General features: G+C 33.9%; 2 protein-coding genes across 7 annotated transcripts; one reads left to right on the top strand and one right to left on the bottom strand.

Moving 5' to 3' along the window:
* The first annotated feature begins 23355 nt into the window (after window positions 1-23355).
* On the top strand, window positions 23356-52118 carry LOC139495024 (acetylcholinesterase-like). Of its 3 annotated transcripts, XM_071283173.1 has the most exons (6): window positions 33502-33639; window positions 39667-40949; window positions 42882-43149; window positions 46551-46702; window positions 48287-48324; window positions 51042-52118. In XM_071283173.1, exons 2-6 carry the CDS (start codon window positions 39683-39685, stop codon window positions 51051-51053), a joined length of 1737 nt encoding a protein of 578 aa, XP_071139274.1. In that variant the 5' UTR covers window positions 33502-33639; window positions 39667-39682; the 3' UTR covers window positions 51054-52118. The 3 variants fall into 3 exon arrangements, with proteins under 3 accessions (XP_071139273.1, XP_071139272.1, XP_071139274.1); XM_071283172.1 differs by lacking the exons at window positions 33502-33639; window positions 48287-48324 and adding an exon at window positions 23356-23665; XM_071283171.1 differs by lacking the exon at window positions 48287-48324 and having other exon boundaries at window positions 33486-33639.
* A 3342-nt stretch (window positions 52119-55460) lies between these two features.
* On the bottom strand, window positions 55461-69139 carry LOC139495023 (DNA ligase 1-like). 4 transcript variants are annotated; one of them, XM_071283166.1, is made up of 11 exons: window positions 68774-69139; window positions 66203-66328; window positions 62619-62656; window positions 62139-62159; window positions 60431-60451; window positions 59448-59618; window positions 58888-58954; window positions 58492-58635; window positions 57249-57314; window positions 56463-56561; window positions 55461-56036 (listed from the first exon to the last, which is right to left on the bottom strand). In XM_071283166.1, the coding sequence occupies exons 1-11, from the start codon at window positions 68844-68846 to the stop codon at window positions 55957-55959; spliced, it is 906 nt and encodes a 301-aa protein (XP_071139267.1). In that variant the 5' UTR covers window positions 68847-69139; the 3' UTR covers window positions 55461-55956. The 4 variants fall into 4 exon arrangements, with proteins under 4 accessions (XP_071139267.1, XP_071139270.1, XP_071139271.1 ...); XM_071283169.1 differs by having other exon boundaries at window positions 55557-56036; window positions 62619-62651; window positions 66204-66328; XM_071283168.1 differs by having other exon boundaries at window positions 55836-56036; window positions 57249-57311.
* Window positions 69140-69944: the final 805 nt, after the last annotated feature.

Raw genomic sequence — 69944 nt, 5'->3', positions numbered from 1 at the left:
CGTTATAATTGCATTGAGTCTGAAACTAATCCTAATCAGATTTCTTTTATTCGGATATTCTAAGATACATTTCTTTTTTGGCAGAAATTACCAAAAATTGTTTTAACTATCTTTCTAACTTTAAAACACTGATTTAGATTTACGTTGTACACAAAATATAATAAAATAGTTTATGTCCCAGCTTAGATAAAAAAAAAAAAAGGAACGAGAAACCTTTCGTTTTCCTATTTTGAAACTACGATGTTTGTACGAAGTTCAACTTTGTCGTAATTTCAAGGCAGATAGCGGATTCGGGGGTGGGGGCGAACAGGTCTTTAACCCTTGGATTGGACAAAGTATCGTGTTTTAGCTTAAAATCGTCAATTTTGTCTTTAGTCTCGCTACACTCGGTGATATTTTTTTTAATTTGATAGAATAACGCCCCTTTTAAAATCCTGGAACCGCCCCTTAAGATAAAAATAGATTTGAACTGTGCAGTATATCTGAGGTAGTTAATGCACACCTTTGCTGTGCATTATCCAGATTATAACACAGTAAGAACAAAGAGATTTAACTCTTGCCATGTGTTAATGTATACATATAAATCAGGTTATTTTTCATTTTTCAGTTGAGTGGGTTAAATAGATTAAATGTTGAACGCAGTTACATATATGGAAAGGATAATGTTTATATCTAAAATTTGTTTCTTAACGAATATCGTTTTGGATTAATTTCCTTAGGTAAGTATTACATATGTTAATTATATATATCCTTTCACAGATGTGCACATAGATGCACCAGCTTTTATTCAATGTCAAGTGAGTGCTAAATAAAAAAAAAAAACACAAATGACAGTATAATATATAAATATGTATTTTAAATAATTCTTGTTACGCAACCGCAACACGGTTCAGAGGACAAACGTCCGGAAACGTCAATGCATGTGTTCGTGTATCTTTGTAAGAAAGTTAGGGAGCTACCATTTGATTTTTATGGGGGGGGGGGGGGGGGGGGGGGGCTAGGATGAAAAATTTTGTCCTGCCTTTTTTTTTTTTAGTTTATCCTGACTTTTTTTACCTAAATTGTCATCCTGACTTTTTTTTTGCAAGGGTCTCGTCCTGCCTTTTTTTAATCAAAACTCCTGTCCTGCCTATTTTGTTCAAATTTCATCCTAGCCCCCCCCCATAAAAATCAAATTGTAGCTCCCTAAGTGCCGATCAGACATTCCTGAAGGTTGGTTGGAGTTAGGCCCTTGGAAATAAAAAAATACATTCATATATATATTTAATATATCAAGCCTTTATATGTTTGAGGATTTTATAAAATTTACATCAAAGGTTTCTATCAGCCATATCTTAGACGAATTCGAAACCAGTGCCGATGAATTATATTTACAGGGTTGATGTCCGTTTGAAATGTAAATTCAGGGAACGATTTTATGGAATGCACTCTGAATTCTATATTTTTTATTAAATTTATATAAAAGAATTATTAAAAAAAACTTTAGTCTATATAAACTAAACCAACTGATCTAATGGAAAACAAATTGTCGTATTCATGACTTGGTATAGATAGTTATTTTTCGAATTTAAACCAAACTTTCGGGTGTAACCTAGTTTTATGGCTAGCCAAACCTCCCACTTATTTGCAGTTGTGTTGATCTGTATCATTTGTGTATGGATGATAATTGTTCGTTACCAATCTTCTCATTTTTAAACGATGATATAATGAAGTTTGTTCAGATTTCATTTCTAAAGAAATGTGTGTTATTTATGTATATCAATTACAATAATACACATGAGCGAAAGACTTACAATAATACACATGAGCGAAAGACTTACAATAATACACATGAGCGAAAGACATGCATGTTTAACAGATCATTATAAAATAATAAATCATTTCTATTTGGATGTAACAATATGTTTTGATGGATGGGTTCACATTGATTCACTCCTTTTATCGTTAGATGAGGTATGGAATCGGCCGAGTTGTGACGAGTGACGAATGAATTAATTAAATGTGATAAAGATATGGTGAGGTCGACTGGAGATGATAGAGGGGTTTAGTTTAAACATATTTATTTATAGTGGATTGTGAAACAAGTTTTGCAACTTATATTAATCCCTTTCGTCTTTGCGGGTGCGAGTGCTGCCTTGTAGCGGCATTATCCTGCTCTTTTTCGAAATCTACAAGGGTGTCTTTAACGTGCAAGAGATATGGCTCTCTCTTAACACGGATCAGCCATTTATCGTCCCCTCCTGACGGACTATCATCGTTATCTCGAGACCATACTCGCAAATGGTGTCAAGGGAGAGCCGAAAATTCAGTTCCTGAAATTTTCATCCCAGACGGGAATCGAAGCAGGAACCTTTGTATTAGTAGTCTGATGCACTAACCACTACACCACGGCTCTCGTTTAATTGTAATGGTTGAAGAGACTTTATGATTACAAAAAGGTTCTTTAAAGAACCAAAGGTACAATTAACGAGTTCGTGTTTGAATTGAGCCTCGTATTCAGTTGTGTTTTTTAATCGTATCTAATTATATTTGTCAGTTTATGATAATATATTCATAATTTGACTAGTGAGAAGCTGATGTGCTGGACTTTTACTTAATAATGTGCATAATTGTCTAGAATTTGTGGACTAAAGACCGTAAACACTTGCCCAAACTGTTGGAATATAGAACTAAGACATGTACTGAGTAATGAACAATTGTCTATATTGAGGAGAACATAAATCTAGCCATTTGATGTAGACACTCAATTAGATTGAGGGGATTTAATGTGGACACTTGCCTAGACAGAGGGTTATATATATAGCTGGACATTTAATGTAGACACTTGGCTGTATAAAGGGGAATATAGGTCTGGACATTTAATGTGGACTTCTGCCTAGACTCAGTCTATATATTGGGGCCGGTTTTGATAGCTTCCATGTGCCACTCGGATATTCGCAGATAAAAGATTCTCAGCCCCAATTTATACACAATTTAAATGGTAGCTGTAAACACTTTTCTATTTACGCCTATTACCCAACAGTTGTTTTAATTGACTGGTCTGGGAATCTACTCACTTTTACACATTTCCAACAATGTGTTTCAACATCCTTTATTCCCCTTCAATTATTTCAAATAAAAGTTAACAAATTTAGCAACAATATTTTGATGACCAATTTTAATCTCTGGTTCACGTGTTGCTTTTTTAAAGGGACATTAGCTGTCGAATTCATGTTCACCGATTTGACTCAAAATCTCATATTTGATACTTTAACGATCATTTAAATTGCGATAAGCCTGCAATAAAAAAAACAATTCATAGACTCGATAATATATGTAAATCAGTATTTGTGTGTATATTAGTCTTGACGCCATCTAATTAACTCTCGAGATGTTCTCCGAAGACTGCCGACGGTCATATAACCCGATAAAAACACAAACATAAATAGATTTTGATCACGTCCAATTAGATTTTTTATGGTCTGGTTGATTTCATGTTATAGGTTAATAATAAAATTTACCATATAAGAAAGAAAAATTGTGGATCGAATCACGGTCGACGAAATGGTTCACCTTTGATTCAGTTTCAATGTTGACATTATTTTCCTTTTGATGGCTGAACTCACCTAATACATGCGTAACCAATCTCTAGCTAAGGGGTTAAAATGAAGGTCACTTGCATACGGATTCAATAAAGTCTAAATATTCACTTGTAAGTGAATAGTTTATCAGTGATGTTTCTTAAATTTCTTATTTTGTCATAATTGAACTATTTGGTTAGAGCGAACTGCTATTGAACTATTTCATTCTTCTTTTATTTATGATTGAACAAAAGAAGTAATCTTGTATCAGTATGTCTCTATACATGTCGGTCTGTGCGTCCGTTTGTTTTTCCCGCTTCTGGTTAAAGGTTTTGGTCAAGGTAGTTTTTGATGAATTTAAATGGCCAATCAACTTGAAACTTATTACGCATGTTCCCTATGATATGATCTCTCTAACTGTTTTGCCAAATTATAATTTTGATCCCGATTTCACGGTCCACTGAACATAGAAAATGGTAGTGCAAGTGGGACATCCGTTTACTATGGACACATTCTGTTTTTTTTGTGTTTTTTTTTACATATATCTCGTAGATAATGCCCCTTTAAAATGCAACAAAAAGTTAGTGATACGACTCCTATATGATAGTATCACCATATCGATGTCTTTTAATTTTGATGTTATTAAGCCCTATTTATAATTTTACGACTTTGAAACAACATTATTGTAACGACATTTCCTAATGAGAATTAATAACTTGAGTGTTTGTATGAATGGGTAAAAATGGTTTATTTCTGGCCATGATTGACTGAATCATTGCATAACACAATACATCACTCGTACAAAAGAGTGCGTGCGGTAAATCGGCTATAAATATTTTGACGATTAGAATGTCGTTAGCGTAACTGTTTTACCATGGTGCTGTGGCGGGTCGAGAGAATTACCCAGCATGCAGTATGATTAAGTGTATTGACATTGGTTAAAGATTCAGAACTTTAATTACACTGATTGCTTTTTAATGGCAACTTAATACCTTATTTTCGTAAAATTCACACAATGCTTTATAGTGTAGAATGAAAATTGATTTAATAAATGATTGTTGAAGTTTGCAGTGTAAAAAGGGAAAAAGAATTTAAACAAGTGAATTAAAAAAGGGAAACTTGTCCGTAAAACCTGACAAAATCAAACGGTAGACTATATCAACTACCGGTACATATAGAAACAATCGTCAGTAGATTATACCAACTAACGGTTCACATAGAAGCAATTGTCAGTAGACTATACCAACTAACGGTACACATAGAAGCAATTGTCAGTAGACTATACCAACTAACGGTACACATGGTTACAATTGTCAGTAGATTATACCAACTAACGGTACACATAGAAACAATCGTCAGTAGATTATACCAACTAACGGTTCACATAGAAACAATTAGCAGTAGATCATACCAACTAACGGTACACTTAGAAACAATCGTCAGTAGACTATATCAACTAACGGTACACATAGAAACAATCGTCAGTAGACTATACCAACTAACGGTACACATAAAAACAATCGTCAGTAGACTATACCAACTAACTGTACAATAGGAACAATCATCAGTAGATTATACCAACTAACGGTACCCATAGAAACAATTGTCAGTAGACTATACCAACTAACGGTACACATAGAAACAATCGTCAGTAGATTATACCAACTAACGGTACACATAGAAACAATCGTCAGTAGACTATACCAACTAACGGTTCACATAGAAACAATTGTCAGTAGATCATACCAACTAACGGTACACTTAGAAACAATCGTCAGTAGACTATATCAACTAACGGTACACATAGAAACAATCGTCAGTAGACTATACCAACTAACGGTACACATAAAAACAATCGTCAGTAGACTATACCAACTAACTGTACAATAGGAACAATCATCAGTAGATTATACCAACTAACGGTACCCATAGAAACAATTGTCAGTAGACTATACCAACTAACGGTACACATAGAAACAATCGTCAGTAGATTATACCAACTAACGGTACACATAGAAACAATTGTCAGTAGACTATACCATCTAACGGTACACAGAAACAATTGTCAGTAGACTATACCAACTAACGGTACACATAGAAACAATTGTCAGTAGACTATACCATCTAACGGTACACATAGAAACAATTGTCAGTAGACTATACCATCTAACGGTCACATAGAAACAATTGTCAGTAGACTATACCAACTAACGGTTAACATAGAAACAATTGTCAGTAGACTATACCATCTAACGGTACACATAGAAACAATTGTCAGTAGACTATATCATCTAACGGTACACATGGAAACAATTGTCAGTAGACTATATCATCTAACGGTACACATGGAAACAATTGTCAGTAGACTATATCATCTAACGGTACACATAGAAACAATTGTCAGTAGATTATATCATCTAACGGTACACATAGAAACAATTGTCAGTAGACTATACCATCTAACGGTAGACATGGAAACAATTGTCAGTAGACTATACCAACTAACGGTAGACATGGAAACAATTGTCAGTAGACTATACCAACTAACGGTAGACATGGAAACAATTGTCAGTAGACTATACCAACTAACGGTACACATAGAAACAATTGTCAGTAGACTATACCAACTAACGGTACACATGGAAACAATTTCAGTAGACTATACCAACTAACGGTACACATGGAAACAATTGTCAGTAGATTATACCATCTAACGGTACACATGGAAACAATTGTCAATAGACTATACCATCTAACGGTACACATGGAAACAATTGTCAGTAGACTATACCAACTAACGGTACACATGGAAACAATTGTCAGTAGACTCTACCAACTAACGGTACACATGGAAACAATTGTCAGTAGACTATATCATCTAACGGTACACATGGAAACAATTGTCAGTAGACTATACCATCTAACGGTACACATGGAAACAATTGTCAGTAGACTATACCAACTAACGGTAGACATGGAAACAATTGTCAGTAGACTATACCAACTAACGGTACACATGGAAACAATTGTCAGTAGACTATACCATCTAAGGGTACACATGGAAACAATCGTCAGTAGACTATACCATCTAACGGTACACATAGAAACAATCGTCAGTAGACTATACCATCTAACGGTACACATAGAAACAATCGTCAGTAGACTATACCAACTAACGGTACACATAGAAACAATTGTCAGTAGACTATACCATCTAACGGTACACATGGAAACAATTGTCAGTAGACTATACCAACTAACGGTACACATAGAAACAATTGTCAGTAGACTATACCATCTAACGGTACACATAGAAACAATTGTCAGTAGACTATACCAACTAACGGTACACATAGAAACAATTGTCAGTAGATTATACCATCTAACGTTACACATAAAAACAATTGTCAGTAGACTATACCAACTAACGGTACACATAGAAACAATTGTCAGTAGACTATACCATCTAACGGTACACATGGAAACAATTGTCAGTAGACTATAACTAACGAACGGTACACATAGAAACCATTGTCAGTAGACTATACCATCTAACGGTACACATGGAAACAATTGTCAGTAGACTATACCAACTAACGGTACACATGGAAACAGTTGTCAGTAGACTATACCAACTAACGGTACACATGGAAACAGTTGTCAGTAGACTATACCATACATAGAAACAATTGTCAGTAGATTATAGCAACTAACGGTACACATGGAAACAATTGTCAGTAGACTATACCATCTAACGGTACACATGGAAACAATTGTCAGTAGACTATAACTAACGAACGGTACACATGGAAACAATTGTCAGTAGACTATATCATCTAACGGTACACATAGAAACAATTGTCAGTAGACTATATCATCTAACGGTACACATGGAAACAATTGTCAGTAGACTATACCATCTAACGGTACACATGGAAACAATTGTCAGTAGACTATATCATCTAACGGTACACATGGAAACAATTGTCAGTAGACTATATCATCTAACGGTACACATGGAAACAATTGTCAGTAGACTATACCATCTAACAGTACACATGGAAACAATTGTCAGTAGACTATATCATCTAACGGTACACATGGAAACAATTGTCAGTAGACTATACCATCTAACGGTACACATGGAAACAATTGTCAGTAGACTATACCAACTAACGGTCACATAGAAACAATTGTCAGTAGACTATACCAACTAACGGTCACATAGAAACAATTGTCAGTAAACTATACCATATAACGGTACATATAGAAACAATTGTCAGTAGACGGTACACATGGAAACAATTGTCAGTAGACTATACCATCTAACTGTACACATGGAAACAATTGTCAGTAGACTATACCATCTAACGGTACACATGGAAACCATTGTCAGTAGACTATACCATCTAACGGTACACATAGAAACAATTGTCAGTAGACTATACCATCTAACGGTACACATGGAAACAATTGTCAGTAGACTATACCATCTAACGGTACACATGGAAACAATTGTCAGTAGACTATACCATCTAACGGTACACATAGAAACAATTGTCAGTAGACTATACTATCTAACGGTACACATAAAAACAATTGTCAGTAGACTATACCATCTAACGGTAGACATGGAAACAATTGTCAGTAGACTATATCATCTAACGGTACACATGGAAACAATTGTCAGTAGACTATACCATCTAACGGTACACATGGAAACAATCGTCAGTAGACTATACCATCTAACGGTACACATAGAAACAATTGTCAGTAGATTATACCATCTAACGGTACACATAGAAACAATTGTCAGTAGACTATAACAACTAACGGTACACATAGAAACAATTGTCAGTAGACTATACCATATAACGGTACACATGGAAACAATTGTCAGTAGACTATACCATGTAACGGTACACATAGAAACAATTGTCAGTAGATTATACCATCTAACGGTACACATAGAAACAATTGTCAGTAGACTATACCATCTAACGGTACACATGGAAACAATTGTCAGTAGACTATACCATCTAACGGTACACATGGAAACAATTGTCAGTAGACTATACCATCTAACGGTACACATGGAAACAATTGTCAGTAGACTATACCATCTAACGGTACACATGGAAACAATTGTCAGTAGACTATACCATCTAACGGTACACATGGAAACAATTGTCAGTAGACTATACCATCTAACGGTACACATGGAAACAATTGTCAGTAGACTATACCATCTAACGGTACACATAGAAACAATTGTTAGTAGACTATATCATCTAACGGTACACATAGAAACAATTGTCAGTAGACGGCAGGGGCGGATGCAGGAATTTTCGAAAGGGGGGTGCTAACCCAGGGCAAAGGGGGGGGGGGGGGGGGGTGCAAAACATATGTCCCGATACAAATGCATTGATCGGCAAAAATAAAGGGGGGGTGCGCACCCCCGGAACCCCCCCCCCCCCCCTGGATCCGCCACTGCACGGTACACATGGAAACAATTGTCATATTATAGTTTTGAAATGTTATAGACATTTTCCGAAGAAAATGCTGGGTTAGAAAAATGGAGACCGGGAATGCATCAAAGACACAGTGTCTAACCCAACTTTAGCGCAGAAAGCAACATGAGGGTGTTTAAAGTGATTTTTTTATATAGTTAGGCCAGCGTTATTTTCGCTAGCCAAGGGTCACGATCCACTCCTCTAGAGGAGGGGGGTTGTAACCCTTTGCTAGCGAAGATTGGTTAGCGGCAGAAACATTCTGTATATTATTAAGCTTTGATTATTCCTCAGGTCTTGAAACATTCTGTATATAATTAAGCTTTGATTATTCCTCAGGTCTTGAAACATTCTGTATATAATTAAGCTTTGATTATTCCTCAGGTCTTGATTAGAATGTTATTTGTCCAAATGTCGTTTGTTTGTCGGAGATACTTCTAAATCTTTAAATTAGGTAAGCACATAGGAGGTACAATAGAAATTCAAAACTCTCCAATCATTTCAATATCATGTCGTTTGATCCGACAGTTATTCTGGATAACATTTTAAGAGACATTTGACTGGACAACTAACCCATGTTAATAAAAGATAGCACACGCTCCCACCCACTTATAATCATTTTTGAAGTGGACAACATATTCAGTTTTTATTCGGCACAAGTTCCTTGTTTTATCCAATGCTCCAGATATTGTGCCACAACCATTCGTCTCAACTCGTCCCTAACGGATGATAGAAGGAGAGTAGCGGATTATACCGAGGATTGCCGAATGGTGCAACAACGAGTTCAGAGTTGCTAAATGTCAAGCACCGAAGAGTATATGTAAATACAACTGTTCTTGAATTATTAAAGTGTAATTTATGACCCAACATGCATTGCAATATGACTAATTGTGTTATGTTTGATGTTGTCTATTTCACTCTTATAATAGTTCATCACCTGTTATATTTAAGTAAAAACACGTGCTCTTTTTTCGTTTAAATTGTTTTAAAATGTGCACTATTGCTGTTTTTAAAGTAGAAGAAACATCATTTAATAGATGTATTTTGGGATGTTCTCGTTAAAAGTCACTAATTTACGTTGTACATTAAGAATGGATCGTAACGCTGAAGTTACAAGAAAAGAAAAATTCCGTTTTTCTTTTATGTTGTGAGCAAATTGGAAATTTTGTACGAACGATCATTTGAACAATTTAATTTAAAGATTTTTTTCTAAACAGGTTGGATCATAAAGAAAATCACCTGCATATTGAAGTATCATTTTCCTCTGGCAAGGAATGTGTTGCATAATCATATCTTATGAGGATACAATAGGGTACGCTTCCCTTTCAGGTCATAAGGTCACCTTTACAAATTACCTCGGGTCACCAGATTAATATACTATAATAATTCATTGTATAAAAAGTAAATATGATTGCGCCATTATGCAATCTTGGTCTATGTACAAAATCAGGACCGAATTAACGAACGATCGAAAAGTGGAGAGGTTTTCAGATTTAGAATTGTTCAACAAACAGTTGAACATATTATGACATCAACATTACACGTACATGTATTTCCTGCCACGAAAATTTTACATCAGGTACGTCACGCCATGAAATATTCCTGATTTATGTTTTTCAAAAGTAATCCAATTCATTTTCCCTTTCTTTCCTCATATAGTGTCAATATAAAGTACTAGCAAATCAAATTTATTTTCTTAAAAAGTGTCATAGTACTGGCAAATCAGATCCATCTTTTTCTCACATAGTTTCAAAGCACTAGTTAGCTTTGAAGCAATTCTTGTTTTGATTCCGATTTTACAATCACATGTTTTTATTCCGATTTTACAATTGAACTCTCCAACAGAAACCAAATGACATAGAAGTTAACAATTTTATGAATTGAATAACTATTTGTAACCTAATGTTTTTCATTGGATGAATAAGAAACGGAAGTTACTTGTCAGAGCCGTTTATCATGAAGAAACGAATTAACCCATCTACCACGATTACACTTATCAGGGTTGCCAATAAAAGAAATTGATGAATAAACATCGACATATCTCAATACGATATTTAATATCAAAATATACTCAATAATCCGATATTATTTACGTATGACCTTGCCAAATCGGGGTTTTGTTTGTGTTTGACGAAATGATGAAGAATCTACTAGTTTGAAACAAGAATGTGTCCATAGTATACAAATGCCATACTCGCAATATCATTGTCTAATTTCAGTGGATCGTGAAACTGGGTCAAAACTATAATTTAACATTAAAGTTATAAAGATCGTATCATAGCGAACTGATTTGTATAGTTCGTTCTTATGTTGTACTGTTATACCACTGTCCCAGGTTAGGGGGAGGGTTGGGATCCCGCTAACATGTTTAACCCCGCCACATTATTTATGTATGTGCCTGTCCCAAGTCAGGAGCCTGTAATTCAGCGGTTGTCGTTTGTTTATGTGTTACATATTTGTTTTTTTAAATATATATAAATAAGGCCGTTATCTCGACTTTTTTGCGCCGATCTGCATTTCTTTTTTTTTTATTCTTTCACATGCGTAGATTTTGTCTTGTATTTTCGCCGATCTGCATTTCATTTTTTATGCCCCACCTACGATAGTAGAGGGGCATTATGTTTTCTGGTCTGTGGCTCCGTTCGTTCGTTCGTTCGTTCGTCCGTCCGTCCGTCCGTTCGTTCGTTCGTCCCGCTTCAGGTTAAAGTTTTTGGTCGAGGTAGTTTTTGATGAAGTTGAAGTCCAATCAACTTGAAACTTAGTATATATGTTCCTTACTATATGATCTTTCTAATTTTAATGTCAAATTAGAGTTCTGACCCCAATTTCATGGTCCACTGAACATAGAAAATGATAGTGCGAGTGTGGCATCCGTGTACTCGGGACACATTCTTGTTTTTTATTCTTTCACTTGTGTAGATTTTGTCTTTCATTTGCGCCGATTGTGTACAGGTTAACGGGGTTATTAGATAGGTGAAAGTTTTTTTTATGTCCAATTTATGTTTTCTTGTCTGTGCGTCCGTTCGTTCGTTCGTCCGTCTGTCCCGCTTCAGGTTAAAGTTTTTGGTCAAGGTAGTTTTTTTTTATGAAGTTAAAGTCCTATCAACTTAAAACTTAGTCCATATGTTCCCTATGATTTGATCCTTCTAATTTTAATGTCAATTTTTAAAAAAAATTAAAAAATGAGTATTCAGAAGGTCAGGCCGATAAAAAATTATTCATAGAAGTTTTGACATACTGGCAATGTATGCATGTAAATGATGTCTGGATGATTCTCGTAAAATAATGTCCGATCTTGCAATGAAGTTAAAATTTATTTATACTGCTTATTTGACAAAATCTTATAATTATGACAAAGGGTCATTGTCGTTTGTCATTTGTTTCATTTCAAATTGTCTTAAGAAGAAATTATAAACATTTCGCCTGATCTCACTGAAGCTTACAGCTAATTTCCTACTGTATGTAGATCAACACTTTAATTAGTTGCTTGCTATGTTACTCATAACTTTTTTGAAAGGTCGGTGACATACCCTTTTTTTTGCTTTATTTTGAAGAGTACACATGGCATTTTCCTTCTTGAAATTATTATGAAGAAGTCACAGGTAGATATTTTTTAATACTGGAAATGTTTTTCATTTTAACGTTTTATTTTTGGCGGGAATGAAATAAATCATATTTTTAAAGATCAAAACAATATGAGTCTTAAGTTCTTGAACCTGTATTTGATAGATACAAATCTACTGTTTAACGTGAAACAAGAATTATGCTTGTAGGTTTGATATAAAGGATTTTTTGGAGAGTTTATATAACAAGCAAATATTATGTTAATATTCGAGAAAACACGAAACTGAGGTTGCTATAGCGACAAAACTAAGTCGGTGACCCCCAATTTTTTTCATCAAATTTTGTTCCTCAAATCATGAAATGCCTTCACACAAAATTTTAAGGAAAAATCACTGGTAGAAATAAATAGGCTGTTTGGTCTTTAAAACATAACTCTAACACACTGAACTATGAATTTGTAAACCAACCCGTAAACAAATATTATCATTTGTGATATATAAATGTATGTTTCATCATCTATATATGTATATTTTATACGACTATCTGACGAGGATAGTTTGTATGTTTACGAAGTATCATCTACATATGTATATTTTATACGACTATCTGACGAGGATAGTTTGTATGTTTACGAAGTATCATCTATATATGTATATTTTATACGACTATCTGGCGAGGATAGTTTGTATGTTTACGAAGTATCATCTATATATGTATATTTTATACGACTATCTGACGTGGATAGTTTGTATGTTTACGAAGTATCATCTATATATGTATATTTTATACGACTATCTGACGAGGATAGTTTGTATGTTTACGAAGTATCATCTATATATGTATATTTTATACGACTATCTGACGAGGATAGTTTGTATGTTTACGAAGTATCATCTATATATGTATATTTTATACGACTATCTGACGAGGATAGTTTGTATGTTTACGAAGTATCATCTATATATGTATATTTTATACGACTATCTGACGAGGATAGTTTGTATGTTTACGAAGCATCATCTATATATGTATATTTTATACGACTATCTGACGAGGATAGTTTGTATGTGTACGAAGTATCATCTATATATGTATATTTTATACGACTATCTGACGAGGATAGTTTGTATGTTTACGAAGTATCATCTATATATGTATATTTTATACGACTATCTGACGAGGATAGTTTGTATGTTTACGAAGTATCATCTATATATGTATACTGTATATGTAAGTGATAAATTTGTCCTGGTAAAATATGTCTTGGCGGACAATTATTACTAGTATAAAAAGTCCATGGTTACAGAATTTACTAGTATTATTAGTCCGATGTTAGTAATATATGTCCTCAGAATAATTTTCCTAGGTAATCACGTCCTATGAAATCCTTTAATAAATTCAATTACATTTAAACCATGAAAATTTAAATGTTATGTTTTAGTGATGTTTAAGAGTTGCATAGTTATATTTTTGATAAAATTTATGTCCCCAGACTAATTTTCCTAGGAAATCATGTCCATGTCATTAGTATTCCTATGTAAAAATTTCCATGTCTTTTATTATAAAACGAAAATGTTATAAGCAATGGAAACTCAATATTCATGTTTTAATTAGATTATAAAGGAAATGTCCTTCATTTTAATTGGAAAAAAATAAGGAAATTTTCCAATCTTTTCTAACATTTTTTCTTCTTCTATTTTGAATATATTTTATCATTATGATATAATAAAACTATTAAAAAAAACAAGTCTTTGGACAATTTTTCCTAGGATAACAAGTACCAGACATATATTACTAGCTATGGACTTATTTTCCTAGGAACATTTGTCCTAGGACTTATATTCCTAGTAAAATCATGGACATGGACTTTATTAACTAGGAAAAAAAGTCTGGCGGACAAATTTTACTACCGGGCTAAATTTACTGTTACATATACAACTATCTGACGAGGATAGGTTTAACGACCTTTACTGCCCATTAGGGTTTTGCACGGTCGGGAAAGACAGGTTTATAGATATACCTTATATAAAGTTAATACTAATGTATTAGATAAACATCTGTCGACAACATCTTTCACGTTAAAGAATGTGATTTTACATTGAAGTTAAAAGGTTTTGATTAGGTTATATATCAGTGTCATCGTTAAATCAATATTGTGACAGTTCAGGGACAAATATCACAAGTTCTAATTTATCGATGTTCGTGTATTTTTATATAAAAGTTCAATTACTTTTATCTTTGCGTGCCAAGATGATTGATGAATGATGCACGTAAAAACTTCAGTAACTCACAGATATGATAATTTTTAAAATTATTTTCAATATCATATATATGCATGTCAATTTTACAGTTGAATAAATCAATGGGTTTGTAAAGATTTACCTTTAACTGTATATCACATAAACACATAAAGATGTATAGACATTTCTCTGTATTTATTGTGGAACAAATAAAAGGGTTTAGTGCACATAGTTATTAAGCCTTCTATAAATAAAATATGTAAACGTTTATCGAAAATGCGTAAAAATGTGTAAATTTGGGTATTGGTTTTGTTCATTGTTGAATTTGTTGAATCCTATGCGGTGACTTCTATGTCAACTTCTATGTCATTTGGTCTCTGGTGGAGAGTTGTCTCATTGGCAATTATACCACATTTTATTTTCATATCTAAATTCTACATTATATAAAGTTGATATATTTTCTCTCGTATTCATACATTACATGTATAACACGTCATTGGAGCTGGCGACGGGGAATCTGGATTAGAGTTGATTGTGTATGTATATTTTTATTTATATAATAATTGTTGTGTACTTATTTTACAGTTGTATGCTCGCCATCATATTAAGTTTATACGGCAACAAACATTTGATTGCATTGGATTTCTTGAAGTAATATTTCGTCAATCTGTATATCACAGACATGGGACACTGAAAGAGGCGGACCCGACCAGGGCAAATATAACCTGCGAACATGGGGAGGGCGGTATGGCGGGAGACACTGTGTCATGTCGTCTCATATAAAACTGAGGACAGTGACTTTTAAAATGTTCCAAAACCGTTTCATCAAATACTAGTATAGTAATCTGGTGACCCGAGGTAATTTGTAAAAGTGACCTTATGACCTGAAAAGGAAGGTTTGGTTGTTTATATATGGAATCACTAAAAGCGGGTCCCCTCTAAGGCAGTCAGTGGGGCCCAACTTATGAAAAATTCTGGATCCGCCACTGCATGGGGATCTTTCCATGTCTTGATTTGGACAACGGTTGTTTTATTTCGTTGGACACTTAAATTCGTGGATAGAGTCATCCACGAAAACCACGAAAATTGGTTCCCCACGAATAAAAGTACTTTCACAGTATTAATTTTCCCCTAATTATCTCTTTTTATCAGAAACCAGTAGACGCGGGTTGGTCGATATTGTTGTAGTACTATCTTTCCCCCAATTATCTCCGTCTATCAAGTACCAGTGCACGCGGGTTTATCGATATTGTTGTAGTACTATCTTAATCCCAGGTATATAACATATGTCGAGTTATTAATATTTCTGTACAAATCAACAGTTTATAAAGTAAATATGTTTTGTTTTCCTTCTTCTAAAAACAACCCTGCTGTGACGTAGTCTGCGTCGGAGGTATGACGTATCATTATGTAGGGTCTCGGTCTTATAGCGCACTTTATTGCTACATTACGAGAGGTATCGAAATGCTGTCTGTAACAAGAAGGCAATATATATACACTTAAGAGAGGTTTTTGCATGTAAACATATTAAGTCAAACATATTTCCGAGTTAAGAATCCCTTTATATCTAAGGAATTTAAACCCATTTCAACATTTTTTTATTCGAGCGTCACTGATGAGTCTTTTGTAGACGAGATGCGCGTCTGGCGTAAATATAAAATTTCAATCCTGGTATCTATGATGAGTTTGCTTTTGTACTCGTCCCGATCATGCCTGAAATATTTGCCACTGGATATAAAAAAAATAGTAATCAATCAATCAATCAAACATAAATCAAACAATCTCTTTAGTTTTACTTATATTTCAAATATAACAAAGTTAAATAACAAGCGACCACATGACTTTGTACTAAATATGATCGCATGACTTTGTACTAAATATGATCGCATGACTTTGTACTAAATATGATCGCATGACTTTGTACTAAATATGATCGCATGACTTTGTACTAAATATGATCGCATGACTTTGTACTAAATATGATCATAAAGATGCAACATATTTTTTTATAAACATGGCTACAGATGTCTCTAATGTAAGAGGCTAATGGTATATATAGTACTTGTAACATTTGACTCATGTCGCCGGTAAGTAATATTTTTTTTAACACGCATTTAGAGATCACAGGAATTTTTTTAATTCCAGTTGAGTTCATTATTATATGCATGTACATACGATTTAACCTTTTCTGGGTGTTTCAAGAAATTTACAACGTTTGGACTTTCGCTCTATTCGCCCTCTGTTTGGACTAGGATGAAATTTGAAAAAAAATAGGCAGGACAGGAGTTTTGAGAAAGAAAAAAAAGGCAGGATGAGACACTTTGCAAAAAAAAAAAGGCAGGATGACAATTTAGGTAAAAAAAGTCAGGATAAACTAATAAAAAAAAAGCAGGACCGAATAGAGTGAAAAATAAAAAGGCAGGACAGAGATTACAACTAAAAAAAATGCAGAACAAAATTTTTCATCCTAGCCCCCCCCCCCCCCCCCTAAAAATCAAATGGTAGCTCCCTTAGATAGTATTTAGCTGAAATATTCATCAATTTTCCGTCTATAGTATAACCATATATATATATATATAATAGCCATGATTATATCTATGGTATAACATTATGTAATTTTATCATATTGTTGTCGATCTTTTGTCAGGAAACAGTGCTCTCCGTAGACAGGTCATGCATCAACCTCAATTCTCGCGAGATTTCTGAGAAATGTTACGCATGTGTCAAACATGCTAATCTTAGAATTATACAAATGATAATGGATTACAGTGCAATGTTTACGGTTCTATATTACCTTTGAGCCTAGATACATAGTAGAACATGTTATATTTATCTTAATTGATTTTGGACAATATCTTAATTGACTTTAGACAATATCTTAATTGATTTTTGACAATATCTTAATTGATTTTGGACAAAATTCGCCAAGTATCGAGAAGCTTTAAAAGACTATAGCTTGTACATGTACTAAATATGATATAATCATTTAATGCTCAACTTTGACGTAATACAAAAAGAAGAAGGAAAATGAACAATGACCATGCATGATAAGAGTTTTTTGCTGCATAAAGAACTTATATGAAAATGTCTGAATCAGATACCTCGAATACAATACCGATGTTTAAATTTATAGCATTAGATTTTAAACTAAGTTGTCCATTACCAAAACACTTATTTGATTAATAATGCTTAGAGAAAACATCTTTAAGGCACATGTCTGGAGTATTTTATAAATGTCACAATCGTGACGGCCGTCGGGATTTACCATTACGAAACAAGTTATGCTAGCTTCTGGTCTGGTCCTTATACAGATAACTATAAATGACAGTTGTACGACTAATATCTAATATTTATTTAATGGGCAGATTTGTAACGTATATGAGCATATAGATATACTTGTTAGTTCAGTATTGTATCAGGCAAGCTACCCCTGGTGTGTAATACCATCATTGATTAAATATTCTCACCTATTAGTCTTTCATAAATTTGCGCTTTTCAAATTATTTTGATTTTATCTTAAATTTGTTTCAAATAAGACAATAACAAATGAAAACCAAGGAGTAAACAAATAAGTGGAAACTCTTGTGATATACAGAGGAGAGACATAATGGAAATCTGAAGATCGACCGGACATATTTATATTAATTAGCTTTATCGTAAAACGTTTAATAGTTTTGAGAGCTCTAGAAATCAAAGTACTGAAGTACTGAACCTAGGGTGATCACAAGTTCTTGTGGATGGTCAAAAGCAAGTGTCACAGAAAAAGATCACATCTCTTTACCTTAAACTGAGGTTAATGTACAGAGATATATTTTTTTCTGAGACAAGCTCGTGCGTGGATGATGAATAAATGACAGGAAATTCAACTGCACCGTAATAACTATTCTGTTATATTGTATTGATACAAATCAGTAAACCTGGGATTATTGTACTACTATAATAATAGTCCCAGAGTATACACTGGTTTGTTGTTATATATTATATTAATATAACTGTTGCATGTATATATAATTTTCATCCATTTGTATATCATTCTATTCTACTATTCTAATAATAGTGCAGTGCAAGTGCACGGTGGACACTCTTCTGTAAAAAAAAATCGATTTTTGTAAAAGATTGGATATGAGAAACCATTCATATTTTCCCCCTACAACATTTACAGAGTTATCAGTCCTTGCCAGGAGTGTCGCAAAACGTTCTTGAGATATTCTTCCGCAAGCTTTAACACAATTTTTCGGTACGTGTGCATAGGTATTATCAATGATTTACGACAAAAAATTTCCATATTATTAATTTGTGTTTAAAAATAAATATTTTTAGGGGTATCCTTTGAAAAAATGAATTTAAAACAAGTAATGTTATTTTGCACTAAATAATGTCCGCGGATCTATAATTTTTATAGATCGGTTGAAAAGCCCAACACTAATTTGTATAATGGAAATTTATGCGATAGCAATACATTGGTATGACCTCACGGTCATCTCGATGTAAAAAGGAAGAAATATTTGCGTGAGATTGAGGTGGTACCAAACACCTTGACTAAAATTAGTTTTCTCTCGTTTAATTTTGATAAAATTTTGATCAAATAATTACTTTGACCCTTTCACAAAAATAAACAAAAAAAATAAACCTACCACTTTTTTATTTGGATATATTGCAGTTCCACAAACACTTTATATTTTGATCATTGAGAAGATTAGTATTTTATTAAAGAATAGTATATGATTAAAACGTTCAACTGATTTTTAAAGAGTTATCTCCCTGTAGTGTAATGTACCCTCTTAACAGTTCCCGGATGCACAAACAATACGAAATGTAATAGCGTTCGTGTTGTTGTGGGTGCAAATACTTGATGGAAACATGTCTTCAGTCGCAGATTCATCTTGAGCCGTTCAGATAAAAATAAAAGTAAAAACGAACATAAATGGTATCAGACTGAGTAAAGCTTGGTTGCTTGAGGAGTTGAGGTTATAATTAGGAGATGTGGTATGATTACCAATTAGACAACTATCCACAAAAGTTTCAATGAAGTCGATTATGAGAAAACCTCATACTAGTACTAGTTTAGAGAGGCATTACGTACTCAATCTTGTTATACCCGCTGTTTAGTAAATCAGTATAGACTAAGTACTTACATTATGTATTCATTATTATCTTAGATAATTTCCCACCAATGAACTATGCATAGTTGTTGTATGTCTAAACACGCAGCTGTTTGTGTTATGTCGAGTATTCACATTATACTTTACATTTTTCTGTAGCAGGCTGATACATTATTTGACAATGGAAACAAACGTAATTATTGTGATGACTGATTAGATACACTCACAGTAAGTTACATAGTGTGCTAGTGTGCTAGTGATCTAATACGAGATCTAGATGTATACGGAATTTATACTGTAAGTTACATAGTGTGCTAGTGATCTTATACGAGATGTATACGGAATATATACTGTAAGATACATAGTGTGCTAGTGATCTAATACGAGATGTGTACGGAATTTATACTGTAAGTTACATAGTGTGCTAATGATCTAATACGAGATGTATACGGAATATATACTGTAAGATACATAGTGTGCTAGTGATCTAATACGAGATGTATACGGAATTTATACTGTAAGTTACATAGTGTGCTAGTGTGCTAGTGATCTAATACGAGATGTATACGGAATATATACTGTAAGATACATAGTGTGCTAGTGATCTAATACGAGATGTGTACGGAATTTATACTGTAAGTTACATAGTGTGCTAGTGATCTAATACGAGATGTATACGGAATATATACTGTAAGATACATAGTGTGCTAGTGTGCTAGTGATCTAATACGAGATGTATACGGAATTTATACTGTAAGTTACATAGTGTGCTAGTGTGCTAGTGATCTAATACGAGATGTATACGGAATATATACTGTAAGTTACATAGTGTGCTAGTGTGCTAGTGATCTAATACGAGATGTATACGGAATTTATACTGTAAGTTACATAGTGTGCTAGTGTGCTAGTGATCTAATACGAGATGTATACGGAATTTATACTGTAAGTTACATAGTGTGCTAGTGATCTTATACGAGATGTATACGGAATATATACTGTAAGATACATAGTGTGCTAGTGATCTAATACGAGATGTGTACGGAATTTATACTGTAAGTTACATAGTGTGCTAGTGATCTAATACGAGATGTATATGGAATATATACTGTAAGATACATAGTGTGCTAGTGTGCTAGTGATCTAATACGAGATGTATACGGAATTTATACTGTAAGTTACATAGTGTGCTAGTGTGCTAGTGATCTAATACGAGATGTATACGGAATATATACTGTAAGATACATAGTGTGCTAGTGTGCTAGTGATCTAATACGAGATGTATACGGAATTTATACTGTAAGTTACATAGTGTGCTAGTGATCTAATACGAGATGTATACGGAATATATACTGTAAGATACATAGTGTGCTAGTGTGCTAGTGATCTAATACGAGATGTATACGGAATTTACTGACTCCATATATTATATATATTAATAGGTCACTAGCACACTATGTAACAATGGGTATTTAGACTAGTGGCCTATGAGTTTCAATACTTATAGTATCAAGAACCGATTTCTATATGTTTTGACAAAAACAAATACCAACGTTAGCAATAGAATCTCTTCATGATAAATGCTGCGCATTCTTAGTCTATGTGATGTATCGTCTAGGCATACAACCATGCTCAGTCTGCCTGATCTCCTGGAACCAAGACAAAGGAATTTCCATGCTCAGTCGGAGTATCAGGTCGTCCCCGATCTCCTAGAACCGAGAAAAAATGTATTCCCATGCTCAGTCGGCCCGATCCTCTGTTGGAACCGAGCACATATGTATTTCCATGCTCAGTCGGCGTCTCAGGTCGGCCCCGATATCCTGAAACCGAGCACAAATGTATTTCCATGCTCAGTCGGCGTCTCAGGTCGGCCCCGATATCCTGGAACCGAGCACATATGTATTTCCATGCTCAGTCGGCGTCTCAGGTCGGCCCCGATATCCTGAAACTGAGCACAAATGTACTTCCATGCTCAGGTCGGCCCGATCTTCTAGAACCTAGCATAAAGGTACTTTTATGCTCAGGTCGGCCCCGATCACCTTGAACCGAGTGCAAGGTACTTAGCCCAGTCGGCCCATATCGTCTGGAAACGAGCACAAACTCACGTCGATGTGTAACCTTAATTGCTTCTTTAATTATCACTGACAAACAAACAGACATGCATAGTATCTTCTCTGTCGATTAACGTCTAGATCATAACATCTTCAAGATTATTATCTTTGATGGGAATTGATCAGGGGATTAGAGAATGTCCATCAACTTTTGTTTGACGGTAGTCGTAATTTTCTAAGACGTAAACTGAAACGCAGTGTCGTAAATCATAAAATTAAACGTTGGGTTTGTGTGCTTTCTAAGACACGTGTTTACATTGATTTCAATTGGTTTGATGTTTAATCTTTAGGGTGAAAATATAAAATATAGTCGTAAAGGTTATTCTGAATGTATTCTGTGATTTGCTATAAACTCGACACAGGACTTACTCATTGAATAAAACTACTGTCCTCAAACTATATTAAACACAATCGACGAGCTTCACCACAAACGTCTCTTTTTTTGATATTGCTCAAAGACTCCAATTCGAAAACTAAACTAAAAACTGGCTTTGCTTGACCGTCCGACTCTAATATATAAAACACAACCGACAAACTTTACCAGAGTTAAGATGTGGCAAACGTCTCTTTTTTGATATTACTCAAAGGCTCCAATTCGAAAACTAAACTAAAAACTGTTGTGGATAGTTGTCTCATTGATTGGCAATCATACCACATTTTCTTTTTTATATATTTGCTTGACCGTCTGACTCTAAACAGTAAGTTGTGTAGGACGATAAACACCCTAAAGTGACAGAGCGACTGCTGTTGAAAGAGCCTAAGACGTAAGGTTGTGTGTGGTACTTTTACAGTTTGAAAATTAAAAAAAAAAAATAGTACTAAAACAATTTTGGTACAATCATTTTGAAAACAAAAGGTATACTTATGAACTATAAACTGATAATTATTTTTTACTTTAAGTATCATAAAAAAGGGTATTTTTTAATTATCAATATCATGATAAAAATTGAGTTATATTTCCAGTATGCATTGTAAATACAAGAAAATATCATTAAAAGGCTCCGTCTCTAATGGATGTATAGAGTATTGATAAACTGCTTTAATATATAACTATAACTACTTCTCTAATCAAAACGGATATATCAGATAAAAGACCTCATTGCTTCAATGATCGAATCTCTAATTTGATAACGAATGGCTTCAGTTTAATATAATAACTTGTGAGTGAAGGTAATTTTGTGTGAATGCTCTCTACGCTAGCGATTCCTTCCGTTTGGTTTGAAATCAATAACCTGTAAACTATCGATAACTCGATACTTATCTTAACATGTGCAGAACAAATCTAATCGGCAGCCGATCGCACGCGCTCGTGGTCGTCTGCTGTACCATGTTACTGTGTTTTGCCAATAACGAATATACTTTGGAAATTAATTAATTAATTAATTGCTTAATTAATGGCATATTTGTGATTGTTTGGGACGTATGAAGAGAAAGGCAAAGTTTGGATAAATGTAATGAATTATTATTTTTAATTTGGAATCAAGTGACATTTATTGGAAAATAACATGACTTTATTATTTAATTTAAGATCTATATTACTTTGATCAATATTATTATATGGAGTTTTAAGTCTCATAACAGGTTAGTTCATTTAACTTTTTGTTATTTTATAAAATATCGATAAATATATTGAAATGTCGCTGGAATATTTATTAGATACGTAAGAGTCATGTAACGTATATTTATAATTTCATGTGTTTATCTATATAAATTCGAAAGTCAGATCGACTGCTCGTGAATGCATGTAAAATATTAAATAAAGTTATCGCAACTTATTGGTGAATCCAATAGAAAACTCAAGACTTAGTCTTACTGCAAAAACTGGAGGGAAAATATAGACTTAGTCTTACTGCAAAAACTGGAGGGAAAATATAGACTTAGTCTTACTGCAAAAACTGGACGGAAAATATAGCAAAGCATGTGGTGTAAACAATTATTACGACTATTTAACTTTAAAAGGTGGGGGCTATGTTTTCATCCAAAAACAATGTTCTAGTCCCAATTGGATGAACAATAATAATCTGGTCAAGCAGATGACAAAAAAACATATATACTCTGGATGCAGATTTCCCCCGTAAATTTTATTTTGATAGCGCCGGTTTAAAAGTTGCTCTCTTATTTGGACACTTTGTGAATATGTCTTTTGATAAACAATTAATTGGAAGGTTTTTATAAGCAGTGGCGGATCCATAAAAGGGGGGGGGGGGGGGGGGGCATTGACTGCTCAAGAGGGGCCCCGCTCAGTCACGCTTCAGTGATTCTCTATAAAAGCAACCAAATTGTTTTCCCAATAGGGGGGGTGGGCGGCCCCCCTGCCCCCTAAATCCGCCTCTGATAAGTGATTGACATCTAGTATGAACATCCAAAGGTGTAAGTTACAATTGTTATCATCCTATCCAATTCATCAGCATGCTTATTTCACAGAAGAATATTTCTTCGACGGTTGCTGGTTATCATTGGTAGATCCAGAAATTTTCATTTAAGAAATCTTTGAATATTTTAGGTTGGGAACTACATCAAAAGATGTAGGATAAAAAAAACTTAAATAAGATAGTTTAAGGGTGGGGGGGGGGGGGGGGGGGGGGTCAACTTTGCTGTAAGTGTTATTAATCTAAAATCGATTTTACATATATCCCTATTGTTCAATCTATTTTTCCCAAATTAAGTTAAGAGGGGGTGTGGGGGTCAGTGAAAAAACTATGTGAATTAAGTTTGTTTATCCTTCAATGAACTTTTGATGTCGTCCCTTAGAAAAATTGTAATTGTATTTTATTCTTGCACCCTTTGTACCTTTGTAAATATTTGTAGAAAAATTGAAAACAATAGCTTTCTTATAAGTGTAGTAGTGCGACTACCCATATCTGTAACGTCCATGTTTTTGTTTCGTTAAGAAACAAATTTACTCAATAGAAAACATCGTTAACCACTTTCTTATCTGATTGCCTTTAATCATTCGGCAATCCTCGGTAGAATTCGCTACTCTACGGAATCGGCCGAGTTGAGACGAAAACATCGTTAACCGCTTTCTTATCTGATTGCCTTTAATCATTCGGCAATCCTCGGTAGAATCCGCTACTCTACGGAATCGGCCGAGTTGAGACGAAAACATCGTTAACCACTTTCTTATCTGATTGTCTTTAATATGTCATACTTAAATCTTGCTGCTTCGTTCCGGAGTAAGATCCGGTTTGTAGTAAGATTCCGGAGTCAGATCCGGTTTGTAGTAAGTTCCGGAGTCAGATCCGGTTTGTAGTAAGATAATATCCGGAGTCAGATCCGGTTTGTAGTAAGATCCGGAGTCAGATCCGGTTTGTAGTAAGATAATATCGACCCTCGAAAACAGAAAACCTTGAAGCACAATATTTTCACAGTTAGATGGACGATCAACGTTTTGTTACGATTCTGTAATTCCATTAGAAATAATTACATTGTTAAACTACTAATAACCATACAATTTTAATGAAATGCAGACACGTGACCAAGCATTCAAGTTGTTACTGAATGTGTATAATTTGATTGCTGAGATTTTTTCCAAACACCTTCAATTATAATTGTGTTGGTTTACCGCAATCATCAAATATTCATAAGTCGAAGAGATGAATGAATATTTCTATAAAACAAACTTGGAAAAAGGGAACGTCCATTTACCTTCTAGGGAGGGGGTTATGTTTTTTTTTCCTAAAAATACATTCTGATTTCCAAATTGATGAAAAATATATTCTGTTCAAGCAGAGGACTAACAAAATAATTCTGAATCCAGATTTTCCATATTACTTATATTGTTAAATTTTGAACAAAATAATTTTATTGATAGCGTTAAAAAGCCATATAAAATTGTTCGCGAAAAAGATTTTCGGACTCGAACAATAACCACCCCCCTCCCCCAATTGAAGGTTAATCGGGTTGATCCTTAATCAATCCATTTGTTTGGTGAATTAAGTAAACTGTTTACTGTTTTGATCGTATTGCGATACTTTAGGAAATTGCTAACTAAAGAGAATTATCTCAGGGCATCTATAACTGATCTTAGAATGCAAGGACTCTACTCATTTCATTTTTTAATTTGTATCACAGGAAATGCAGAGGAAATAAGTCTTACTGTTGTTTGATACCAGCGATATTGTTGGCTTTTTTTAAAACTACCTCTACCCTTTTTTATTGGGAAAATATGCGTCATTTTGATCAAATTGGGAAATTTATAACGAAAGATGAATTTGACTGGAACTTCAATTTGCAGACCCCCTTTTGAGAGGTAAACCCTCATTTTGAAATAAGACCCCTTATTGTCAGTAAATAGACCCTCAAATCTGCACATATAGTCATTTTAGGCATGAAAATGGTTTAAATGAGTGTTTTTCAGTTTGTATTCATGCACAATTACTACTGAGACTGCACTGTTTGGGAAAAAAGTTGTCTTTTTGGGAATAAGTTTAAGCCATTTTTTTCAAATTGGTATTTTTCTCCAGGGGAAAAAGCCTTTATTCTCCATTAATTTAAGGCAAACAATATCACTGGATACTTACTTATTGGTGTATGTCTTACAGAAAGACAAAAGTACAATGTTTTATGCTCCAATACTCCAACCCAACGTTCAACATATGTCAAAACAATCTATAAACACTTTACGTTCGTGTACTTGATTGAAAGCATAACAATTGCATAGTTAGGTGGAATAAAATGTATACCAAAGCTTTCAAGCTACTTCAATTAGCATCCATCTAGACAAAGTGTGTGCATTGTATTATATTAAACATGTTAGGTTCGTAATTTTTCAAATACCGAAGATCCTACAAAACTTAGGAGTATTTATTACTGTATTATATAAAATTGAGAATGCAAATGGGGAATGTGTCACAGCGACAACCAGTGGCGGATCCAGAAATTTTCATAAGTGGGGGCCCACTGACTGACCTAAGTGGGGGCCCGCTCCAGTCACGCTTCAGTGATTCCCTATATAAGCAACCAATTTTTTTCCCAAAAAGGGGGGGGGGGCCCGGGCCCCCTGGCCCCCCTAAATCCGCCTCTGACAACAACCCGACAACACCCGAAGGCCACCAATGGGTCTTCAATGTACAAGAAAGTTCCACACCCGGAGGCGTTTCTCAGCTTGTATATCATATAAAATTGTTCGCGAAATAGATTTTCCGACTCAACAAAAACTATGCCCCTCTCTCCAATTGAAGTTAAATGGTTGATTCTTTATCTATCCATTTGTTTGGTGAATTAAGTAAACTATTTTTAGATCGAATTGCAATACTTAAGGAAGTTGATAGCTAAAGAGAATTATCTCAGGGCAGCTATAACTTATCTTAGAATGCAAGGACTCTACTCTTTTCAATTTTAATGTTTGTAAGCCTTAGTCCATATGGGCGTAAAGTGTTGTTTCAACAAATTTATTATTACTAGTATTCATATTGGAAATTTAAAATACACGTAATTCAATGCATAAAAGAAATCTCTCAATGATATGATAAGAGTGCATTGCGAAATTCATACTCGTGTGGTCATTCATAGAATTTGTACTTGTGATTAAAACTGACAAACAGAAAACAAGTTAGCTTACGCTATGTATATATCGTCCATTGCACGTCTAAACAAATAAATATAAGATTCTTTGTTAATGGACAAACCTTGATTTTACGATAGCTAGCATAGCATATATATAACACAAAAAACTACAAATGTAAATGCAAGAACTATCAATAAATCGGACAAACAATTATAACGTCTTCACATTGTATAAAACAAAACCGCAGGGTACACCTACAAATCGATTTTCATAAAATTTGGCTTTGAAAGAATATTCAATTTGATATTTATACTGAAAACGGAACCTTACAAAACTGGCGTTTTAATCAGTTTTCAAAAACTAAGTTTAATTGGTAATCTTAATTTGAAATTGTAAATGTAGGCTATTTTTATTTATCTAATGCTTGTTTAACCATGAAGGATCAAAAAAATACGATGAGATTCTATTCCATCCAAGTCCGTCAAAGTTTAAGTTTAAAATTTTCTTTGACGGTTGTCACTAAATAATCCATCAAAACCTTTGATCAACAAAAATGTGTTGAAAGAAAACTTCCATTGTCACTGATCGAACTAGCATACATTTTGTTTAGAGGCCAGCCGAAGCACGCCTCTGGGTGTGGGCGTTTCTGACTATATTGAAGACACATTGGTGGCCTTCGACTGTTGTCTACTCTTTAGTCAGGTTGTTGTCTCTTTGACCCATTCCCCATTTCCATTCTCAATTACATTTGTGGCAACGGGCTTTTAATCTTTTCAATTTCAACACATATTCTTATGCAAGTGTTTATATATATATACCATGTCAATTACCGTGAAGGAATCATATCAATCAATCAGTGCATTTAATCAGTGATTAATCTGATAAAAAATATGTTTAACGTTTATCTAAATACCTATTAAATGTTCTTCATTAAGTGTTCTTACTATTAAGTCTACCCTGTGGTTATCAGATGTACCATAGATGTATAAAGTAGGTATTACATCTATAGATTTACTTATCGGAGAATAGACAAGGTTCGTCTTAATTTGATATATCGAGGTCACGTGGAAGGTTTTAAATCGTCGATTTTCTTTCAATCATAGTATTTTTCTTAATTAAATCTGTAATGGGTCGAAATGATTCCCCATATATCCATCATCGAATCTCTCTTATGTTGGTCGCACAGACAATCAGTTGTATGTACTCGGTATAATTTTCTGGACTAAGATTTGGGATAATAAAGAAGTTTTGAATGCTTACGTCTAACTAACAGTCCTATTTCTCAGACGAAATTTTAGATCTTTTGGTTCCTGAGTTTTTTCCACAATTATGCGTATTGAGGGTTGTTTGAAGCGTAGATTAAATAAACTCCTATCGCTTTCTAGTTAACACATCTAAGATTGAGCGTACGTTTGAAGATCATACTTTAAACAAACTAACGTTGTAGATTTATCGATATTTAAACATTAATCTTTCAAAGCGATTTTTTCAAAGGTTTTGTATAATGTATTAAGACAAACTTTCATGTTTGTCCATTTTTACACCACCTGATTATGAAAGCGGTCGATTGACAGATATCTATACTATTAAACGAGAAGACCTCATTTTGTGTGTCGCTTCTTTTCTTTCCACAATAAATTATTCATCATGCCTCTGTGTCCTATAGGTACCATGCATAGTTGCATTTGTCATCCATTCTTATGAACAGAACAGAACAGAACAGAACATATTTTATTTCCAATTAAGGGCCCACAAGGGGCATACAGAGCATACATGAATAAGGAAAAAGAACATTGATTTGCATAGATACATGGATACAAACATTTTTTTTACATACAGTTACAATACAATTACTAACTCATATTCACTTTAATAAATTTACCAACAGCATGAAGGACCTGATTGTCTTCACAGTTTAATAAATAAATAAATTTATGCTGATTATCAAGTATAGAAAAATTTGGAATTCTTTGGCAAACAAAGTCAAAGAGAGCATCTCTATCTGATTTAAAATTTTCACAGTTAGTTAAAAAATGGATTTCATCTTCAACACAGCCAGAGGAGCATGTTTTGCAAATTCTTTCATTTCGTGGAATATTTGAAAAACGACCAACTTCAATTTGAAGCTTATGAGCAGAAATACGTAATTTGCATATAGATCTTCTAAAATTCAGTTTGGTTTATTTTGGGAGAAAAACGAGAAAAAAAAAGACGTCCGGATATTGTTCCGTCATTGGACGTAATTTTAAAACGAAAAAAAAGACGTCCAGATATTGTTTCGTCATTGGACGTAATTTTAAGTCAGAATAGACTTCCGGTTTACGTTTTACTGTATACATTGATATATGAATAATGTGTATTTGCTATCTGCTATCATGTTCAAGTTTACTATCCACGACGGTCAAAGAGTTTATTAAATAGAGAGAGTCTATGCAATATATCAATGACCGCAGTGGATCGATATTAATAAACTGAGAATTGATAGTAAAAAGCAAATACACTTATGTATAGTAAGGAATGTTCATAATATACCGATAAACACTAACATTATTGAAATTAATTAGGGGGAAAATGGGAAAAAGGAGGACCGGACTAGAAAAACAATTGTCCTGTCCCAAAGTACCTAAGACTTTTGATACCTTTTCTGAAATCTCCAGTCATAAAATATTTTACAAAAATTCATCAGGTCATAAAGTATATTAAATACAGAGGGTCTCTATAATATATCAATGACCACCGTGGATTGATTAGTAAACTGAGAATTGATAGTAAAAAGCAAACACACTCCCTTTATAGTAATGAATGATCATAATATTCTAAATGTATGTTCATATTGAAATTAATAGAAAACAAAAAAGTGGGAAAATTTGGGGAAAAAAAGAGGACGGGTAGAAAAAACAATTGTCCTGTCCCCAAGTACCTATGACTTTTGATACCTTTCCTGAATAGAAAACAAAAACTGGGAATTTTGGAAAAAAAGGAGGAGGGTTGAAAAACAATTGTCCTGTCCCCAAGTACCTATGACTTATGATACCTTTCATTATTTAAAAAAAAAACATCTTTCAACACTTAACATACACACAACCGCGCTCTGAATGCCCGCGATTTCGCGGGTGTCTTCTAGTTAGTTTTAAATTAAGAAGATTTGATATAATTGCCAATAAAACAACACTCCACTAGAGACCAAAAGAAGTCAAAAATATATAGGTTGCCGTGTGGCATTTTATTGACAAAAAAGGCCCAGAAATGACAAATGTAAAGCAACTCAAACTAGAAAAAATCACGTGGTGTCCGTTTGATCAATTTTTTGTTGAAGCTAACATTATAGTGTAGGTTTATCTTATTATCAAAGACCGTATTGTGCAGGTGCAGGTTTTGGTTATTGTTGAAGGCTGTATTGTGCAGGTGCAGGTTTTGCCTATTGTTGAAGGCTGTATTGTGCAGGTTTTGGTTATTGTTGAAGGCCGTATTGTGCAAGTTTTGGTTATTGTTGAAGGCCGTATTGTGCAAGTTTTGGTTATTGTTGAAGTAGAACAGAAGTATTAAGCCTTGTCCATGATGTTAATAAATTTAGGCAGTAAGATCAAGGGGAAAATGCCGATAAAAAACGGTTTGGAAGTGATCCGGAAATATATAGTTCCTTTCATAAATATCATTATTATAGGCAATATGGTTGTATTAGGTACAAACTTTTCAATTGATTCCTTGACTTTTGGGGTTATTTTTTAGGATGTTATGAAGTCAAAGGCTATTAAAATACAGCGGTCAAAAATTAAGTTTGCCGTGCAAAGGACTATATATATACATTCTTTAATAATAATTCTTCTTTTAGTGACTTCAAATGAGATTATCTAAAGTTGATTTAAAGGAAATATTTATTTTCTTTGTAGGATTAAACTATATTGTTGGTGCTGTATTTTGATCGAGTAATGAAAAAAGAATTTTATATATAGTAGTTCAACGTACCGTGACATCGGATCGCACTGGTTACGGTATTCCTATATTATTATATAATTATATAGTAGTTCAACGTAACGTGACATCGGATTGCACTGGTTACGGTATTATATATATAGTTTTCACTCTTTGGAGAACATTGGCATGGGTTTTATTGGAAATTTAATTTATCCTGAATATGTTTAAACTATTTGTCACTGGACGCACTTATCAATTACATGTACGTATAAACAAAATTATACAATTCTTTTTGTATTTCAAATCCAACATTATATAAACATATGCAGTATAATTAAATACTAAGGCCTCTCAGGAATAGATAACCGTCGCTAACTGTATAAACTTAGCAAAAGATTTAGGAATTTTTGGTCCTCAAGGCTCTTCAAATTCGTACATTATTTGGTCTTTTTACTTTTTTTTTTTTATTAAAGCGTTACTGATGAGTTTTCTTTTTTGTTAACGAAACGCTCGTCTTGCGCAAATAAAAATTTGAATCTTAGTATCTTTGATGAGTTTATATGCACTGAATTGATGAAGACGTGTTAAAAAGTTTGAAATTACGGAACAGTTTTAAACAGTCTAACATATAAAGTTACGAGTATCATATACATGTATTTACGGACGATATCTTTGAAGGAATTTTAAAAATTGTAATTTTATATATAAAGAATATAAAAAAGTATATATGACATAGATTTCTTTCGACATAATACCCTAAAAATAACGCCAAAAGGCCTGGAATCAATTGCATGAAACGTTTGTACCAATACAACCAGGTGCGCACGCATCTAGGATTTTGAAAAAGGAAGAAGGGCAGACAAGCCAACGTTTGGAGTGATACTGTTGGTTTATCACATATATATGTAGCTCCGGATCCACAAAAGGGGATCTGGGCTAACAAAATCCGCTCAGGATAACAAAAACATTCTTCTAAAAGCATTTATTTAAAAAAAGCAACAAAATAAAATTGATAATGGAAATGGGGTATGTGCCAAAGAGACAACAACCCGACAATAGATCAGACAACAGCAGAAGGTCACCAACAGGTCTTCAATGCAACGAGATATTCCAGCTCCCGGAGGCGTCCTTCAGCTGGCCACTAAACAAATATATACTATTTCAGTGATAATGAACGCCATACTTAAAACATTTATACATTTCCCTTGGATAAATTGAAGATGGAAATATGGAATGGAGAATGTGTCAAAGAGACAAAAACCGGAACAAATGGACAGAAAACAGCCGAAGGTCAACAATGCCAGGGTCTTCGGCACAGTGAGAAATTCTAGCACGCGGAGGCGGGCTTCAACTGGCCACTAAACAAACTATGTGCTTGATCAGTGAAAACGGACGTATTAACACTAAACTCCAAAGAATATAAAGAACTAGTATTAAAAGTGAAAACGGACGTATCAGTAAAACTAAAGAATATTGACTTGCTTAATGAACTAGAATAAAAAAAAACCATACACGACTAACAAATTTTTACTCTAGTATTTCATTTATATGTGTGTCCAGAAAATATAATTTCTTTTTCTCGATGAGACATTTAACAATATATGCACAAAGAAAGTTTATTCATTTGTTTATCTGATAATGATTCAGATGTAGTCGATGTTTACATTTCCGAATGTCATAACGAGGTCATAGTACCCGGAAACGAATGCAATCAAATAGTTATTATTTTTCAAAGGCACGTATTATGTCAATCAATCTTATAATTGAAACATAGGTCCGAGACTAATCGTTTGACCCCATGACACTCTAAAAAGATAAAATGTATAATTGGAATCCATTAAAATCTCATTTACGACAATTTGAATGTTACGACAATCGTAAGTTGTCATAAAAGCTTAAAAGTGACACCTATATTATATGGTGTAATTGAAAGGGGCGTAACTGTATTCTGTAACAAATAAGAAATGTATTTCACGTAAGACATATTCAATTTAAACTGTATACAGAACGGAGTTTGTAAAATACCTGTAAGACAAACTGCAAGGAATTAGCTAGATTAAGATTAACGAGATTTTATTCATAACCTCAGACACATACTTGTGTACAAGAGGACTAGCAGAAACATTCATAGGTAAATATTTTATATTTCTTTATATTTAAAAAAAAAAATATCTTTGATTTAATGAATAAATTTAAAAGATGTATCCAACCTTTATTTTTTCTAGAATTCGATCTGTCAAATAAAACACCCCACTGACATTCTCGAAGTATGTGAACTAATATACATTTAATTTACTTGTAATAAAATGCCTTCGTCAAACTATATTTCGTAAATCCAAGCTGCTTTAAGTATAGAAACTATTACCATGCTGTAAATAATTTCAAAATCCTAAATTACTTTTGTGCAGTTTTTCGCTTAATTAAAACATTTGCATTTGTCACGAAATAGGGAAACATAATTGAAAATAAGAGAATCCGTCACTATTTTAATTCATAATCATTGACAATTAAGATAAATAATTCGGGTTCTTGTACACCTTTGGGTGCATATTAAATGTAAAAAATCCAGGACAGTTTAGTCAAGTTATATTAGAGTTGTGGATCATGACTGAAAATGAATTCAAATGACTGAAATCAACTGTAGGTCACCTTCAACAATGAACAAAACCGATAAGAATCACGATATTATTAATCATCAGTTCAGTATATGACATTTAGTTTTGTATACCAAGTACATTATTCTAACTTGAACAAATCACCATTTCTTGAAACTGAAAATAATGATTTAGTATAAATTGAGAAACTTAAAGGCCTGTTCAAACATCATTGGCGAGGAAGAGGAAAGTGAAAATTATTAACCTTGCCTAAGAAAGCTCTATTCTTTCTCACGCGTAAGATTTTTATTTGGACAAACTTTCACTAATAATCTGTTCCACTGCTGTACTGAAACAGACGACGTATGTATTGATATCTCGGCTTCAAAGACATAATGCAATACTATATGAGAAATATGCTAAGAGTTCAAAGTTATATTATATGGAGAATTCATTGAACTGACAGATGGATGTTTCTTCTTAATATCAATTAATATAACATTTCAGATTATGATTTCATAAACTAAACCACGTGCTATTTATCGTCTTTAATTCTACATAACAATTTACGTACATCCAGCCTTTTTCTAGCAACCCGTTGTTGGGTTGATGTCCCTTAACTGGTAATTTTAAGAAAATTTTGCAGTTTTTGGTTACTATCTCCTATATTATTATATATAGAGATAAACTGTAAACAGCTATACTGTTCAGCAAAGTAAGATCTACAAATAAGTCAACATGACCAAAATTGTCAGTTGATCCCCTTAAGGAGTTATTGTCCTTTATAGTAAATTCTAAACAATTTTTCGTAAATTTTGTAAATTTTTATAAGTTTTTATAAGTTTTTACAAAATATTTTCCTTTGAAACTACTGGACCAAGTTCATTATAGATAGATAAATAAAGTAATTAAGATATACAACCTAGTTTAAGTAATATGCACATAGACCAAGATAAACGACACAGTCTCTTTAGAGCCTCTAGTTTTTTAAAGGTGGTACCCAACACTTTCACTAAAATTAATTTGGCTCGTTTAATTTTCTTAAAATTTTGTCAAAGTATGTACTTTGACCTTCAACAAAAATATAAAAAATTCAAAAATTTTGAACCAACCGTTTTGTCAGAAAAATTACACTGGTTATATAGCAGTTTGACAAACACCAATTTTGATCATTGAGAAGCTTAATATTCCTTTTACAACACAACGTAATTAAAACGTTTAGCTGACTTTACAGAGTTATCTCCCTGTAATGTTAGGTACCACCTTAAATGGTTTCTGTTCTGCTCAAAAATAGTTTTGCGAAATGTAGTTTCATCGTGGACTATGGTGATGTTTGCTTTTTTATTCGACGTTTATTTCTTTTATAGCCCCACGGTATCTTCGCATTCTTTTTGTATCGAAAGACAAAACAAATTAAAACAACAAACACATGTGTAAACCCGACGTACAACACATGTGTAAACCCGACGTTCAACACATGCATTAGACGTGTTAATTTCTGTTACTGATTTTTATTATTTTGTCTAACCTATTATTGGTCTGATTCAAAGGGAAAAGATCCTCGGTGATTTTCTTATGTCGTTCTCAAAGTTATAATTTGGGTTTATTGTAGGGTAAGGGAGCTACCATTTGATTTTATATGGGAAAAAGGGGGGGGGGGTCTAGGATGAAAATTTTTGTCCTGCACTTTTTTTAGTTGTAATATCTGTCCTGCCTTTTTATTTTCACTCTATTCGGTCCTGCCTTTTTTTTTTTTAGTTTATCCTGACTTTTTTTTACCTAAATTGTCATCCCGACTTTTTTTTTCAAATTTCATCCTAGCCCCCCTCCCCTATATAAAAACAAATGGTAGCTCCCTTAGTTATGCCTGATTTATTCACCACTAGTTTTTACAGATCCATGACGATTAAATGTTTAGTTTTGTTGTAGGGTTGCTGTCTCATTGAAATTAACAATTTCAAATCTAAGACTAATTCTACTTCTTCAAAAATTACCTAATCAAAAAGATCTTGCATGACTGATTTGATCAACACATTATTCTGAAATTTTTGTCGCAGAAAGTGGGCCGATGTACACATTAGTCTATAATTAACTCGAAAGCAAACATTTGAGACAGAATATCATGATTGTTAGACTTTGATTAGAAAAGTAGAAATTTATGTTCCCACATTTGATTTAAAAAGAGTTTATGAAAAGGTTATATGGTGAATAGTGCCGTAATATATCTTCACACACGCAGTGATCTGTTATTGAACGCGATGTACGTTACTAATATTCTCGCTGACGTAGATTTATACAAATTGGAGAAATTTGTTAAATACTTGAGAAAAACGAGGTACACTTAAAATCGTTTACTCAGTACCTATATACAGTTAGTAGTTGTTGAGCGTCAAATTCTACCTATACAGACAGTATACACCGAGCGTCAAAATATCACACTGCCTATAGAGACTGTAAATATTGAGCGTCAAATAATAATTTATCTACAGACTGTATACACCGAGCGTCAAAATAAAACTCTATACACACAGCCTTAATTCTACATATAGACTGTATAAACTGAGCGTAAACAAATTCAAACGCTTCGCGTCAAACTCTTTATGCAGACATTAAACGCTGTGCGTCAAACTCGATATGCAGACATCAAATCTTTTTGCAAATATTAAACACAGTACGTCAAGCCCAAGCAGACATTAAACGCCGTGCGTCAAATTCCCTATGAAAATGTTAAACACTATGCGTCAAACTGTATATGCAAACATTAAAGACGCCAAAGATCCATTGGTGACTGTCGACTGGTGTCTGCTCTTTGGTCAGGATGTTGTCTCTTTGACATTTTCCCCATTTAAATTCTCCATTTGATTAAACGCTATGCGTCAAACTCTATATGCAGACCTTGACCATTAACGCTCTGCGCCAAACTCTGTATGCAGACCTAAAACCATGTACGTGAAACTCTATGCAGACTTTTACCTTTTACGCTCTGCGTCAAACTCTGTGTGCAGACCTTAAACGCTGTGCGTCAAACTCTATATGCAGACCTTAAACGCTATGCATCAAACTCTATAATTTTAATGCAGAAATTAAACGCTATGCGTCAAACTCTATTTGCAGGCATTAAACGCTGTGCGCCAAATTCTATATGCATTACACTCTATATGCAAACATTAAACAAACGCTATATGTTTTACACTTGTAATTTTTGGGCCCTTTATAGCTTGTTGTTTCGTGTGAGCCAAGGCTCCGTATTGAAGGCCGTATATTGACCTATAATTGTTTACTTAATGAATTGTTATTTGGATGGAGAGTTGTCTCATTGGCACTCATACCATATCTTCCTATACCTATCTATATGCAGACATTTTAAAAACGCTGTGCGCCAAACTCTATATGCAGACATTAAACGCTGTGCGCCAAACTCTATATGCAGACATTAAACGCTGTGCGCCAAACTCTATATGCAGACAATAAACGCTGTGCGCCAAACTATATGCAGACATTAAACGCTGTGCGCCAAACTCTATATGCAGACATTAAACGCTGTGCGCCAAACTCTATATGCAGACGCCCGCGTTCTATGATAATTAGAACAACGACTATTGGTAATCATATACATCACTGTCAAGCTACACAATGTGCACTCGAGCATAATCATATTAAATATAAGATTACTAATTAGACAACAACCTAACCAAGTTTTTGATTAAACGCAAGATTTTGATTACACTCAGTTGTAATCACTTTTTTCCTTCACGATATGTGTTAGTCAGTTGTAAATCCCTTTTCTTTCACGCCATGTTTAAACCAGTTCTAAACCCTTTTTCTTTCGCGCTATGTTTTGACTAGTTGTACACTCGCTATCTTTCACACTATGTTTAAACCAGCTGTAAACCCAATTCTTTCAATCTATGTTAAAACCAGGTGTAAACAATTTTTTTTTAATTCATTAATCGAGTGTCTTAAAGTGATGTAATACGAGAGAAAAAACCCGAAGAGTTGAAGAGCACTCGAGACAAGAATTTAAAGCGCGTTTTTAACATTTGAAATCTATAGCCTGTATATAAGTATATATACATAGACAAAATAATTTCTAAAGATCGATTTATAATGACAAAATACTTGACATTTATAGGACAATACAGCAATAGATATACATTTATACTTCATCTTGAGTTTTTTTCTTTTTCTGTATGGTGTAACTTTCCTGTCAAGTTTTAGATCATTTCACACGGTGGTTATATGTAAGATAGATTGACTTATTGTCGTTATCAGGTATCTATTCTCCGTTTTGATGTGCTTGAGCTTTTGATTTTGCCATTTGATAACGGAATATCCGATTTGAATATTCCTTATATAACTCTGTATTTTTGTAAATTTACTTTGTAATGTTTTAATTAAAAGTAACTTTTTGTCATGTGCCACGGTCAGTTAAATATATAGATACGTCTTTTAATTATAAACTTTGCATAAAATATTTTGTTGATAAATATGTAAAGATATATTTTTAAGACAAACATCATAGAAATTGAACAATTTCAGGTATTTCTTAGTTACATCAATGTCACCACAACAATGACCATGTTATGATGTCTTATGGGGGAGGGGGTGGGGGGTACGTTTTACCCTTATCCGTCCGTACGTACGTTCCGACCTTTGCTTCTGTTCTCTAACTTTAGTTTGCCTCAACCAAATATTATGAAACTTATACACAATGCTTATTACCACAACACTCAGATCAAGTTTGATTTTTGGTGGCGATACGTACGTTTACCATTCTAGTGTTATGCCTCTTTATGATTGTAAACACTTCGGAATGTTCAGTTTCCGTTCTCTAACTTAAGTTTGCCTCAACCAAATGATATAAAACTTATACACAATGCGTATTAACACAATTTACAGATTACTTGTAAACTTTCGTGTCGTCACTTTTTCTGTTCTAGAGTTATGCCCCTTTACAATGGAAAAATTGACGTTTTGACGAAGAATTGCACTTTGATTTACTTTAAATATGTAAGTGGGGGCATAATATGTGTCCCATGGACACATAATTCATTTTTTTTTATCATCTAACATATAGGGCAAAATGGCACATCCATTGCCATCCTTCCGTATGTCATTCGTTAAAGTTTACCAAGATCTTTCCCTCTAACACTACAAGACTAGTTGGAATCAAAGCTTGGTCCTTTGAGATCTTGTTAATGATAATTTGTAGCAATTTTCAAACGAAAACTTTAATAAAAAAGAATAAAAATGTACACAGAAAAAAAGAACAACAAACACAGAAATCAGTCATGAATTTTATAGTTTAATGTATAATATTTGCGATGCCCATGGCTGAAGATGCATTTGTTCCAGATAAACAAAACAGACTTTTAGCCTCTGGTTTACTGCAGTTGCATTTAACAGTATTCTTTATTTTGCTGATGTATAAGTAAAACAATCCAAAACTATCCTTTCTTATCGATCCTTCTCCTTCCAAGAAAGAGGTACATGTTATTTTTTAAGAAATCTTCATTTCAAAAAACGGATTAGAAGTCGATAAAAATTTTCATTTTTTCTTTCAGAAACCAAGTCAGGAGAATGAAAAACTATGTGGTCGTTTTGGTGCATGCCTTTACCGTTTATATAGTGGTCTCTGTTGACCCGGAAGTAGTAACAACAAACGGACGAATTCAAGGCTTTGAACAGGCATCATACAGTAACAAAATCGTTTCTACTTTTCTTGGGATTCCCTTTGCTGCGCCACCTGTCGGAGACTTGAGATTCAAACGACCGGAACCGTTACAGAACTGGTCAGATACGAAAGACTGTAAAGTGCTTCCAAATTCATGTCCCCAAATTAAGTTCCATACATTTAACAATACTGCTGGTCAAATTGGTGAGGAAATGTGGAATTATAATACAAATAGTAGCGAAGATTGTCTTTATTTAAATATATGGAAACCAAAAACAACCTCAGGGAACAAATTGACAACTCTTGTATGGATATTTGGTGGTGGGTATATTTATGGCACTTCAACTCTTGACCTTTACGACGGCACTTATTTATCAGCATACGCCGATGTGATTATTGCATCGATAAATTATAGGGTCGGTCCATACGGGTTCTTATATATGGGTAATTCCGAAGCGCCTGGGAATGCAGGACTTTTGGACCAGGCTGTTGCCCTAGAATGGATATATAATAATATAGAGTCTTTTGGGGGCAGCAAAGATTCTATAACTATTTTTGGCGAGAGCGCCGGAGCTGCAAGCGTCTCTTATTTAATGGCGTCAGATTTATCAAAGAACTATTTTCAACGTGCAATTTTACAGAGTGCTTCGTTACTTTCGACATGGGCATATCAAACACCAGACGTTGCAATAAAATACGCTCAACTTTTAGCGGATGAAGTTTCTTGTGGAGGAAAATCTGCTTCAGAAACTGTTCAATGTTTACGACAGACCTCAACAGACGATTTAACTAATAAAGCATGGAATCTTCCCATGACGCATGTGCAATGGCCTTTTGCACCTACGCTCGATAATTATTTTATTCACAAGAGTCCAACAGAGATTATGAAAACTGATTATTTTGCAAATAAAGACATTTTATTTGGTTTCAATAGAGATGAAGGCAGTTTTTTCCTTTTATACTATTTAATAGACAAAATGAATTATCCTACAAGTAGAAATATGAGTCGGGGGGATTTTATAGAGGAGATTCCATATATAGTATCACAAGATGGCTTGTCTTTTATTAATGGAGACAAAGACAGATTACTTTTTGATGCAATTTTGTTATATTACAATGCCTGGAGTAATGCAACTACGTCACAATACTACTTTGACGTCTTAGACGATATAGGTAAGTGTCCTTCAGGAAATTAAAGAACAGATCACGTGTCAATTATAAATGAGGGTGAGGAGGGGGGTTTACTAAATGGGGAATAATTGACTCAACAAGTTATAAATAGAGAAAAATTGAGACTAAAAGTAAATAATTGAGAATAATGAGGTGCAGAAATATTGCAAAAAAAGAAGATTGGGCAATAAGTATAAAGGATAGAGAAACACGGGTTAGAAAAATAAACGAAATACAGAAATGAAGGACCCTTATCCAGACCCTCATAAGTCTTATTGTTATCAATTGTTTGTCTTTATAGTATCAATAACAAGACGAGAGGCTCTTAGTTAAAGAAATAGTCAAGTTTTGTTTTAATATTAGAATAAGAAGATCTATGCGGTATGCCAATTAGTTTAAATACATTTATTCATAGTGGATTGGAAATAAGTTATAATAATACCTTTCGACTTTGCGGGTGCGAGTGCTGCCTTGAAGGGGAATTATCCTGCTCTTTGCGTGTGCGAGTGCTGCCTTGAAGGGGAATTACCCTGCTCTTTTCGGGTGCGAGTGCTGCCTTGAAGGGGAATTACCCTGCTCTTTTCGGGTGCGGGTGGTGCCTTGAAGGGGAATTATCCTGCTCTTTGCGTGTGTGAGTGCTGCCTTGAAGGTGAATTACCCTGCTCTTTTCGGGTGCGAGTGCTGCCTTGAAGGTGAATTATCCTGCTCTTTTCGGGTGCGAGTGCTGCCTTGAAGGGGAATTATCCTGCTCTTTGGGGGTGTGAGTGCTGCCTTGAAGGGGAATTATCCTGCTCTTTGCGGGTGCGAGTGCTGCCTTGAAGGGGAATTATCCTGCTCTTTGGGGGTTCGAGTGCTGCCTTGAAGGGCAATTACCCTGCTCTTTGGGGGTGCGAGTGCTGCCTTGAAGGGCAATTACCCTGCTCTTTTCGAAATCTACAAGGGTATGCCAATGATGCACAGGGGCGGATCCAACCATTTTAAAAAGGGGGGATCCCAACTATATGTCCCCATTCAAATGCATTGATCGGCCTAAAAAAAAGGGGGTTCCAACCCCCGGACCCCCCACCCCACCCCTCCCTGGATCCGGCAATGATGCAACTACCAACCAGATTAGAAATGACGATTTAATCAAATAAAGTTCACTGTGCGGCCTTCAATAATGAGTCAAATCCATACCGTATGTTCAGCTATAAACAATTCTAAAATGACGCAGGATAAAGGGGCCATTTATAGCTGACTATGCGGTAAGGTCTTTGTTCATTGTTAAAGGTCGTACGGTGACCTATAGTTGTTAATTTCTGTGTCATTTTGGTCTGTTGTGGAGAGTTGTCTCATTTGAAATCGTACCACGTTCATCTTCTTTTTTTTTTAATATAAAACACTTTAACGACACCCTGATTTGTGCCAAAAAAATAAACGAAAATTTAATATGACGGCTAACAAATATAAAAATAAGAAGATTTGGTGTGATTGCCAAAGAGACAAATCTCCACAAGACCATGCACATTGTCTATATTAATTTAGGTATTGAAATTTCTGTTATGTATTAATTTTCGACTTTATAACCCATCGCTATTGAATTAAACTAGTATTTACGACTTTTTGAGGCATGACTGCAATATTTTGCTCTCATCTATAGATGAAGAAATAACATACAAAATATGGTTCACACTGAATAAACCGCATGCCGCGTTATTGAAAAGTGCACACCACATATTTTGAATAGACAAATAGAAATATCACAATCATTCGTTATGTTTAATGTTTTATTAATAAAAAATAGTCGATGACGTCACGGTTATTTCGTAAAAGACAAAAAAAAACAAAACATGTTTAGTCAGTCAGAAGATGTGCTACATTCAAAATTAAATTTTATATTCTCAAATAATTTGTCAATACATGTACATTAATTTATTAATATTAATTTATTTTTAGCGGGAGATTTTAATTTCAAATGTCCAGTAGCAGAAATGGCCGATCTTCTTAGCCGCTACCCTAACAGAAACGGGACACTTTATGGTTATTTCTTCGACCAGTTAACATCAGCACGTGATTGGCCGGAGTGGGCCGGTGTTTTACATGGGGATGAAGTAGAATATGTATTCGGAGTGCCTTTAAAATTAATCAACCGTAAATATAGCAGCAATGAACAGTTTTTGTGTAGAAATATGATGGATTATTGGACAGATTTTGCAAAAACTGGGTAAGAAACTGATATCTCGACAAATCAGTGAGTAGTAAAATGTTGGGACTAATACTCGACTACATAAGTTGCTATTGCTGAGCCTCGACATCGCAATATAATGTAAGTTGTAAACAAGCCTCGACATCGCAATATGATGTAAGTTGTAAACAAGCCTCGACATCGCAATATAGTGTAAGTTGTAAACAAGCCTCGACATCGCAATATTATGTAAAGAGGAAACAACCCTCGACGTCGCAATACTAGTAAGTTAAGTAGTAAATGAGACTCGACATCGCAATATGATTTAAGTTGTAAACAAGCCTCGACATCGCAATATATTGTAAATTGTAAACAAGCCTCGACATCGCAATATAAATTAAGTTGTAAATGAGCCTCGACATCGGAATATAATGTAAGTTGTAAATTAGCCTCGACATCGCAATATGAATTAAGTTGTAAAAATTTGAAAACAACACGTTTAATTATTTAATGTGTCCGAAGCGCTTTTCTGGATTTACCTTCATCAGTAACGCTCAAAGCTAAACATTTGAAATCCGAAGATGTATAAGCACCGAAACCGTTGAGGAGCTTTATGACAAAAATACCTAAAATAAGTAGCCAAATTCATCTAAAGTCAACTTTGCCTGAGGGAGTTGAAACCTTAGTTTCTTAATTATTTCAAAATTTATAAACGACCAATTTGAGAAAAGTTTGTTAAATCATGTCAGTACCGAGTACTGACTACTGAGCTGATGATACCCTCGGAGACTGATAGTCCACCAATAGAGTAATGAGCCTCGACATCGCAATATAATGTTAGTTATAAATGAGCCTCGACATCGCAGTCGGTTAGTTGTTGTGGCTAAGCCTCGACAATATGAATTTGGTGCCGATCATGCATCTTGCATTACGTAGATTTTTATTTAGCTTAAAATCGGAATTTGTAGTTCTCAAATTCGTACTTTATTTGACCTTTGAACTCTTTTGATTTGAGCGTCACTTCTAAGTATTTTTTATACGATCCCGCACGTCTGGCGTACAAAATTTAACACCATTTATCTGTAATGAGAAGAAATCCACACAGCCGGTGCTAGTGTTGTCTTGAATCTATTGTTTTTCTTTGAAAGGCCATACTGACTTTGAGATAGCATATTACAGTAATAAATGCTCTGTTTCTCTAGTAGCCAATAGAGCTTTATGACAAAAATACCTAAAATAAGTAGCCAAATTCATCTAAAGTCAACTTTGCCTGAGGGAGTTGAAACCTTAGTTTCTTAATTATTTCAAAATTTATAAACGACCAATTTGAGAAAAGTTCGTTAAATCATGTCAGTACCGAGTACTTCTAACATTATTGGTCTGTTCCTCTAGTAGCCAATAACATATGCAGATTATTATTATACGATATATCAAATTTTTACTTATAATACTACATTCCAATGTTAATCGTTTACATTCTTCCGATCTTTGTGAATATGCATTGTCATGCACGCATACTTACATAAAACAAATATCCCTTTGATCAGCCTATTCTTTGTTTAACTTGACACAACTGAGACGATACTAACTGGTGTCGAGTTCGTGGTGGTGTCGAAAGCACAGAGGTTTCAATAAACATGCTGATCTTTTTGAAGTAAAACTATCATTTGTGTTTTTATAATTACTGTTTTCAGATATATGATCCGTACTTATTTGAAATAAATACTTCTGTAAAAATATTATTATGTAACTCGTCCGTGATAAAAAATCAAAATAAAACAAACTGCGCGTTTATTTTGTAGATAGGATACACAGTACTAAGAAAAAGTAATTATCAAAGATTTAGTGCTTGTTTTCTCTGAATTTCTTATATTTGCATGCGGACTCAAGACCCGAAGAATGTCTACTGGAATTATGAAAATACAAATGTATAAAAAAAAAAGCTAAATTGTTTATATAAGAAATAATAATTTAACCTAACTTTACTTTATTCCGTACTGTTCCGCCTATATCAGACGACCCACTTTTCAGTGTGAATATCAATTAAATTGTCATTTAATCCAATGCACTAATATTGTTTGTTTATGCACATTCAACCCTTGTTTAACTTAATATTGAACAGATATGTCATGTTAAGGAGGGGTATTTGCGAAAAACACCAGTCGAGAGAATGTTAAATTTCACGAGCCGTAAGGCGAGGGAAATTCATTCTCAAGACTGGTATTTTTCGCAAATACCCCTCAAGAACATGATATATCTGTTATACATTTTATTGTGAAACTACCCCTTTACAACGGGGGCAAGCGCCAGCGGGGTACTGACACCTGCGTCATCAAACATGCTGTTTAATTACACCGAATGTTAATGTTCTAAAACGCATTGATGATCTAGACGTTACAATCGTCCAGTCGGATAGCAAATACCACGGCAGAGAGGGTAAAACAAGCATATCCTTTTTGCATATACCCCGGCGGCGTTAAAAAATAATCGATATTCATTTGATAACAGTAAATTGGTAAAAAATACGCTGGCTATCAACCAATCAAAACCCAGGATTCTTACATAAGGTGTAATTAATCCATAAAATAACATCCATAAGCATTGCTCTTCATGTCAGTTTGATGCAACATCGAAAAATTGTCGAATTTCACTCTTATAATAAAATTTAGAAATAATTTCAACCCACCAAATATTGAATAATCTTTATAAAAAAGAGCTGCTCCCTTTATGGATTAAATGCATTTATGCCCTTGCTTGAACATTCATTGATATATTGAATTTTCTTTACGTTATACACACTTTTTAACTTGATAGAAGTTACACACACATTCAATCCATGCACATCAATATAAGGGTGACTATAGTCATCTTGATCTGTATCTATAGTTTAAAACAAGACAGTTATTAGTATTTCAATATTCAGCCCCATTCTACTTTTTAGTAAAACGTCAGTCGCTACCCTGATATACCCTATCTTTTTCGGGTAATTAATACGGATAGCGTTGACATCTTTTGCCAAACAGATTTATCATTTCCACATAATTTAATTCATTGTATGCTGGTGCATATTCTAAACGCCAGTCTTTACTCCTTTCTAATATAAAATCTCACAAACATTTTTAACCCCGCCGCATTTTTACGCATGTCCCAAATCAGGGGCCTTTAGCCTTTGTTAGTCTTGTATTATTTTTAATTTTAGTTTCTTGTGTACAATTTGGAGTTTAGTATGGCGTTCATTATCACTGAACTAGAATACATATTTGTTTATCGTCCAGCTGAAGACCTGTTGGTGACTTTCTGCTGTTGTCTGTTCTATGGTCGGGTTGTTGTCGCTTTGACACATTACCCATTTCCATTCTCAATTTTAGTTATATTCGTTTCCCCTGTCATTATACAATGTATCTACTGAAAATGTAATATTTTAACTTGTATATTTGTAGTCATCCGGAAGTTCAAAAATGGAAGCAGTTTACTTCAGATAACCACCAGTACGCTTTATTGCAAGGTGGGAGAGAAATTGCTATGGAAACAATAGACCTAACTAGAACGTGTCTGTTCTGGTCACAGTATATACCACGGTTAAAAAATACATGTAAGTATTATAGTAGGTTGTTTTTATCCAGAAATCAGCGTCTTACATATGCATGAAATATTTGCCACTGGACCCACTGAACATTCAGCAAGCAAGCAACAATCATTACCAGTACAAGAGCAGATTTTATTTTCCATAACAGAAAAACTATAAGTCTGACTGAAAGCAAAGGAGTAGGTCCGGTAAGGACCGATTTTGGCCTCAAACTTCAGGTTCATCTGACGAAAGATTTTGACCACTTTTATTTTATTTGAATTAATTAGTTTATGTGAAAGATTTTAACAGATTTAGTCATTAAAAACGATCCGATTCAAGCTCAAATATGAAAAATCTACCTAATATGCCGAAAAATGTCACTTTTCAGATGGTTTTTGGAAAAAATGAAAGTGGCCGCATCCGTGTTCATCCTCAACCTTTATATATGTTATGTATTATCATAAAATACAACTTACATTTCAATATTAAGGATGAACACGAATGCGGCCACTTTCGTTTTACACGAAAACCGTCTAAAATTTAACTAAAATGCTAGAATTATGAGGATTTCAGTAATTTAGCATGACTTAATGGTCCTAGTACCGGATATATGTGCATTGTATTGTCAAAAACAGCCCATATTTATGTAGCAGAAGCATTCTACTGTCCAATAAATAACTAAAGGTTTACATTTTAACAATTTTGTAAAACTGCTATATTTTGGGGCCAAAAAGGGGTCTTACTGAACCTACTCCTTTATTCAAACGAACACAATTTTTAGTTTTTGAAGCATAAATGTTTCCTTACTATGGTTACAACAGTTATATTTGCATATCGACATAGGGACTTGATAAGTGAATGTGCAATTGCACACTGTTACAACGATATTTTATTTTAAACAAATCCTTTTTGCCAGGAAAACCAAAATCATTATGTTACCGTGTACATTGAGCATCTGCGTGAGTGAATGTCTTATTGCAGCCATGACGGGTCAATTGCGGATAATATAATCCGGATAATTATTGTCGCAGAAAAAAATAGCGTAGTATAATTATTGTTTATTAGTTATTATTTCTTGTGATCTTCATTACCAATGTTTCATTGGCGAATCCAATGGGGGAGGGGGGGGCTTTTATGGAAAACATTTAGTTGATTATATAGGGAATCACAGAAGTATGACTGGAGCTGGTCCCCCTTCAGAATCCGTCACTGTCGTATAACGGGTTAAGTCTTAAGTCTTAAGACAAAATATTAGCATTCATATAAGGGCGTTTGCTCTAAAATGTAATCACGGGATCAAAAAGAGTTTAATAGGGAATAACAAATGCCCGGCTTCAGCATGGGGCAAAATTTCAATTAACCCAAATGACATATTTTGGAACTGCAATACATTTGCATGAATTTACATCCGTTGTTGCAAGGTTAAGATAGTCTTTCCCATGGCGATCATTTTATCAAATTTTCATAATTCCTCTTCATTAAGCCTTTGAGAGAAAGTAGAAGTTTTTATGTCCTTGAAGGTGTTATTGCCGGTACACACCTCGGTCCGGGGCAAATGCTTTATAATAATAATAAAAAGGTCAAATTGGGGTTTGTCTCATTTCACAGGTGTACCTTTCTGGAATCTGCTTTTAATGAGCTGGAAGGTAAAACAATCAGTGTATCTTCTAGTTTGCAATTTTCTGCTTAATTTTAGCTTCTTAAAATCTATGCTGATCTAATACCTCAAAATGAAATAAATGTATATGCTTATCCTTTCACGATTTTATGCCATCATAGTAAGACGTGATTATGACATCGTGGTTAGACATGATTATGTCGTCATGACTGGACGTGATTGTGCCGTCATGTTTGGACGTGATTATGTCGTCGTGGTTGGACATGATTATGTCGTCATGGTTGGATGTGATTATGTCGTCATGGCTGGACGTGATTATGCCGTCTGGTTGGACGTGATTATGTCGTCATGGTTGGACATGATTATGTCGTCATGGCTTGACGTGATTATGCCGTCATGTTTGGACGTGATTATGTCGTCATGGTTGGAAATGATCATGTCGTCATGGTTGGATTTGATTATGCCGTTATTGTTGGACAAGATTATGTCGTCATGGTTGAATGTTATTTTGCCGTCATTGTTGGACATGATTATGCCGCCATTGTAAGATGTGATTATGCCGTCATTGTTAGATGTGATTATGCCGTCATTGTTGGACACGACTATGCCGTCATTGTTAGATGTGATTATGACGTCTTTGTCAGACATGATTATGCCATCATGGTTTGACGTTATTATGTTGTGGACATATAGAATGAGGAGAACACATGACAGATGTTAGGAACTATAAGTTATAGCAGGTCTTCAACAATGAGCACAAGCCCATTTGATAAATTACAGCAGGTCTTCAACAATGAGCACAAGCCCACTTGATAAATTACAGCACGGTCTTCAAGAATGCTCTGAATTTTTTTTTCTTTCTGAAAATCAAACAGTATAAATCATATGCTACCGTGCAGCCGTGCAGCGCGTTAGAATTAGCCTTTTTGAATTATTTTGGAGACAAAAACTTAGAAAGACAAACATAAAAAAATTAGAGAGCACAACACGAAACAGCATTAAGCGTTCGACAGTATCCTGTTTGAATCTTCTCTACACTACTAAGCGTTCGATATTATTATGTTGGAACCATCTCTACACTAAGTGTTTGATATTATCATGTTTGAACCAACTCTACACTACCAAGCGTTCGATATTATCCTGTTTGAACCAATTCTACAATAAGTGTTCGATATTTTTATGCTTGAACCAACTCTACACTACCAAACGTTCGATATTACACTGTTTTAAGCAACTCTACACTACTAAGCGTTCGATATTATCATGTTTGGACCAACTCTACACTACCAAACGTTCGATATTATCATGTTTGGACCAACTTTACACTACTAAGCGTTCGATATTATTATGTTTGAACAAACTCTACACTACCAAGTGTTCGATATTATCTTGTTTGAACCATCTCTTCACTACCAAGTGTTCGATATTAATATCTTGTTTTAACCATCTCTCTACACTACTAAGTGTTCGATCATATTATCTTGTTTGAACCAACTCTACACTACTAAGTGTTCGATATTATCCTGTTTGAACCATCACTACACTACTAAGTGTTCGATATTATCTTGTTTGAACCATCACTACACTACTAAGTGTTCGACATTATCTTGTTTGAACCATCTCTACACTAAGTGCCATAAGCACCTTTTATACAAGACACAAGTTAAGAAAATGTATTAATTTTAATTAGATATTTATATAGATGAAGAAATATATATAAATGTATTATTGTCATTTTGTTTATTTTCTTTGGTTACATCTTCTGACATCAGACTCGGATTTCTCTTGAACTGAATTTTAACGTGCGTATTGTTATGCGTTTACTTTACTACATTGGTTAGAGGTATAGGGGGAGGGTTGAGATCTCACAAACATGTTTAACCCCGCCGCATTTTTGCGCCTGTCCCAAGTCAGGAGCCTCTGGCCTTTGTTAGTCTTGTATTATTTTAATTTTAGTTTCTTGTGTACAATTTGGAAATTAGTATGGCGTTCATTATCACTGGACTAGTATATATTTGTTTAGGGGCCAGCTGAAGGACGCCTCCGGGTGCGGGAATTTCTCGCTACATTGAAGACCTGTTGGTGACCCTCTGCTGTTGTTTTTTTATTTGGGCGGGTTGTTGTCTCTTTGACACATTCCCCATTTCCATTCTCAATTTTAATATACGGTTCATAAAAATGTTCTCTTTTCATTATATATATTTATTAAATATGAATTTATACTTTTAAGAAATGCACATTTATACCCCGAGAGGTTGAAGGCAGACAGTATGTAACGACATACACAATGCAAATATTATAAAATAGTAAACATCATATACCAATAGTAAAAATTAAATAATTATGCAGGTGTTGTGATCACTATAAAATTAACATCTGTGATTATTTCAAATAGTACTAAATGGACTAACATTCAAATGCTACATTTTTTATGACCATGTGACTATAACCTTGCAATGCAATCACATGCCTTTATAATTAAGATTTCAATTGCATGGCTATATTTTAACTTAAGTTGATCAAATAGTAGGTTTACAATTTTTTGTGATATATCAAAATTCATGAAATAGGAAGTTATACCCGGGTCATATACAGCACTCTTGCAATGTAAAATGATTGTTTGATTTGTGCAAGTTGAGCGTCAATCCTGTTAGAATCAGCCAAACACAGTAGAATACCAAGGATTCCATTGAATATAAAATACATGTATGTTGATGAAGTTACGATTTTCTTTTCTTTTTTCAGCCACTACATTGAATACCTGTGTGAACAATGGAAGCAGTCTGCACGTATCTATGCACATGCTAGCAGTAACCTTGACCTTTATGTGGATATATTCCCGTTTATGGCAGTGATGAACCTTTGAAAATAGCTACCTCAAAACTAATGAAAATAATTCCATCGAAGTGCATTCCTCATTAAACATCAATTAAAAGTGCCTAACAATGCAAATCTAATATGTAAAATAGCAGCGTGCAATATGAAGCGTATAAAATGATATATCACGTATGTGTCACGTGATATATCACTTGTGGTACGTGAAAAAAGGTTTCCCCCAGTTACATATAGCAACGAGAACAACAACGAATATCAACAAATTCGTTTTAAACATAGGTTTCCTGTAGCATCTATAGTTCCATTTGTTAAAACTTTTGATCATTGATCCTAGGAACAGTACATCTATATAATTGATATGTTCTTGATTGATACAAATGTTATTTCATGAACTAAAAAAAGAATTTATCTGGACATTTTAAAAACCAACATGTTGCCACTCACATACAGCCATCTCTAGTCATTAGTATACTCTTAAGTAATTCTACAACTCAACTCGCCGTCAAATGCCTTTTTTGTTGTGGTTCTAATCTTATCAAAACATATATTTTCGGTCCGTTTATTTTTTAAGTTTGTTTGAATTTATTTTGTTTTTTAGTATACCGTTTGATTGCTGCTCCAGACAAACACTAATTTCATGGAGTCTTATATGGTTGTTTTTTTTTTAATTCTCATTTGTGTGGTTTTTGTGTTCCTGTGTTTTAGCACATGATCAGTACAATAAATAAATGGGCATAAAAATAAAGGGAAGTAACTTTCAGTGGTAGGATTTCATTCATTTTTGCATATAATTCTAAAAGTTAAAAAGGAAGTATCTCCTAACTAATGCACTTTGCACATAATAACTAACTTCAGTCTGTTTCAATTTGATAAAACTTAATATTGCATTGCATTTTTTGTAGACTTTAGTCTTTATGTTTTTATTTCATCTAGATAACTTGTGTATTTATTAGATTTATATCTTTATAAAGTTACATTTAAAACAAATGAGAGTTATTGATATATAATCATTTTATTTTGTTTCTGCCTTAATATGTTCGTTCTGTTTATACCTTAATATGTTCGTTCTGTTTGTACCAAAGTTATAGTTTTATGATTGTTTTCTTGTATAATTGAATATTGAAACAGTGTCAATTGGTCCGACTTGACAGTCAATTGGTCCGACTTGACAGTCAATTGGTCCGACTTGACAGTCAATTGCTGTTGTTATATAGCCAATTACTGCAGCTTTTTTTTTGGTCTGGAGAATACAGCGATTAGAAGAATATTTTAAACAATTATCTAATAATTTCTAAAATATTTTACGCAATCACATTTTGCATCTTTTTATTAAAGAAATGTCATCACAATACGATGAAATCATTGACCTACTGACCTGGTCTACTTATGAACAAGTGTCATTCCATTGACCTACTGTCCTGGTCTACTATAATGGAAATCTACAGTTCCAAGCATCAATATTGTATAGGAACAATACAATTAGTTAGTTTAATATTAAAATCAGGAAATGTGGTATAATTATCAATGATACAACTACTCACCAGAATTCAAATGACGAGGCTTTATAAGTAATTGTAGATCACCGTTAGGTTTCCTTCAAATTTTCCTGTTCGAGATAGATGCTGTGATTCCTGGTGCTCAACATTCTATGTTTATTTATTAATATTTTTACTCAAAACGGTTATACACGAGGTAGTTTCTTGTGTACAATGTGGAGTTTAGTATGGCGTTCATTATCATTGAACTAGTATTTATATTTGTTTATGGGCCAGTTGAAGGACGCCTCCGGGTGCGGGAATTTCTCGCTGAATTGTAGACCTGTTGGTGACCTTCTGCTGTTGTCTGCTCTATGGTCGGGTTGTTGTCTCTTTGACGCATTCCCAATTTCCATTCTCAATTTTATTTTATAGATTGGTTAAATTTCAATTAAAAATATAAAAAAAACCTTGAGGAAATTACAAAATAAGTTGAACATAAAAGACAAAAATATATATTTATGTTTGTGAACTTGTACTGCGAAAATGAAATTATTTAAGGTCTATTGCTAATTGTCATCGCCAAATACATTTCATTTGTTTGCTTTTATGAGTTGTTATTTCAAATTGACTATTTACCAGTTTATTTATCATCTCGATTTCAAACGGACATAAAAACAAAATAGGACATTCTGTCAGGAAAACAGGAAACATTTGACATGTTTCAACCTTTAACCATCGGATACTTTGTATATACATTTGTACTCATTAATTTGTATACCTTTATATAAGTTATATTGAGTATGGTCGTTCTAAATAATACCTATAATTAATTTACATCCCGATTAAAACTTGATTTATTTATCTATGTTTTGTTTATTTATAGAAGTATCCGAACATGATCTATAAATATAAGAAAATGTGGTATGATTGCCAATAAGACAAATAGACCAATTGATACAAAAAAAACCAACTATAAGTCACCGTATCTTAAAAATGAGCAAAGCCCAAACTGCTATAAAAAGGCCATGAAATGAAAACAAAAAAACAAGTGAAAGTGTTAGCTACAGTAACTGCTTACTGATGTATCATGCTCAAATATTTCAGTAAACAGTACTGTAGTTGAGTGATGAATCTGAAAACGCATCCCACGGTATAGCTGACTTATACAATTCCTGAAACCAACTGGTTAAGTCAGGCGCATGTAGAACGTGACATGTATGTATCATATATGAATATGGCTTGATTTTCATATGTAAGAAAGCGTCGAAATACACGTCTTCACGTAGAGAAGTATTTTGTGTTCAACTGACGAGGGGCGAAGTAAGGTTTTAAAATAGAGAAAAATTACCAAAACATATAAAAAAGGAGAAAAATGATCAAAAATATTAAAGGATACAGAAATGAAGGAGCCCTGTCGAGACTCGCTGATGGTGTTGCAGTTACCAACGTCAATATATCTTACACAATGTATTTCAGTTTACTGCATGCATGGAGGGGGGAGTGTATTAGACACCATTGTCCGTCTAACATATACGTCTGTGTCTCGATAATTGGAGTATGGTTCTACATTTTATGTTCACCCATTACAAGATCATTAAAAACAGCTATATGTTTTTATTTCGATAATTTTCATATTTTTTTCTAGAGTTACCGGACTTTAACTGTAAAGATGAGAACAGAATTCTTAAAACGACAGAAGCCCCTACAGAAGATTCCCTATGTTAATACCTGCATCGCCATGCGAAAGTATATGCGACTCCATCCGTCCGTCCGCTTGTCCGTTCAAAAGAAATATGTCGTCAAAGTTTTTTTGCAAAGGAATTTTTAAATTTTTTTTTTTCAGAAGTAGAAAAGACGTTGCCGGGTGCACAGACAGGGTAAGCATATTCTGTTCTACGTGCATATCCATATCCCGTAACACTAAGTGAAAATGTCCCAATCTAAACTAGTTATAACCGAAAAATGTGATTCTGGTATGTTAAGAGCTAATACCGAGAACACATTTCGCAATTATATATGACGTGATGAAATGTTGCATGCAAAACAAAATATGATACCAGCCTCAAACCATCCATTTCAACACTGTATACTAGTATAAACAAAAGAAGATACCGGCCTCAAAACATCCATTTCAACACTGTATACTAGTATAAACAAAAGAAGATACCGGCCTCAACACATCCATTTCAACACTGTATATTAGTATAATTGTAAATATGATACCGGCTTCAAACCATCCATTTCAACACTGTATATAAGTTTAAACAAAATCTGATACCAGCCTCAAAACATCCATTTCAACACTGTATATAATTATAAACAAAATCTGATACCAGCCTCAAACCATCCATTTCAACATTGTATATTAGTATAATTTTAAATATGATACCGGCCTCAAACCATCCATTTCAACACTGTATATTAGTATAATTTTAAAGGTGAACATAAAAGAATTGGTTCAAGATTTGCGTCTAACAGATTTATTTTTATGCTGGAAGACTGCTTTATTATGTAGTTGCCTCTAAGAAGCTTCCTGTAGCTCCAAGACCAGAATTTGTGCTTCGTGCAAATCTGATAAGTTATATTTTTTCCCGGATTATTTTTTTTTTACAATTATTCTGCAAAGTACAATTAATGTTTCTGTAATTCGTTGCCGTTGATATATTTGTTTTGATGTTAGTCTTCTCGTTAGCATTACACCAAGTTTTGCCTTGTTGAGGTCTTGTTAGCAGGTCACGACTATACACTATAGGTTTTGCATATTGTTGTACGGTAATTTAATTAAATCCACTTCGAATGATTTTTATATAAGTGGCTATAAATGTAAAACAGAAAAGATAAAATACACATAAAAAATAATAAATGTTTATTAACTATATCATAACAAAATAGCTTTAACAAGATCATATGCATTTGTTGCATTTGTTGCTTCGTTGGCTGGCGTTGCATAGAGACATACTTAACGAAATGCATATAACAAAACACATTTTTTTACAATGCACAAAATGTCTATAAATGTATTTGTACATAAAACTAGTTAAAACTTGTAAATGCATTTAACGGCATGTGAAGTGTAAAAACACGCAATTTTAATACCTTTGTCACTAAAAGACTATCTAACTATCATGATATTAAACAACGAAACTGTAATAAGATACACAATGTACTTAATCAAGTCTATGTCCTCAATTCCCCATAAAACTTAGAACTTATATATACACACACATTGATTATACGTTACAGTATTTGTTCAGGTTTTTAAGTGGCTACATAATATCTTTTACATTTTTGTTCTCATAGTTTTCGCTAAACATCAAATTGCACAAAAAAGGGGGATGCTAATTCTATCAATCTCTATTTCTCAATTTCCTGAGTTGTTCGATTCGATCTGTCATCTCAGCTATTTTTAGCTCCTCAAATCGTTTTTCTAAAAGTAAAAACAACATTGATAAAGTTAGTCATATAAAACTTATTGGTGGTCTTCGTTTTTTTCAATTCTTTAGTCGGGTTGGTCTCTCGATTTGACACGTTTCCCATTTCCATTCTCTTTATTAAGTATTATCCTTGATAGCACCTTCTTTACACCCGATTCTTGCATATTTGTAATCGGTTATCTTTTCATCTTTTCTGTATGAACCTTGCTTTATACTTAAAAATGTAGACAAAAAAGCTGGTCCAGATTTCTTAAAGTGTGAGTTTGCAAAGTGAAAAAAAACCACTTATACAATTTAAACATCTCAATTATTCACTTCGTTAAAAAACAAAATTCCGACTTTGAATTATTGTGACGACACAACACAACATAAGTTAATTCCTGTACATACATATTATGCCTTTAGCAACTTATTCTTACCCTTTGCTTGCAAATCTGTCAGTATTTCCTCGACAGTGAACCCAGTTTTTAAAGCAAAATCCATATCTTGAAGCAGCCTGTCCTCAATTTGGGCTAAAACTATAACAAAGATTTCATTTCTTGATTGATTATGGAAAACTACCACTTATACATAAAATCCCATACTATTCCTCGATAAAAACGTATATTAGTTCTGATACATGCATATGAAACTAGAAGTGTCACTTATCTTCGGTCAAATACGATAAAGACTTAGTTCAAATACACTATAAATACCCTTATGATCCCTTATGTGTCTTTTTGTTGGGTTGCTGTCTAGTTGACTTTATATACCCCTACAGGTAATAAGAAAATAAGAAAACATGCTCTTAATTACACAGAAATATCTTTCTAATGCACAATTTTTACTTTTTTGGAAATGTTGAAATAAGCATCATTTTGAATCGAACATTTATTTGCCGACTGTTCTACAAATTGTTGCTAATGGTAATGAAAGACAACTTAGAATAAAATGTTTAGGACTTGTGTTTTATAAATGGTTCTATATTTTTGTCATGTCAGGGCCTTGTTCATAATGGTTTCTTTTTCGTTGCAGTGGCTCCGTTGTATTGATCGGACCTTTCATAGATGACTATACGGTATAGTTTTGCTAATTAGAAGAGTGACGCACCGTGACTTATATTTGCCTAAATCCACGGAAATTTGACTCTGATAGACATTTTGATTCATTTGCAATCTTACCCATCTCCTTATTTTATATCACACGTTGAAACAAAAAATACACACCTTCTTGTCTGTACAATGAAAATTTCCCCTCCTTTGGCTGCACTTCTTTGTTTTGGGATAAATCTTCTACAACATGTCAATATACTGTTTATATCAGATTAAACACAAACAATTCAACAAAACAAAACAGAGAAACATCTTTAAAGGTACCGGCCACAAAGGTGTCCAAACATAAACATTTATTTACTTTTTATAATTGGTGTTTCAACGACACTATTAAGCACCACTCTTTGAGCTTTTTCTTGGAGGCCAGTTTTATTGGTGGAGAAAGCCGGAGTGCCTGGAGAAAACCAGCGAGCTTCGATAGGGAATCTGACTATCCTAGTCAATCCAGATCGGAGTCGAGAGCACCCGAATGTAGTCAATCCAGATCGGAGTCGAGAGCACCCGCATGAACGGAATTCCCTAGTCAATCCAGATCGGAGTCGAGAGCACCCGAATGAACGGAATTCCCTAGTTAATCCAGATCGGAGTCGAGAGCACCCGAATGAACGGAATTCCCTAGTCAATCCAGATCGGAGTCGAGAGCACCCGAATGAACGGAATTCCCTAGTTAATCCAGATCGGAGTCGAGAGCACCCGAATGAACGGAATTCCCTAGTCAATCCAGATCGGAGTCGAGAGCACCCGAATGAACGGAATTCCCTAGTCAATCCAGATCGGAGTCGAGAGCACCCGCATGAACGGAATTCCCTAGTCAATCCAGATCGGAGTCGAGAGCACCCGCATGAACGGAATTCCCTAGTCAATCCAGATCGAAGTCGAGAGCACCCGCATGAACGGAATTCCCGAGTCAATCCAGATCGGAGTCGAGAGCACCCGCATGAACGGAATTCCCGAGTCAATCCAGATCGGAGTCGAGTGCACCCGCATTAACGGAATTCGAACTCACAACCTCAGTGTTGACTGAATAGTGATTATAGTAGTAGCTACTTAGACCGCTTGGCCATCGTGACCCCCAAAACATAAACAATCAAATCACCCACTGGTGCAAACATAACTTCTTTTACACAGTAAAGTTCTTCTTTAAATTCTTACACTTTAATTCAACTAAAAAGGGAATTGCTATGTTGCGTTGATGAACCATTAGATGATCTGGGCTGTTTTCTGCTCTTTGGTCTAGCTGTGTCTTTGACATATCTTTTAAATTCTATCCAACATTCAAAATTTTTCACAAATTAAAATGTCTAAGAAAGAGATGTTTAATCACACAGAAAGAGCTTCGATTTATACAATACCATACCTTTATCATCACGTTGTTGTACATTCTGTTTTGTTTCAGTGTCTTTAGACACTTTGGAAAGTTTACTTGCTAAGGACTTTAACACTGCAGCATCATCGGCTCCTTTCTCGACAATAGGTTTATCATAAAATGATTCCTTATTTTCTAAAAAATATTTAATAAAATAAACATCAACAAACACGTGATAGTTTAAGTAACTCTTAATCCAAAGTTGTGAAATGTAATGCGTGATTTATAATTCTCAATAACTGTTACAATTCGACTTTTGATTGGTAAAATAAAAAATGCATTTAGGAAGTATGTAACACTTAACCATTTGTATTGTAGTTGCAGTTCTTGAACAAATTCCCAACTTAAATACTAGTACTAGAAGTATATAAATGATAATAAACCTACCAAGCTCTTCTCGTATCTTGGAATTCAATTTCTGCTGACGTTGGCGGTTTAAAGTATTTTTTAAGGCCTAAAAAGGAACGAAAATATTTATTTTTACTACTTTACTAGAATAGACAAAAGAACAAATCCGAAACGGAACAGCACAATTATAAATCACATGGTATTACCAAACTGGCTGTATATATCTGGACAGTGCATATTTTGTTGTTGTTTTTCGTTTTTGTTCTTATGTTATGTACTTTTTAGATGAGAGTTTGATGTTGGTGGTTGCTGTGGCTTTTAGTAAACTGTTTGTACTATTGATTGACAATTCTGATGTGTCATGCATTCATCACATGAATCACGATTAGGATTCTGGTGAACCAGCTCGTGGAAATTGAAAGAAAAGTTGTTACGGTTGAGATTTTAAGAATTGAACACATTTGTTTTATGTGTAACCACAAACAAATATCCTTTGAACTTTTATTAATTTCGCGAATTAATAGAAAGGCAATAACATGTGTAGAATTTCTTTAATCCTAAAGGTCGCTATATTGGGTTCATCTTTCAACAGTTCTTACCATTAAGACAGCCACTTCATCCGATGTTAGACTTTCACCAGAATTATCACTGTCAGTGGTCTTGGATGTGACCATTGCAGATTCCTTGGCCTTGTTGATCGACTCGGGTTTAACTGTAGGTGGCAGAGTTGTTTTTATAGCTTTTTCTTCACCTTTCTCTATTTGTTGAAGCTGAATAAAAAAAAAAAACACAAAATAAGTCAAGATATTTTAAGTATTATTAATAGAATTGCCTTTACAATAACACACTAAGAAGCAAGTATATGAAATTTATTATATATATATATCTTTATTGCAAAATTACACCCATAAGGGTCAAGCAATACAAACAAACAATTATACATTTTAAATACAATTGCAATACAATACAATATAATAGAACATATTTTAAGAGTTCAAATTATAAATTGATGTATAAAACACAATCATGAGCTTGTCTGACATGGGTCTGATCCCCTCAGTTCTAAAGACTGCTTAATGAAGACTCCGATATGACAAACAAGTTCAGGGATGGGGTTAAGAATGTGTTTTAGTTTATTAAATGTATCAAGATGTTGAAATAATGGTACATATTCTTTTAGATAAGCAAAAAGATTATAAGATGCGGAATGAATTCTAATAAGACATGAAAGAAACTAATTTTCACAATACGGCTTTTGTACATGTATTTCAGTATTTTGATGTGATCTAGGAAGAATAATACATTTACAATTACAAACCGTTGGTACAAATGTATAAAGACAACATGTTCAGCTCGAATTATTTTGGGGAACTCATTTTTATATGTAAGATATTACATTGCTGTGTCAAGATTACGAAATGAAATTTAAAGATTAAGTAAACCGTTCGTTTTTTACTGAGCATCTGCATTCTTTGACTTTGTCTTGGCCTCTCTGTTTTATTTTTCATTTTTGTGTCATCTTGTTTACTTATACTCAGAACCTTACTATTGATAATTCTCATATTTTATACAAATTACTTACCAAGCCTTGAAGATTTGCTAGCTGTAAAAAAAATAAATCAAATTGAAAATGTAGTCCTAATCCTTACCATTGGTAAATTCCTATCAGATTAAAACAACTTGCAAACTTGAAAATTTGTATAGACATGTGTCTACTATTGAATAAAATTGAGAATGGAAATGGGGAATGTGTCAAAGAGACAACAACCCGACCAAATAAAAAACAACAGCAGAGGGTCACCAACAGGTTTTCAATTTAGCGAGAAATTCCCGCACCCGGAGGCGTCCCTCAGCTGGCCCCTAAACAAATATATACTAGTCCAGTGATAATGAACGCCATACTAATTTCCAAATTGTACACAAGAAACTAAAATTAAAATAATACAAGACTAACAAAGGCCAGAGGCTCCTGACTTGGGACAGGCGCAAAAATGCGGCGGGGTTAAACATGTTTGTGAGATCTCAACCCTCCCCCTATACCTCTAACCAATGTACCCCATGTTGACAACTATGTATTTAGTTTTTATTCATTAGGCATGTTATGTTGATATAAAAATATCAATGTTTCCATGAAAAAGTTTCTGATTACCAAATCACATACGGTGGATTCTTTTAATTCCGATGGTTCCAATTTTCGCGGATTTGGGAAAATTGGATGTTTGATTTCGTTTAAAAGCTTATTGAAAACTTGTAATTCGTCGAACTTTTGAATTCGGCGTTAACCAGTTTCCTTAAATTCCACGAAAATTGGAACCCCACGAGAAAAAGTGAACTAACTGTAACAGTTTGTTCGTGTACTCAATTCTCGCATTCAATTTATATATGACCGACATTGTGTAAAGTCACAAACTTTGATATATAACTAGACCAAGTGTTTGTATTATCTTAAGAATGTTAACCTTTTATCAGAGGTCAAATAAAGACAAATATTTACCTTTATTTACTATGGTCGTAAAAGAAAGATTTTCTACTATCTATATATATATAAAACTCCCTCGCAAGTTGTTGTCTCCGATTCGCGATGTGTGGGCACAGGATTATTTTGGTTTATAATCAACAAATGATAATAAATGGATATTTTTATTGTATGAGTAAAAGAAATGTACGGGTGGCATCATTTACTTGTTTCTCATAGATTTTTAAGTTGTTCTTTCACTCGGTTTTTTTTTCCGGGTAGGTTCTTTTATTTTGATATTGTGACTATGCTTTACTGGATTTTTAGATAGAGTATCATATCGCAGTTACTGACAGCTAATCCAAAACCAATAAAAACTAATAAAGACATGTTTCTAAGATTAAAGTATCAATCAGTACCCTTCCAACATCCAAAGAATTTAGTGTAAAGACGTCATTTACAGTCAGAGAAACATTGACCTTGAAAAAATAGAAAATTAAACTTTTTGTGTACTCGCCACGAAATAGGAGAAAAGCTCGGAGATCCTCGCTTTTTGTTCTGTTTCTAAAACACATACACATATTTTTGTATTTAATTTTCCGGCAAATTTCATACATGTATATTGGATATACATATATTAACAAAATTATTCGTTTGATTTCAATGCATTATTGTGACGTTGTCTAGGGAAGCAAGAGCTAATTTGGAATGTCTCTTGGCTGAGGTAAGAAACATGTTCCACACTGACCTCTAACTGCATGTCGTAGCTAGAATATTTTTTATTGTTTTTATTTTGTGACACATTATATAATGATTTATAAAGCAATAATCTTACCTTATTTTTCAAAATGTCAATCTAAAATATATAAAAAAAAACGTGATTTTATTTTATAAATTTCTGCACTTTCCCGATTGAATGGTTTTACATTAATCATTTTTAGGGCTCTTTATAGCTTGCTGTTCGGTGTGATCTAAAGCTCCGTGTTGAAGACCGTACTTTGACTTATAATGGTTTACTTTTACAAATTGTAACTTGGATGGAGAGTTAGCACTCATCATCTTATATCTATTTGACATTATCTTTTCTTTAGAAATTATCTTCCAAGTTATACAAAAATAATGTAGTGCATGAATAACATCAATTCAATTTAATTCTTATCTTACAACCAATTAAAATAGGCAACACTTAAAGTGTTAATTAAAAAGACAAAAGATACAAAATGGCAATATTTTCTTTCTATATTTTTTATTTCATTATTTACAAGATCTAAGTGAGAGTTTTCGATAAAACCTTTTGTGTAATCTCATTTCTTACCTGGCTACTGGATCTTTTTGATCTGGTACCTACATGTACTAAAAGACAATTACACATACAATTAGTGGAAAAAGTATAAAATATGTAAATATGTTAATATAAAAAGTGAGAGATTGACTGATTTTCATTTATGTTATATAATGATAATTATTGGGATATTGAATTTCCTGTTATCTATTCATCATCCACGCACGAACTTTTCTCAGAAAAAAAAAATATATCTCTGTACATTAACCTCAGTTCAAGTCTATAGAAGTGATTTCTATCTGTGACAAGTGCTTTTGATCATCCACAAGAACTTGCGGTCATCCGATATTCAGTAATTCAGTACTTTGATTTATTGATTGTTGCTTTTTTATATCTAGTGGCAAATATTTCATGCATGGTGAAAGCGAGTTGACTGTTTTGTTATGCATAAGTTAAGGAATTGTCAGTCTCCGATCTCTAGGTATCGAATGATGTCTACCGATTGTGTGACATAGACTGTATCGAATGATGTCTACCGCTTGTGTGACATAGACTGTATCGAATGATGTCTACCGCTTGTGTGACATAGACTGTATCGAATGATGTCTACCGCTAGTGTGACATAGACTGTATCGAATGATGTCTACCACTAGTGTGACATAGACTGTATCGAATGATGTCTACCACTAGTGTGACATAGACTGTATCGAATGATGTCTACCGCTTGTGTGACATAGACTGTATCGAATGATGTCTACCGCTTGTGTGACATAGACTGTATCGAATGATGTCTACCGCTTGTGTGACATAGACTGTATCGAATGATGTCTACCGCTTGTGTGACATAGACTGTATCGAATGATGTCTACCGCTTGTGTGACATAGACTGTATCGAATGATGTCTACCGCTAGTGTGACATAGACTGTATCGAATGATGTCTACCACTAGTGTGACATAGACTGTATCGAATGATGTCTACCGCTTGTGTGACATAGACTGTATCGAATGATGTCTACCGCTTGTGTGACCTAGACTGTATCGAATTGTGACTTAGACTGTATCGAATGATGTCTACCGCTTGTGTGACCTAGACTGTATCGAATTGTGACTTAGACTGTATCGAATGATGTCTACCGCTTGTGTGACACAGACTGTATCGAATGATGTCTACCGCTTGTGTGACATAGACTGTATCGAATGATGTCTACCGCTAGTGTGACATAGACTGTATCGAATGATGTCTACCGCTTGTGTGACATAGACTGTATCGAATGATGTCTACCGCTAGTGTGACATAGACTGTATCGAATGATGTCTACCGCTTGTGTGACATAGACTGTATCGAATGATGTCTACCGCTTGTGTGACATAGACTGTATCGAATGATGTCTACCGCTTGTGTGACATAGACTGTATCGAATGATGTCTACCGCTAGTGTGACTTAGACTGTATCGAATGATGTCTACCGCTTGTGTGACATAGACTGTATAGAATGATGTCTACCGCTTGTGTGACCTAGACTGTATCGAATTGTGACTTAGACTGTATCGAATGATGTCTACCGCTAGTGTGACATAGACTGTATCGAATGATGTCTACCACTAGTATGACATAGACTGTATCGAATGATGTCTACCGCTTGTGTGACATAGACTGTATCGAATGATGTCTACCGCTTGTGTGACATAGACTGTATCGAATGATGTCTACCGCTAGTGTGACTTAGACTGTATCGAATGATGTCTACCGCTTGTGTGACATAGACTGTATCGAATGATGTCTACCGCTTGTGTGACATAGACTGTATCGAATGATGTCTACCGCTAGTGTGACTTAGACTGTATCGAATGATGTCTACCGCTTGTGTGACATAGACTGTATCGAATGATGTCTACCGCTTGTGTGACATAGACTGTATAGAATGATGTGTACCGCTTGTGTGACATAGACTGTATCGAATGATGTCTACCGCTTGTGTGACATAGACTGTATCGAATGATGTCTACCGCTTGTGTGACCTAGACTGTATCGAATTGTGACTTAGACTGTATCGAATGATGTCTACCGCTTGTGTGACCTAGACTGTATCGAATTGTGACTTAGACTGTATCGAATGATGTCTACCGCTTGTGTGACACAGACTGTATCGAATGATGTCTACCGCTTGTGTGACATAGACTGTATCGAATGATGTCTACCGCTAGTGTGACATAGACTGTATCGAATGATGTCTACCGCTTGTGTGACATAGACTGTATCGAATGATGTCTACCGCTAGTGTGACCTAGACTGTATCGAATGATGTCTACCGCTTGTGTGACATAGACTGTATCGAATGATGTCTACCGCTTGTGTGACATAGACTGTATCGAATGATGTCTACCGCTTGTGTGACATAGACTGTATCGAATGATGTCTACCGCTAGTGTGACTTAGACTGTATCGAATGATGTCTACCGCTTGTGTGACATAGACTGTATAGAATGATGTCTACCGCTTGTGTGACCTAGACTGTATCGAATTGTGACTTAGACTGTATCGAATGATGTCTACCGCTAGTGTGACATAGACTGTATCGAATGATGTCTACCACTAGTATGACATAGACTGTATCGAATGATGTCTACCGCTTGTGTGACATAGACTGTATCGAATGATGTCTACCGCTTGTGTGACATAGACTGTATCGAATGATGTCTACCGCTAGTGTGACTTAGACTGTATCGAATGATGTCTACCGCTTGTGTGACATAGACTGTATCGAATGATGTCTACCGCTTGTGTGACATAGACTGTATCGAATGATGTCTACCGCTAGTGTGACTTAGACTGTATCGAATGATGTCTACCGCTTGTGTGACATAGACTGTATCGAATGATGTCTACCGCTTGTGTGACATAGACTGTATAGAATGATGTGTACCGCTTGTGTGACATAGACTGTATCGAATGATGTCTACCGCTTGTGTGACATAGACTGTATCGAATGATGTCTACCGGTTGTGTGACATAGACTGTATTTGTGTTATCCCCCTTTATATCTTTTTATCTCTTAAACTTAAGTGAAATTAAGCGAAAACTAAAATAATTTGATTGCTTCATCTACATTATTTTATCTACATTATCAATTTAAGAAGTCGACAGCGATTTATATAGTTTTCATATATTCTAAATACAATTGCAGTTTTCATGATTGTTCTTATATTTTAGGCAATTTAATTAGTTTTTTTTCGTTTTCTAATGTATTGTTAAAATTGTCAGTCTGCAATCGTATAATGTCTGTCGATTTTATGAGAAAATCTGTATTTCTTGCCAACTCCTTGTAATATCTGTTTACCTTGTAATCTAAAGTAAACTCAGTCGAAAACTAAAATAACTTGAAGGGCTTTCGGGACTTTATCACTTTTCAATAAGGTTATAAATTAATATAAATTGAATTTTATGGTAGTTTAAATGATAACGTGGTATTGTAATCTATTTGAAAACATTTAAGCGTACAATACTACCTAGAATAGATACGAGAAAAGAAGAATAAGATTTCAACTTCAAGGGTTTCGTCTAACTATACATTTTGACCTACAACAATAACGTACTAAAATGTTTATTTTGGCTAACCTTTTGGGCAGCAGACGGCCCATCGATCTGCAGGGTGCACGTGGCACGAGTAGTCATCGGGACATGGAGTAGTAGCTCCTCGACCACAATATATATTGGGTAAATAATCGCCATGGTTACAATATGCTGCAAAGACAATATATATATTATGATATACTTTCCCTAACCGAATTAGATAATAGATATACTCACTTAGGAAGATTTGGTATGTGCCAATAAGACAACTCTTCATCCAAGTAACAATTTATAAAAGTAAATCAGTATAGGTTAAGGTACGGCCTTCAACACGGAGCCTAAGCTCACACCGAACAGCGAGTTATAAAGGGTTCCAATAAGCATGTACTTGATTAATATATATAATATACTTGATGAAAAATATGTTAAATACTTTATCTGGTTATACTGAGAAATGGGGTCTTTCAGTTAACACCAAAAAAACAAAGATAGTAGTTTTTCGTAAAGGTGGGAAAATTAGTCTTACTGAGACATGGATTTATAATGGTAAACCATTAGATATTGTAGATCATTTTTGTTATCTGGGTGTGTTATTTCATTATAATTGTAAATTTTATATTACTCAAAACCACTGTGCTGAACAAGGCAGGAAAGCTATGTTTAGTATGAGGAAAAGGGCATTATCCTTATACCTGAACACTGTTACTTCTATAAGTTTATTTGACACTTATGTATGTAGTATTTTAATGTATGGTTGTGAAGTTTGGGGTGTTCATAGAGCACCAAATGTAGAAAAAGTTCATTTGGACTATTGTAAAACATTACTAGGTGTCAAGAGATCCACTTCTAATGTAATGGTATATTATGAATTAGGAAGATTTCCATTGTTATATGAGCGAAATTTTAGGATGCTCAAATTATGGACTAAAATTCACGGTAGTGAAAATTGTATTATAAAGTCTTGTTACAAAGAACTAGTAGCAAATAGCAATAAATGTAAAAACTGGGCCACTTGTATTAAAACAATTTTATATGATCTTGGTATGAATTATTATTGGGACAACCAATGGGTACTTTGTTTGGATAGTTCATTTTTACAATTAACCAAACAACGAATATATGATCAAGCTAAACAAGAGTTGCATTTTACGCTTGAAACATCACCAAAGTGTAGATTATATAAGTTTATTGTGTCAAATGTAGAATTACAATTTTATTTACAAAAATGTATTCCTGTAATAGCTCGTAAATGGATAACGAGAATTCGCCTGTCCTCACATAATCTATGCATTGAAACTGGTCGTTTTTATGGAATAAGTATAAATAGTAGAATGTGTATTGTGTGTGATAAAAATGTAGTAGAGGATGAATTTCATTTTATTTTACAATGTACAAATTATAATGATATACGTAAAAAGTTTATCAAGAAATATTATTGGACTAGACCGTCAACTTATAAATTAGTACAATTGCTTTCTGTTGAAAACACTAAGGAACTCTGTAATTTAGGAAAGTACTTACTCTATGCATTTAAGTGCAGGAATAATATTTAAGATCTTTATGTTTATTATATGTAGTATGAAACTCACAAACTGTATAATATGTAACTGATATTTCTGACGTTTGTTATTTATGTGTATGTTAACGCTATACAACTTGTAAACTGTATATTTATGCATATTATACTGATAAACTGTATTGTTTAAAGTAAATAAAGAATTGAATTGAAATAGGGATCATCGTTATATATATCCAAAGGTAGACGTTTCTTATACTTTACATACAAAAAGGTAGATTTTACCATGTCTTTTTTTATATAATCAAAAGTATGGGTCAACTTGGTATGTGTTGTCCAAATTTGCATAGATTATTAAAAAAATAAATAAATAACTTTTTCAATTATACAAAGAAATCAAAAATAAAATTCAATTTTGAATTATTGATATGAACATATCGGTTTTATAACATGCTTCAAGAAGATTTAAACAAAAACAGATGTCCACGCACTTGTGTTCTTGCTAAAAAAAGATTAATTTCTTTACCATTCCTTTACAAATATTAACTATTTGATTTATCTAAAAAAAAAAAAAAAAAACTGATTCGTACTAGACCAAATATTTAGTACTGGTTAAAATAGTCAGAATAATGCAATACATCACGTATTTTTCTGTTTTCTTATAAACAGTTTTACTCATTAATTGCCAATCTTTTGAACGATTTGCAGATTCAAGCAAAGAACTAGACCAATCGTATAGTACTATTTTACAATCAAAGATGGCGGTATACAGTCATATAATATACTTTAAGAAAATAAAAATAAAACCTGAACAAATTCCGATATACTTTGTAAAAAAAATCACTTATAAAAATGAAAATTTAACATTTCTCACGGTATACCAGTCGTATTTTTTTTAAAATCACTTCTTGGTAGCTGTATACCTTCTTGGTCAAAGGTTTAAAGATTTTAAGGAACATGAAAAATATGAAACAATTCACTAACGCCAATTTAATCAATTAAGGAAAAACAAATAAGACAGATATATCCAAACGAGAGCCACTGAATTACATGAGCAATCGAATTTATTTATGATCACAAACATTGTTTAAGACACTTACGTTCATCAGTCAAGAAAGCTTCAGCAACCACAAAAACACAGAAGAAACACAGTGCAACAATTCGTCCATCCATCTTAACCTTTTTTATGTATATAATTTTATATATACTATGAACAATATTATGAAATATATCACTTTCAAATATATCTTATAACTAGCACTGTCAAAACAATTATCGATGTAAATAGAGAATTTCAGGAGCTTTATTTCCTTTTAAACATGCAGACTATTTCCTAAATCTCTAATATTATCGGTACACTATTTTACTAATTCCATATATGTCCAAATTGACGTAAATTAAAGAATGTTATTCCGTCAACACCCTTAAACAATCCTCCAAACTCCACTGTGCGTCATAATTTAACTGTTAAATTTAAATGATATGCAAACTTATAAATACTATCTAAAGCTCTTAAAATTTACATTGAATATTTATGGACTGGGCTACTTCCGGTCCGTCTGCTAAGCAATGGTGGAATGTTGATAACGGTTTATTTAAATTTTTGAAAATACTGTCATTACCTCACCATGATATGGACTTCTGTGATTTTACTTTATCTTCAACGTAATACTTGCTGCTGTGATTGTACTTGATCTTTTCTTACTAAAATTATTGTTTTATTTCACAATTCTGATTTGTGATATCATTAGATTAAAATACAAATATTAGTAGGTTTATGTGTAGATTTTAATGCTGAACCTTTTCACAGTTCTGTTTACCTCTAATATTTTTTAAAGATCATCGACAGAATGGCTCATACCGATTTTATACAGTTTGTTCTTATACTGTGTGATGTAACATCCTGTCCAAGATAAGGGAGGGTTCACAAACATGTCTTATCCCGCCGCATTCTGTACGTGCCTGTCCCAAGTCATGTTTGAGCCTACATTTGAGTGGTTGGCGTTTGTTGTTGTTATCATATTTCTATCATATACATTAACACTAAACATACTGGTTTATATGTGACTATATGCGTATATAATATATCATTAAATCAATTCATATTTCATGTCTTGAGTTGTTTTTCTTGTGTATTGTCTATATTGCAATTGTTTTATATAAAATCACTGCACTGATCATGTCTATGATGGGTCCTCTATTGGAAATTAATAGTTTTTCTCATCTTATTTCATTTTCATCTATTGTTTTAAACATAAACCTTGTATTCTC

The sequence above is a fragment of the Mytilus edulis genome, chromosome 11 (genome assembly GCF_963676685.1).
Source record: "Mytilus edulis chromosome 11, xbMytEdul2.2, whole genome shotgun sequence".
In the NCBI taxonomy this organism is placed as follows: Eukaryota; Metazoa; Mollusca; class Bivalvia; order Mytilida; family Mytilidae; genus Mytilus; species Mytilus edulis.
This window is presented reverse-complemented; position numbering and strand designations above follow the sequence as displayed.

Bases quoted from the DNA above. Each gene is read 5' to 3' on its own strand.
- LOC139495023 (XM_071283166.1), bottom strand. From the start codon at position 68,846: ATGGATGGACGAATTGTTGCACTGTGTTTCTTCTGTGTTTTTGTGGTT. The intron at 66,329-68,773 runs GTAAGTGTCTTA...TTGTCTTTGCAG, and splicing joins AGCTTTCTTGACTGATGAAC to CATATTGTAACCATGGCGAT. The intron at 59,619-60,430 runs GTAAGTAATTTG...TTTTTTATTCAG, and splicing joins TAGCAAATCTTCAAGGCTTG to CTTCAACAAATAGAGAAAGG.
- LOC139495024 (XM_071283172.1), top strand. From the start codon at position 39,683: ATGAAAAACTATGTGGTCGTTTTGGTGCATGCCTTTACCGTTTATATA. The intron at 40,950-42,881 runs GTAAGTGTCCTT...ATTTATTTTTAG, and splicing joins TGACGTCTTAGACGATATAG to CGGGAGATTTTAATTTCAAA. The intron at 46,703-51,041 runs GTAAGTATTATA...TTCTTTTTTCAG, and splicing joins ACCACGGTTAAAAAATACAT to CCACTACATTGAATACCTGT.